Genomic DNA, 55558 nt, shown 5'->3' on the forward strand with positions numbered 1-55558 from the left:
CCCAACCCAGAGATCAAACCCAGGTTTCCTGCATTGCAGGCGGATTCTTTACCAGCTGAGCCACCAGGGAAGCCCCCAGGGAGGAAAGTGTGTAGATTTTCAGCATTAAATACGTGAGGTATTTTGCAATAGGTTAAGGAGGTTCTCTTCTGACACTGCTCAAGTTTGTTTGTTTTTAAATAATGACGAGGCATTAACTTTTATCAAATGTTTTGTCATATCAATACCATGTAGTCAGCCACTCTGTGTGTGTGTGTGTGTATGTAAATTGAGATGAACATAAGATTAACACACAATTAATCTTTTATTTATATTTTTGGCTGCACCACACAGCATTCCAGATCTTTGTTCCCCAACCAGGGATCAAACCTGTGGCCCCTGCAGTGGAAGCATGGAGTCCTAACCACTGGACTGCCAGGGAAGTCCCAAACAATTAATAATTTTAAAGCAAACAATTCAGTGGCATTGCATGACCACCATCTCTCTCCAGTCTATAAAGACAACATATCTTTAGTCAATACAAAAGGAAACCCTGCACCCAGTAAGTGGTTATTATGTCCCATTCCGTCTCCCCAAGGATGTGGTAACCATCAGTTTGCATTCTGTCTCTATGGGTTTGCCTATTCTGGAACTTCATATAAGTGGAATATCCGACCTTTCATGTCTGGCTTCTTTCACTTAGGACATTTTTGAGGTCTGTCCACATTGTAGCATGGTCAGTACTTCACTCCTTTTCATGGATGAATAATATTCCATTATATGGACCACCACAATTCTTTTAAAATTGAAGTACAGTTGATTTATAATACTGTGTGAATTGCTTCTGTATAGCATAGGGATTGAGTTATATGTACATTCTTTTTTATATTCCTTCCATTATGGTTTATCATAGGATGTTGAATATAGTTTCCTGGGCTCTACAGTAGGGTCTTGTTGTTCATCCATTCTATGTATAACAGCTTGCATCTGCTAACCCCATCTCCCCACTCCAGCCCTCCCCTAGTATCTTCCCCCTTGGCAACTACCAGTCTGCTCTCCATGTCTATGATTCTGCTCCTGTTTCACAGACAGGTTCATCTGTGTCATATTTAGATCCTACATATATGTGATATCATATATTTGTCTTTTTCTTTCTGACTCACTTCACTTGGTATGACAATCTCTGGGTCCATCCTTGTTGCTACAAGTGGTATTATTCTGTTCTTTTTATGGCTGAGTAGTATTCCACTGTATATATGCACTACACCTTCTTTACCCATTCACCTGTCACTGGACATTCAAGTTGTTTCTATGTCTTGGCTATTGTGAATAGTGTTTCTGTAAACCTAGGGTTGCTTGTCTACCTAGACAGATTCTTTTTTAAAATTTTTATTTGTTATTTATTTTGTTGCACTGAGTCTTAGTTGCAGCAATCAGGATCTTCATTGGATCATGAGGGATCTTTCACTGCGGTGCATAGACTCTGGTTATGGTGCACAAGCCTTTGTTGCTTTGTGGCATGTTGGATCTTAGATCTCTGACCAGGGATTGAACCCATGTCCCCTCCATTGTAGGGTGGATTCTTAACCTCTGGACCATCAGGAAGCCCCTCCAGGTAGATCCTTAACCACTCTTCTATGCTGTCTCTCAATGTGCCAGGTGGTGTCTTTAGCTCTACAGTTATAGTGGGAAACAAAGGAAAGCCGCCGCTGCTGCTGCTGAGTCGCTTCAGTCGTGTCCGACTCTGTGCAACCCCATAGACGGCAGCCCACCAGGCTCTCCCGTCCCTGGGATTCTCCAGGCAAGAGCACTGGAGTGGGTTGCCATTTTTTTCTCCAATGCAAGAGAGTGAAAACTAGCTTTGTCCAAAGGGAGCTTAAGAATTTTTTGGAATTAAAAAAAAAAAAAAAGAATCTTCTGGAACTTAGTCCTCTCTGTGGCAATTATGTGTGTCCATCTTTGATCACACTGCGGGCCCCAAGTGTTCTTGCTCATTTGTCTCCATAGCCCCAGTGTCTAACCCAGTGCTGTCACCTGAAAAGACAAGTTTTAATCTGGGAAGGCTTCATGGAGGAAGCAGCTTTTGTGGGGAGTCTTAAAGTTTGAGAAGTTGAGAGGTTTCCTTCAGCCCACAGTGACTGATAATGACAGCCACTATTTGTGTGCTGGGCATGGTAATGAGCACATCAACCTCCTGGGGGGCAGCCAGCTACTGAGGGGCAGAGGAGAGACTGGATGTGAACCCAGACCCCCACTCTTAATAAGTGCCTTACACAGTCTTTCCAAACCTGGTTCCAGATTAAGGCTGGGGTCTTTCTTCTCCATATTCCGTCCCCTCGTCTTTTCTTCTGGGGATACCTGGACGGGACTAGAGAGTGAGAGGATGATGGGCAAAGCCTGGACTTGGATCACCCCAAGTCCTGGGAAGAGTTCAGCTCCTACCCTTCCAGGTCCTTCGGACTTGGTGGAGACCCGGGCCCCCAGGAGACGGCACTGTCTCTCCCTGCCATGGCTCTTTCTTCCCCTACCCCTGTCCTCCTCCTTCCTTAGCCCCTCTAGCTCATCGGGCTGTGCCGGAATCTGTGGGGAAAGGAGCAGGATTTCAGCTAAATATAAACCAGGCTGTTCCAGTTTCCAAATAGAACAAAGGAGCAGGGTGTTAAGTTGATTTTTATAAATAAAGAGAGAGGGAGTGAGAGAATATTTTTTCGAGATGTTTAATAAGATCGCCTTGTGAGAGGCAGGAAAATCACTGGGCTGCGGTGGGAGGGTTTTTTTTTTTGTTGGGGGGGATTGAGAAGGAGAACGGGGAATGCTTCCTCCTTCCTGCTGTGACACTTGCCAACTCCCGGTCCTTTTCCTGGGACCAGGGAGAGACGGTGGGGGAGACAGGGGTAAGATGCAGGGGAAGGACATGAGGGTCCCTAGGAGGAGGAGGAGGAGGAGGGCGAGGAACACTCATCATCATGATAGTGACTGCGTATTGAGCGCCCACTGTATGCCAGGCCCTGTGCTAGATCTATGCATCATCTCCCCAAAATGCAGACAAGCGTGAGGAGTTGGGATACTCGTCACCGGGAGCTCTGCGAACTAGCCCCTGCCTACCTCTCTGACCTCACCTCCCTCTCTCCCCGCCCTGGCTCACTCCAGTCCCGCCACACAAGCTCCATACATCAAGCTTATTCCCTTCTCGAGGTCTCCCTGCCTCCTCTTTCCTTGCCTCTAGGTCTCTCAGCTAGCCAGGTCTCTAGGTCTTCTCATCATTCGGGTCTCAGAATAAATGTCACTTCCTGTCTGACCACGTTGCTAAATATGCATTAGCATATTGGCAAATGATTGAGGCTCAGAGAGGTGAAGTGACTTGCCCAAGGTCACACAGCTAGGAAGTGACAGAGACAGGAGGGAGCCCAGCTTTACCTCACTGCCAAATGCGTGCCCTTTCTACTATTTTATAAGGCTCCTAGTATGGTGGGGGTGGGGGAATGGGGACTTAAGGAGATTTTTCTGGAACTTGGAGGTTTTGGAGGATGACCAGACGAAACCCTGGAGGATCAAAGTTAGGGGATGGTGTCAGGGAAGTCGGAACGTCACCATCACCTTCATCCTTAATGTGTGTAACATATAAAAATTATTAAGCAGATAACCTTTTGGCAGCCGTTAGGCAGAAAAGAGTTTTATTCAGTATCACCCAAAGGAGGGCTAGTCCAGGCTTTGGGGAGGTGGCACAGAGATGGCTTCTCATCTCAGGAGGTGGGAGGGATGGTCAGAGAAGCAGAGATATCTTGCACCCCTGCCCACCTGCCCTTTTTCTTTCCCTGACCCCTCCACTTCTGCTCACTGGCATATCACATGTGGGGTGGGCTAGGAGAAAGTGTCTGCACATGTCCCCAGAGTCAGAGGGGGCTGGGTAAGCCTTTCTGCTGACGTCAGATGCTGCCTCACCAGGGCCCGTGGGGCTTGGACAAGTCATCCAGCTCTCTCTGAGTCTCAGTTTCTTCCTGTGTGACATGGAGATGGTGAAATTGCTTGGTTATGAAGATGAGAGATACGGCATTATATGTCAGGAACCCATACTACAAACACCTGGAAGGTGCTCTGTAGACTAGATGAAAGCTGTCATTTTCTAATTTATTATTACCCTTCTCCAGATTAGAATCTAATTGAGCATAGCAACAGTCACTCCGTTAATTGATGGCCACTATGTGCCAGGCTCTGGGCTAGCACCCTATGTGGAGTATCTTGTTGAATTCCCCATATCAGTTCCATGAAGTAGGTGCAGTTATTAGCATCATAATATCACAGTAGTATTATTACCATAATACAATTACTGTTATTATTCCTCATTATTGAATGAGGAATATGGGGCTCCCAGAGTGAAGTGACTTGCCAAAGGTCACACAGCCAGGAAGTAGCTGAGTTGGGCCTGAAATCTAGGTAAGCCCAAGTGCAGATCCTGAGCTTTTAAACATTATACAATCCTGCCTCCCAGAACTAATGAACCAGTGGGCCTTCTGGTGCTCCAGGCAGGTTGAGCTGGGGTCAGGGGAGAGTGACAGGGTCAGAGAGAGTCATGGTAAAAAGCAGAGGCCAGGCCTTGATTAGGAGGTCAGCGGGGGAGCCTGGGATGGAACGGTGGGATCCAGGAGTAATGCTGCATTTTGGGGGGCTGTGGCTCTGAGCCTCTGACTCATTCAGACTGAGCAGCTTGACTCCCAGCCGTAGGAGATACTATTTATAACCTGCAGGTTCTAGCAGCCTCCGGATCACGGAGCCTTGTAGCTACCTGGGGCCCTTGGCCCTGGCCTGCAGGGCAGAGAGGGAAGGCAAGTGGTCGGGGAGGGCCATGGCCCGGCCTCCCTTCTCCTTGCTCTGGACTCTCCAGTCAGCATAAAATACACCCTCAAGTGCCCTGTGGTTCACTCTGGGGGTGTCTGGCTTGTCATCAGCAGAGTGCCTGGTACCTAAGAGGCTTGAATGAATGAATTAACGAATGAGCGATTATCGCTTCAGACTTTTTTCTTGGGTCAGATGATGTCATTTCTCTGCCCCAGACTCTCCAGCGGTTTTCCATCTCGTCTGGAGTAAAAGCCACAGTGCTTACCAGCAGCCTACAAAGCTCCTACCTGGCGTGGCTCCTTTCCTTCTCCTGGGAGCACGAGTGGAACGTCCCTGCCTTGGGGTCTCACTCTGCTTCCTCCTCCTGGGACTCTCTTCCCTAGATCCTGGCCCGTCTTCCTCCCTCACCTCCTTCAGGTCTTTGCTTCAATGCCAGCTTCTTAGTGATGCTTTCCTTGACCCTTCGGCTTTAAACTGCACCTACACAGAATACTCCTGATCCCTTCTCCTGCTTCATTTCTCTCTGTGGTGGTTGCCATCATCCAACACATTACATACATTACTAATTTATCATTTTATTGTCTGTTTCCTTCCATTAGAACATCAGCTTCAGGGGAACAGATATTTTTGTCCATTTTGATTACTGCTGTAACCCTAGTGCCTGGCACATATATGGCATTCAAAGAGTATTCGTTGGCAGTATGAATTCACTGGGATTTTTCATAGACTTGCTGTGTGACCTAGGACAGCTAATTTCACCCCTCTGGGCCTCAGTCAGTAACCTCCCAGTTTGGACAGTCATTGGGCTCTATCCCATCATCCTGGTTCCTGTGATATACTTTTTTTAAAAAAACAAGTGTGCTGAAAGGAGAGCTGGCCAAGACCGGCTTGATATTTTTCTCCCAGACTAGGCTTCTCTCTGCAGAGCTCTGGGGCCTGGAAGCAGGCATACACCAGCACTCTTGAACCTACATTAGGGACTTTGAGCAGATGCATCTGTGTGAATGAGCCTCTATGTGTGTTTGGGCCGAGATGGGACATGGCAGCAAAATATCGGCACAGGCTGACATCTTCCTGCTTCTTTTTGTTTTCAATGGAGCAAAAATCAGACATTTACAAGGGCATGACAGCAGACCCGTCTGCAATTCACTGATGGGAACACTCACTTCTCTGGAGATGCAAGGGAAGACCTTGTTGGCTGTGAATCCTCATACCTGTAACAGGCTGTGAGTACTTCCTCAGGAGCCAGCTGAGAGGAACCCACTGCGGCGCTGCCCACTGTTGGATGGCGGAGGCCCATTGGTGCATGGCAGGCTTCATGGGGACTCCAGGCCCCGTTTAGATCTCATCTGTTCTTAAGGGGAAATGGATCCAAACTTGCCCAGTTTTCTTCTCTCATCTCAGGTTTTATTTTTTTTCTCAAATCCCAATGTCTCAGGAAAGACCTAGCCCTGACCCTTCTACTTAAAATCTTACCCATGCAACACACTCCTTATTCCCTCTCCTTGCTTCATTTTTCTGCAGGGTACTTGCTATCATCTAACTCACTACACATACTGGCAGAACCCCTTTTTGAAATTCATTTTTGGCTGCGCTGGGTCTCCGCTGCTGCACGGGCTTTTGCTCTAGTTGCAGCAAGTGGGGGCTACTCCCCAGTGGTGGTGTGCAGGCTTCTCACTGAGGGGGCTTCCCTTGTTGCGGAGATCAGACTCTAGGGCACACAGACCTAGTGGCTGTGGCTCTCGGGTTCTAGAGCACTGACTCAGCAGTAGCTTTGCGCACGGGCTTAGTTGCTCTGTGGCATGTGGGATCTTCCCAGATCAGGGATCAAACCTGTGTCTCTTTCATTGGCAGGCGGATTCTTCATTCACCAGGAAAGCCCCCCTTTTTTTGGCTACAGTTCAGTTCAGTCACTCAGTCGTGTCCGACTTGTTGCGACCCCATGGACTGCAGCACATCAGGCTTCCCTGTCCATCACCAACCCCCTAGCCTACTCAGTCTCATGTCCATTGTGTTGGTGATGCCATCCAACCATCTCATCCTCTGTCGTCCCCTTCTCCTCCTGCCTTCAATCTTTCCCAGATCAGGGTCTTTTCAAATGAGATAGTTCTTCGCAGGTGGCCAAAGTATTGTTGTTTCAGCTTCAGCATCAGTCCTTCCAATGAATATTACACCAAGGGGCATTCAGGAATCTGTTTCCCAGCTAGGGATGAAACCTGCATTCCCTGCTACGGAAGCACAGAGTCTTGATCACTAGACTGCCAAGGAAGTCCCAGAGCCTGTTTCATATATTACTAAAGGGCTTTGGAGTTTAATAGCCTGTTCATACAGTATCTCATTTACTCACACATCGCTTCTGCTTTTTGCACACCCCGAAATTACCTAGCACAGTATCTGGCATCTGGTGGGTAGAATTCATTTTTCTGAGTAGTGGAAGGCAGGCAGGAGTGTCATTTTATAACAATGATGAGGCTCAGTGGTGACATGACTAGTTCAAAGTCATACAGGTAAGACATGAACCCAGGCAGGCAGGTGGCTCTGCGTTACTAGGGAAGGAGAGCAGGAACTCCTTCCCAGTGATGACCACACTTCAGGAAAACAACCTCTACTTCTGAAGAAGGAACAAGGGCCTAAGAGAGCTTAGGTGTTGAGGATCTAGAGAAACTTGGGTTCAAATCCCAGGACTGTCGTTACTGGTGGCTGTGGTCAAGTCTCCCAAGCCACAGGAGCCTCATTTTCTCTATCTGTAAAACGGACACATTGGTCCCTACTACACAAAGTCCTTGGGGCCATTTAGTGCAATGCCTGTCACTGGGCGATGCTCACTACAGCCCAAGCCCACCCTGACCGCCTCAGTGACCTTCTGAATCTCTCTCCCATTTCAACACTGCCTCCTGTTTTCAATCGGACCAGGCTGAAATGTGCAGCTGCAACAACTGGGCGAGGGTGGCGAGATAACAGGGTAAGTCATCCTCTCGCGCACGCGCAGCATCCACAAGCCATGGGGCCGGAAGCCAGAGGAGTCCAAGGCGCCCAGCCGGAGGAACATTATGCTCCCCCTGGGGCTCTGGGCACTGTCGTGTTCTCCCCTCATCTCAGATCTTGGAGTGCCTGGGTATATGCCTGAGGGGAAGAGAGAAAGCAAACACCTTGTAGAACCTCAGAGGTGCTTTTGACCTTTTTCATTATCGAGGAATGCTTTGCCCGGCCCCGGGGACCAAAGGAAACCTGGGTCCAAAGAATTGGTAGAGAAATGGCCATCATCGGGCAGGGCAGGCCTCCTGGGTTCAGTTAGGCAACAACTGAGCATTCAGCTCTTCACTGGTGTTCCGATCTGGGGGTGCAGTGACACCCCCGGCTGGGGAGACACACATTCCCTGGCAAGTGTCAGGCGAGTGGAAACCGGACGGATGTGTCTCAGTCTGGAGGAGGGGAGAGGGAGGCTGCCGACAGATCTTGGGAACAGAGCACAGGGCCTTCGAGTGGGGAGAAGCCGGGATGGTTGAGAGAACTGAGGCGGAACGGAGGCATGCTGAAGAATTTTGGACTTGATCCTAAGAACAGTGGGAAGCCATTGAGGTTGGGGAATAACGCAGTGTTTATGGCCCTGCACTGGACAATATTTTTGCCTTGTTTTCTCATTTTAAAAAAAAAGTAGATTTTTTCAATTCTGTACCTGCCAAAATAATTTTTTTTTCAGAAGGAGAAAATAAGGGAATGATAGAATATGCATTTACCTCCAGGATTAAATGTGCTAACAGATGCAAATTGCCTAGCATTCTATGTGGTCTATAAATGGTAGTTCCCTTATCTTTCCTCTGAATTCCATTTCACAAATTCTGCTATTCCGAGAGCACGGAAGGAGACCAAGTCTCCCTACAGACTAAAGATAAATTTCATTTGAAGTACTCTGGATGGATGAAAAAAGTGGAATTGGTTCATAAGATCAAAGGGTGATCATTTTACAAAATGATTATTCAAATAGTGAGGTCCCCCTGATCCAACTTATTACTTGATTTATGGAAATACAGTCCCTATTCAACTTTTTAGGAACACATTTGTTGCATAAAACAAGACCACATTTCACCATGTCAGAGCCCATGGTGATGTTATTCCTCACTGTGAGATTTCCATCTTTCTGGCCATGTAGTAGACATTTGAGTACTTGCGTGGTTGATTTAAATACTGGGATAAATCTGCTAAATCTCAAGTCGGGGGCATCAGTTCTATAGCTCTCTCTTTATAGTTGTTCACATGAATTTTGATGGCATGAAAAAGCTTGTTCTTGATTTATATTTAGCTCATACAAACGCTACTGCACAATTATGTTGTAAGGAGGAATTAGGTTTTATCTTTAAGTTGTTATTATAGCATTGTGAAAAGGTGAACATTGAGAATAACTATAAAGTAGTAGCATATTGTATTATTCATTTTGCTACTCTTTAAAAAAAAAAAACAACAACTGTGGGCCTGGAACAAACTGACACGTGTGGTAGGTGTATCAGTCAGGTTCTGTATAAGGAGCAGATGGTATGTTCAAATTAGATAATTAGAGGAGGGTTTAATAAAGGGACTATTTACAAAGGTTTGGGTAAAGTGTAGGGAAATCATAGGGGTAGTGCAGTGTCCATAAAGCTGAGCACCAAAAAGCTGATCCTTTTGAACTGTGGTGTTGGAGAAGACTCTTGAGAGTCCCTTGGACTGCAAGGAGATCCAACTAGTCCATCCTAAAGGAAATCAGTCCTGAATGTTCACTGGAAGGACTGATGCTGAAGCTGAAACTCTTAATACTTTGGCCACCTGATTCGAAGAACTGACTCCTTAGAAAAGACCCTGATGCTGGGAAAGGTTGAAGGCGGGAGGAGAAGGAGACGACAGAGGATGAGATGGTTGGATGGACATGAGTTTGAGCAAGTTCTGGGAGTTGGTGATGGACAGGGAAGCCTGGCGTGCTGCAGTCCATGGGGTCACAGAGAGTTGGACAGTACTGAACTAAGTGCAGTATCCAGGGGGCTAGGAATAACTGGGGTCTATGGCACCCCATTCCAGTACTCTAGCCTGGAAAATCCCATGTATGGAGGAGCCTGGTAGGCTGCAGTCCATGGGGTCACGAAGAGTTGGACCCGACTGAGTGACTTCACTTTCACTTTTCACTTTCATGCATTGCAGAAGGAAATGGCAACCCACTCCAGTGTTCTTGCCTGGAGAATCCCAGGGATGGCGGAGCCTGGTAGGCTGCCGTCTATGGGGTCGCACAGAGTCGGACATGACTGAAGTGACTTAGCAGCTTACCATTCCTAGAGCTAAAAGTTAAAAGAGAGGGAGAAATTCTAGAACCCAGAAAGAGAGCTGTGTGGAAAGGGCTGCCTTGAGAGGGAGCAGTGACCTTTTATCAAAAGACATAACCAACCTGAGGCCACTGGCAGGGAGGGAAGCAAGGAAATAAATACATCACCCTCAGTGTCCTTCTGCCCTCCAGTCTGCTGCTGCCACCTCCCACTAGCTGTACCTAAATGGAAGCTAGAGTGTCAAGTCCATGGCGTCTGTACAGGGGAGCATCCCAGGTCAGACAGTAGATCAGGAAGGTCAAATGGAAAAGTATCTGGTACATACCTGACATTTAAATATTGATGTCTTAGACAATGAAGCCTTTAGGGATGGCCCTGTGGCAGGAGGTTCAAGGTTATCATGTGTTTATTCTTTGGATCTACTGAACATTCTATAAAAAGTATTAAGCTGGACATTTTGAAAGAAGCCCAGCTTTGACCAAAGAATCCCAGAAATGCAAGGGATTCTTCCCGGTGCACATATTTTTCAGAACACCTCCCCACCCTATCAAAGAAGCACTTGTTTAGAGCTTGGAATATACTTATGACCCTACTGGACTCAAAAGTAGATGCTGCTTCCCTCCCCAGAAGCAAGCGAGTTCAGTTCAGGCAAAGCGCCCAGGTTCTGAATCTCGTAGCTGGCAACTGGCAATTATGTTCCTTGCGTGTTGGTACCTTTTAGGTAGTGGCTGAATAGTCATTTTTCAGGCCAGAGGACCAGAAGCGGGTTTGTCAGTGCAGTTCCGGAAACTGGACTTGCTCTTGTGAATGGAGTCCATCGTGGTCTCACATTTTCTGATTCTGTGAAATCATCCCCCTCTTTAATGAAGTCCTCTTGGAAGAGGAGGGAATGGGTCTCCTTTACTGACATGACTCTGACAAGCAAATCAATTTGTTCCATTTGTTTCCTCTTTGAAAACAGCAATCCTCGAGCATTACATAATCTAATCTTCATGCCTCGCCGGTTTGTTCTGTCCTCCTGAGGAATTGGCAGATGGTGCCAACGCAGAGACCCGCACACATGCCTCGCGAGCCTCATGGTAACCGGAGAGTTGCTCACGGTGTCTGTCTCTTTGCTGTGGGGTCCCTCGCTGGCATTTGTTTCCCTGGCTCAGTCTGCTCTTTAGCATTCCTCAGGCACCACTGGCTTCTTGCCTGGGGCTCTCATTCCAAGATTAATTGGAAATACTGAAAGCAGATAAAAAGAGAACAGAAAGTGAAGTTGCCAGGGCAGAGACTTTGCCGCATCTCTTCTAAACGCCCTCCTCCATTAACGTCTGAAGCATCTTTGGCAATTTTAGCTCCAGACCTTCCTCACCCAGCCTGGTCCCCGGTCCATCCTTGTTGCTGGGTTACACATAGCCTGGGGATAGGGCTGGCTGTGTCAGAGTGCAGGAGAACAGAGATCTGCTTGATAAAGTCTCTGAAATTCTTTTTCTCTCTCTCTTGCTCCAATGAGTCACATACCTGCAGGAATGATTGTTCCCCAGATAGGGCAGTTGCCTGGATCCGCCTTCAGGTCAGTGATGTCATCTTTGCTTAAGGAAAATTATCTCAGCACTCTGTAAGGGAAGGAGCTTCCCAGCAAGGCCCTGTCAGCGAAACCACAATGTTCCGATGTCCAGGCAAAGATGCTGCCCATGTAGCTCATCTAAAAGGGAACAAAGGCTTCTCAAGCAGCCTGTGGTGGGTACAGTTCTGCTGATATTAATACTTAGGACCGGAAATGAGCTGATATGCTCCAGTTGTGAAAATACTGAAATACTTCCATATCAGTTGGTAAATAGTTCTACCTCTGCGTTTCCAAGTGCCTCACATCCTTCTGCTAATTTTTAAGTCTGTTGAGAGGCTGTTATTTTAGGAGATTGCATGAGCAAGCTCTGTCTTTCCATGCAGCACTGTGAGTGGCCATTGCTACTTCGTTTTCAACCGTGCAGAACCAGGAGGTCTGCTCGGGTGTCGAGCCAGGCTCGACTCCAAGTGCCGCAGATGTAACCGCCCTGCTCACAGACCGCACTGTTGGCTGATTCGAATTTTGGATGGAACCTCCAGGCAATTAAAGCATAGAACCCTCCTGCCTGCGGCAAAAACATGCCTGGTCCTTAAAAGGTCACATGTACCTTTATGCTGGCTGGTCACTCAGGATCCAGGCTGCACATACAGACGACAGACACGATCTGTCTGATGGAGGAAAACAAAGCAAACCACGTGGAATCTTCTTCAGCTCCATTTCCCCACCACTGAGTCCAAACAGAGGGAACTAATTTCTCTAAAAACAACAAATGTTTTGCTGCTTTCAATTTGTGACTCGTTCACTCAATGTCAGGTGCGCACCTATGGTGCTATTATGTGTCCGCCACCTTGCTAGATGCTCGATATCCAGTAGTGAATAAAACCCTGTCTCTGCTTTCACGGAACACACAGTCTAGTCGGGGAGACAGATAATAAAGGAGGCCAGCATGGTTGGAATGCACACTCCGTATACAACACACCAGAAATCACCATTGCATCCATACAGTTTCCATCAGCTGAAATGCAGCCCGTGTTGTAGGTCATCTCAACATGGGCTGCATTTCAGCTGATGGAAACTGTATGGATGCAATGGTGATTTCCGGTGTGTTGTATATGGAGTGTATGTGTCTGCGCTGTGTAGGGGTGTGCCAGGGGTGTGTGGCAATCGTATTAAAGGAATAACACATGGCAGGGCGAGGGTGGGGGGTGAGATCACTTCCTGTATCCAGTCAAGATCTCAGAGAGGCTGAGAACTGCTTTGGGTTAGGGGAAGACAAAGAGGAATGCTCTGAATAAGAATGTTGGTGATGATATGTTAATACTTGGAGATCAGATAGGCTGTCCTTAAAAGAAAATGGTAACCTCTGACCAGTCATCTGTTCAGTTCAGTTCAGTTGCTCAGTTGTGTCCGACTCTTTGCGACCCCATGAATTCCCCTCATCTATGCTTTTTATCTCCTTTGCCCTTGAAACAAAGGAACAAGCAAACAAAGAATCTGCTAGCTAGGAGGAGGGGTACAAACAAACTGCACCCCCAAAACCATGCATGGCTAATGGCCTACATAGGAATCAGTTGGTGAAAACCCTGGCCTCACCGTCAGAGCCTCTTCCAATGGAATTCAGTCCCCACTATTTTGAAAATCATAATTCGTGTCCCTAAGACAGTCTGGTAGTTGGTTCTACTTGTCAGTGTTAATTATTTTTGCTCTGTCTGTCCTGCTTGCTTGATTTTTCTCTGTATTGAGTTATAATTTATACACAGCAGGAAGTCTAGTTTCAAACGTACAGTTCAGTTCTGCATATATATTCTTATAATCCACATCCCTTTTCATTTTATTTTAAAAATCTTGGAATCCTCTTAAGTGATGAACATTCGGGTGCAAAGGCAGATATCCGAAAAGGAATCCCCTATTCAGTTCACTGACTGTCCCTTCCCCGCCGACCTCTTGAAAAAAAAATTCTCATCTAATCCTTTCTCGAGTTCTCCAATCACCACAGAGGACTTAAAGCCATAAGAACATTTTGTAATCCCAGCTTTCTGAAACCTAACAGAGAGATTTTGTCATCTGAAAACAAGGGAGAGATTAAGTACAAAATTTGATTCTGACAGTGGCAGAAACGAGCCAGCTCGACAGGAAACGTCAGGGGAATTAATCCGAGCACCGCTGTCCACCTTTTTCATGACTCTCAACGTAAGTTCTGGTCAGGACAGAACAGTTTTTAAAGGAGTTTGCTACAGGGACATGACATCATCAGACTGAGGCATTTTAAATGAGAAATCCATGTACATTTAAAAAACTTTGCCCTTAATCCTGCCTTACTCCTCTGAATGCATGCTGCTAGAAATGAGACACCAAGACAGCTAAACACACTGTTCTCTCTACAGTAATGTGGTCCCAGACCCATCTGTTTTTAACTGTCCTTTTGTCTTTCCAGCACTCCACAACAGCTCTTCTTTTGTATAACTTTCATCAAAGGTTATGCAGTCAAATAACACAACATATAATTAGTTAATAATTGCAATTTGTATAACATTTAAAGGCAAGTGAGAGGCTTTATGTGACAATGCTTTTAAAGCTATAAAAGTATGTATAATCCAAAAGGATTATTTAAAAAATTATTTCTACATGGCAGGATACTTTGCAGTAACTATACTCCCATTAATGCAAAAAAACAGAGAGGAAAGCCATTCTTATTTTCTACATCTAGAACTTGCCATGTCTTAACAGTGACATTTCTGAAATATTTCCTGAATCTGACCCAGAGTCTACTTTTAGTCGTTATTACCTCCGCATCAGACTCACAACCCATAAGGAAAGGCACCATGTTCCCTTAATTACTGCTCTGTTTCCAGTGCCTAGCACATGGCGGGGACTTGAACATTTATGTTAAAGAAGTGGACCTAATTTCCTGCTTGGTCCTGCCTTCAGTGTCCTTTTAGTCTATTCCACAATGCATCATCGTTTTCTTCAAAAACACAGTTCTGCTTATGTCCTATATGCATGCATAAAACCGTCAAGGCATCTGTCTTGTCTGTAGAATAAAGGACAGATTCTTGGCTATATCACATTCCAGAGCCTTCACAGTTTGGTCCAATCACCTTTCCAGGCCTGTCTTCTAGCCCTTACCCCTCCTCCCCACAAACCATAGATAGTTCCCAAAGCCCCTCTGCAGGTTCACACTCCCAAGCCTTCACAGAAGCTGTCCCCCTTCCTTGGAATGACCTTCCTTTTACCTTCCTTATTCACCTGGTGGAATTTCACTTCTTCAAAACGCAGCTCAAATGTCACCTTCTCCGATGCTTCTCCTTAAGGGTTCTGCTTGGTGCTCCCGCATAACCTAGCTTGTCCTGCCCTTAACGCAAGTTTCCCTTGATATTATACAGGGTTTATCCTTTTTTTTTTTGTTTTTGCTTTTGTGTGTGTGCAAATTCCTGGAGAGCAGGAACCGAAGCTTACCGTGATTCTTTATGAATCTCCTGACTCTGACCGCCCCTTCCTGCCTCCCCCATTTTCGGCCTAGTCCAAGCCACCCTGCTCCCTCACCTGCTCCACACGACAGCACCTTGCCGGCTCACGCTGCCGAGTCTCCATCCGGGCGGCGGACTTGCTGCGAAGCCACCAATGCTCCTCGAACAACCAGGTGCCTCGTCTCTACCACAAACCTGCTAGTGGTTTCCCTCGATACTTAAAAACTCCCAAAGCCCTGGGCTCTCCAGCCCCTGCCTTCCTCTCCAGTTTCATCTCTATCGCTCTCCTTTTTGCTCACCCCAGCCGCACTTGTCTCTGCTTCTCCGGGAAGTGCCAAGTCATTCCCTCTTTGGGACTTTCTTTCTTTCTTTCTTTTTTAACTTTTTGGCCACATCATGAGGCATGTAAGATCTTAGTTCTCTGACCAGGGATCGAACTCTCACCCCTGCATTGGAAGCTTGAATCTTAACCACTGGACCATGAGGGAAGTCCCCCTTCTTGGGACTTTTGACCTGTCTCCTCTCTGCCAGAAAACTGCCAGGGATATATATATCCCTGGCTTACTCCCTTACTTCACTTCGATCTCTGCTCAAACATCCCCTCCTTAGAAAGCGCCTTCCTAACACAGTCTAAGGTAGCACCCTCCATTAAGTCTTCCTCTCCTACCCGCTTTATATCTCTTCACAGCACCGAACGCCACCAGTTGGTCACCATTACTTATCTGTGCATCTCCAGTTGTCCATCTGTTGCTAGGGATAGAGAGTTTTTGTTTACCACCATGTCCCTGGTACCTAACATGGTGCCTGGCAAACAGCAGGCACTCAAGTGTTTGTGGAATGAGTGGATGAATCTTTATATCCCAGGTGACTAACACAGCACCTGGTTCTAGAAGGATTTGTCAAGTTAATGTCCAAATTAACACATTTGACAAATGAAATGGCATCTGGGCCTATATCCAGGATAATCTAGGATCTGAGGGCAAGTGTTTCATCCACTTGTCCTATGAACATAATCTTAATTTGTTTTATTTAAGATCATAAGTGATGTAACCAGAGTCTTCACTTTTTCAGAAACTGGTCGCTAACAGAGGTCTTGCCCAAGAATACTGAGGGAATTTCAGAAAGCTCATCAAGAGGGGGCACAGTGGGGATTTAGAATACCCTTCAGCCCACTGCTTTCAGAAGCTCTGGAAGGATTCGGATAAGGTACTTTATCTCCTGTGATTTATCCAGAATGGACATTGGTTGTTAATCCTGCCCAACACTGATTACTCTGAGGGCTGGAACAGGTAAGACACTGACTGATCTGGGACTCCGAGAGAGTGGACGTGCCAATGAGGCACCCCAGCCTGCCCCTGCATTTGTGCTCCAGGAACCTGATGGTTTTGATGTGGCAATTCAGGCCCTCAGAGTAGGTGAAAGTGAACAGTGAAAGTGCTAGTCGCTCATTCATATCCCACTCTGCGACCCCATGGATTGTAGCAGGCCAGGTTCCTCTGTCAGTGGGATTGGCTGTGGGGAACAATTTGCTGGAGCACAAAAGGAATTTCCCTTGTTCACCTTGGCTTCTGGGCAAGGTGTTTTTCCCATCCTGTTTTTCTTAAATCCTTGCATATGGAATGATGTTTGCATAGGCAGACAGTACAGAGAGGGGTGAACCCTCAGCAGGAGTGAAGTGTAGCTTATTGGCAATCTGTCCATCTATCCTTCTGTGGAGTCGAAGCTGTGATCAGACTTGCCCTGTTCTCCTGCATGGATGGGTTTCCCTGGTGGCTCAGCTGGTAAAGAATCTGCCTGTAATGTGGGAGACCTGGGTTCAGTTCCTCATTTGGGAAGATCCCCTGGAGAAGGGAAAGGCTACCCACTCCAGTATTCTGGCCTAGAGAATTCCATGGACTGTATAGCCCATGGGGTCACAAAGAGTTGGACACGACTGAGCGACTTTCACACTTTCCTGCATGGATGGCATCATCCATGTGATTTGGAGAGACCAGAACAGGGAGAGCCTGGGAGGTTCACACCCCATCCTTTCAAGTCTGGTGTCCCATTACTAAACAAGAGTGGGGGATGGGGCCTTACCAGGTGCAGAGGGAAGGGAACTTCCTGAACTGCACTTGCGGCCCTGCTGTGAACACTGGGCTAGGCCTTTTATGTGATAGTGTTATCAGATGTTACTGAGAAGTTAGTTATGATTATTATCTGCATTTTACAGAACAGGAAAACAAGGTTGAGAGAGGCTGATGACACTTGCCCAAGATACCCAGATGGTAAGTGGCAGAGCTGGGGTCTGAGATGCAAACCAGGCCTACGGGTCTTCCTGCCTGCCTACCAAGAGCAGAAATTTCTTTACCATCTATACAGGCAAGAGGGCAGGAGGAGGACAAGAGCTGGAGGGGCAGCAGATGGGTCCTACCTGAGACTTGAGCATCACCAGACCCTGCAAAGTCCAGGTTATGCGGGTGCCACCTGGCTTCTCTTCGGTTCTGAGAACTGTCATCCTGGTCCCATTCCAGGGTACTGGGAATGAGTGAAGCCCCCATAGAGGGGAGCCGTTCCTTCCAGCAGTGTCCTTCCAAGCCATTCTGGCTCCGGGATTCGGGGTGGCGGTGTCATACACAGCCTGCCTTCATCCTCCTTGGGTCTCGAGTTTACTCCTCTCGTCATCTTTTCGAAAGTTGTATCCCCTGGACAGTGCACCCTCCAGCATTTCTGGAGGTTCCGGCGGTTGTGGGTTATTTGGGAACCTCCGGGCGTGCTCCCGGGCACTGCCGGCGCCACCAAGGTCTGGGCGTCTTCGGGGCCCGTCGCCGAGCCCCTTCCCTCGCGCGTGCGACTCCGCGCCGCAGCGCCCCCTCCGCCGCCAGGGGCCGCCCGGAAGCGGGGCTCCTCGAGCGCGGGGCGGGGCAAGGGGCGGGGCGCGGCGGTACCTGGGCCGCCGGGGAGCCGGGGGTGGACTCTTCGGGGACAGCCGGCGGCCCCCCCCAGATTCGCACCGCCAGCCGCCGGGGAGCTCGGGGCTCCGGGCGTAGAGGCTGCGCTGTCACATGGGCGGCGGCGACGGGGCCGCATTTAAGCGGCCGGGGGACGGCGCCCGCCTCCAGCGCGTCCTCGGGCTCGGCTCCCGCCGGGCGCCCCGCTCTCTACCGGCCGGGGGCCCAGCGCCGCGCCGCACCGCGCCGCCCCCGCCGGGCCATGCGAGCGCGGGCCCCGCCGCGATGAGCTCGCACATCGCCAAAAGCGAGTCCAAGACGTCTCTGCTGAAGGCGGCGGCGGCGGCGGCGAGCGGGGGCAGCCGGGCCCCCCGCCACGGCCCTGCCCGGGAGCCAGTGCTGCCCAGTCGCCGGCTGCCCGGCCCCTGCCCTGGCACGCCGTCGCCGTCCGGGGACCCCAGTTCGCGGAGGCCCCTGTGCCGGCCGGCGCCGCGAGAGGAGGGCGCGCGGGGGAGCCGGCGCGGGCTCCCCCAGGCGCACTGCAGGCCCCGGGAGGCGCTGCCGGCCGCGGCGTCCCGACCTTCGCCGCCGTCGCCGTTGCCGCCGGCCCGCGGGCGGGATGGGGAGGAACGGGGTCTGTCCCCGGCGCTCGGCCTCCGGGGCTCACTGCGAGCCCCGGGTCGCGGGGACTCTGCTCCAGCTGCCGCGTCCGAGGCAGACCCGTTCCTCCACCAGCTGCGCCCCATGCTCAGCTCCGCCTTCGGCCAGGTAAGGGCCGCGCCTCCCACCCGCTCCCTGGAGAGGCGCTCGGGACCCTGCCGCGACTGCGCGCCCACAGCCCTCCTCCCGCTGCCCGCGGCCCCCAGGTCACGCTCCTCTGGTCCTCCCGCCGCTTGGCGCCCTAGTCCGCGCGCCTCCTCCTCCCCCGTGCCTGATTCAGCACCCTGTGCGCTGTCCACGCTCCGGGCCTCTTCCGGGCCAGGCGCCACCGCTTAGACTCCCTCCACCTGCCAGAACGGGCCAGTCTTGGAAAGGAGCGACCTCCACAAACCGCCTGGAAATTTGCAGGGGTCAAGGAAGGGTGCTCCGAGCAGGTGGCCCCAAACCCACTCTTTTGGCCTCTGACCGAGAAGACCAATGAATGAGCATGGAGTCTGGGGGTCAAGAGAGGGGACTTTGGGGTACACAGCCTTGTCAGGCGATGAGGGACCCTAGCCATTGCCTGTGGTGGCCCCAAAGACCTGGGAAAAGTTAGGAGAACTAAAAAAAAATGAGAAAAGGGAAGTGTGTGGGTAGACATGGAGGGCTGTAAGAACTATGGCTCAAACTGGAACTTTGAGGGTATTTCAAGGAGGTTGTCATCTAGGAATGCCACAAGGATGGCAGCGGGCAGTTGTCGAGTTGTGGGACGTGGAAGAACACCCAGAGATCCCTAGTCTGAGTTAGTGTGCATTCTAGGGTCAGAAAGGTCGCTAAGGGGTCACGAGTGGCTCATTTTGTTTCTTTTCTCTCAAGAGCCCCAAGCAGCTGGGTACCTGCCCTTTAGAAATGGCCCCGTAGTCATAATCCAGATCTACAATTTGAGGCCGTGGTGCTGGGGAGAGGTTCAGCAGAAAGGGACCTGTGAACTCCCTAGCGAAGCCAGGATTTTGTCTAGCTCCAAGTCCATAATTAAGTCGAACACTTTGGCACGGCGTGGACACCGTTCTGCGGCAGCTGAGGAGGGGCTTAATGCATAGATGTGATCAGGGTGTTTGCATATGGTGTGGGGGGGGGATGGAGGGTGGGGGCGGGCCTGTGCGTTTCTCTGCTGGGATGTAGCGTAAAGAAGCCGTTTCAAGCTCCTGGCTTGCCAGGCTGGATCAGAACTCCAAGGAGGCCGTGTGTGTTTTGCTTCAGATGTGCACAGTTCCTTTTCAAAATACTACTCCGCTGCGGCTGATGCCGGTGGAGGTCTGACATGAAGGCGGCTGCACGTAGGCTCGGGTTGCGCGGGGCTGCGGTGGTGGTGTGATAGGGCAGCAGTCTGGCTTTGTTCCTGCCAGGAGCCCTCGTTAGTTGAGGCAGTTGGAAGCAGTTTCTCCAGAGTAGAGATGTGGACGCAGAGCTGTGACAGTATGACTGAGGGGGTGTCAGGTGTTAGGGCAGGAGTGGGCTGGCTTGCGAAAGGGATACCGTGCCAGTTGAATCGGTGACAACTGTCGGTTGCATTTATCAAATATCTTTTGATCACCTGCTTTGTCCAGATGTTTGCTGGGCACTATGGAGATGAAAGTAGAGAGGGTAGCGGGGTCCTGACTGTTTTGGAGATTAGCAGTCTAGAAGCTTGGAAGGGTAGGTCACTGAGGATCACACACTTTCTGGTTATTTAGTTTGCCAGTGATCCGACTTCGTTCCTAGAAAAGGAGCCCTTTCTTTCCGGCCTTGCAGAATTTGCCTGCCTGGGCCCTTTGTGAGCACAGAGCATGTCAGCTTATGTGCTTTTCTTTCTTCTACTTTCTCAGTCATGAAATGAAGGCTGTTCTCCAGTCCAGTGTTCTGAAATGTCACCAGGGTCACCTGAGTCAGGAGGAGCTGGAAGGTCCCATCAAATATTTACTACCTCCCCCTGGAAGCTCTTGCCTCTGGAGCTGCCGACTTTCTCTTTAAAGCTGGGCACATCCAGTCTGGGCTTCTTGCTGATGGCTCTAAGACATCTGCTCCAACGACAGTGACAACAACAAAACCCAGCCTGGGACTTTGTGTCAGAGTCTCCAGTCTCCTGCAAGAATTAGTCTTTCTGTCCCTTCTCTCTACATGGAGATTTCTGTCCTTAGGTCAGAACCAAGAGAAGGGAAATGAGGTTCAGAATATAGAAACTTTCAGATAGGATCCGCTTTGGGCAAAATATAGCCCTGGGGAAATATATTTTTCATGTCTCCCAAGTTATTATTATTTTTTTTAACCTTTGGTGAATCGCTTAACCTCAGTAAACCTGTTTCCTTATCTGCATATTTGGGATAATCATAGTATCTCAGGTGGTGCAGTGGTAAAGAACCCATGTGCCAATGCAGGAAACTCAGGTTCAATCTCTGGGTCGGGAAGATCCCCTGGAGAAGGAAATGACAACCTACTCCAGTATTCTTGCCTGGAAAATTCCATGAACAGAGGAGTCTGGCAGATTACAATCCATAGGGTCCCAAAGAGTCAGACATGACTGAACACACACACACACACACACACAGTATCTCAATGGGTTTGGCAGGGCGGGGGGTGGGGTGGGGGGAATTAAAGGGGATATGAAGATATATACAGAGCTTGGCCTAGAGCAAGGGTCTGTGGATGTTGTTATTGTTGTTGACTCACTACCAAGGGCTGTGTCAGAACTTGCTTCCATTTGTAACAGAGTCAGGGAGGGCCAGGGGCCAAAGTGACACTGAGGGTATCAAGATAGACTCCCTCACTAGGGGGAACAGGAATTAGGGTTCTCCCAGTGACCTCACAGAGCGTCCTTACTGCCTGCAGGGAGAGCATGTGGTTTTGAGGCTAAGGCATGGGATGGTGATTTGGGAGCTAGAGCTGAAGATTCCTACTCCAGCAATGTCACTTCCCACTGCTGTGACCTTGGGCCTGTTATTTTCTCTCTCTGGTCTGGGTTTCTTCATTCAGAAATAAGACTGACCACAACAACAACAACAAACTACCTTGCGGAACTCTTATGAGGGTTATATAAGGGTAAGGATGCCAAATGGCCTGGCTCAGAGTGGGTGCTGGAAAAGGGCTCAGGCTTCATTCATGTTATTGTTATTATTATTATTAATAGAATGATTGTCAAAACGAGGGCCTGCATAACGTAGTCTGAAAGCTGTCTCTGAGCCAAGTGAGGAAGGCCGCTAAAGAAAGGAGCTGAACAACCAAGGACCTTCCCTGGTATCCTCTTTGTGGCCAGCTAACGGCGCACCACCTAACTGCCTAGAGAGAAGTTGTGGTATCAGAAAGTAACTCAAAACAGGCAACTCTTGGCATTGGGTCTTGGAAAACTAATTAAAAAATTTTTTTCGGCTGTGCAGCATGTGCGACTTTAGTTCCCTTACCAGGGATCGAACCTGCACCCCCTGCAATACGAACCACACAGTCTTAACCATTGAACCATCACGGAAGTCCAGAAAGCTACCCAAAGAAGAGTCTTTCTGTTCCTTATTTTAAGTTTGGGAAGAAACACCTCTTTAGAGGAGGCAAATATGAATAAAACCCATAGATCCATCCCATCCCTCCCCTTTCTCTAACTATAGGGACCTGTCTTCTGATTTGAGCAGGCCAGCCCAGTTCCTAAACTGCTTCGTGCATAACAGGATCAAAGATATTTAATGTATGAATGAATGAATGATGGGTATCTCTAGCCTCTGGACTTTAGAGTTTCTTAGTTCCCATAGTTAAGATGAGGGAGACAGACCATGACAATTTGGGTCCTAACAGATTCAAGTGCACTAGGCCTGTGTGCCTAAGATGACAGCTTGGGTGTATTACTTACTCCTTCCCAGTCAGGTCACTTCCTACTGCTCTCTTAGAGGACTGGGAGCCCCTGTGGCCTTTCTCTGGGGCCTGGGAAAGGGGAAGAGAAGGCCCATTTGTGGTTGACATAGATTATAGATGATACGGGAGAAAGCAATGGCAACCCACTCCAGTACTCTTGCCTGGAAAATCCCATGGACGGAGGAGCCTGGTAGGCTGCAGTCCATGGGGTCACTAAGAGTCAGGCACGACTGAGCGACTTCACTTTCACTTTTCACTTTCATGCATTGGAGAAGGAAATGGCAGCCCACTCCAGTGTTCTTGCCTGGAGAATCCCAGGGACAGAGGAGCCTAGTGGGCTGCCATCTATGGGGTCGCACAGAGTCGGACATGACTGAAGTGACTTAGCAGCAGCATAGATGATACGAATGTCTTGGTGTTTGTAGGTTTTCCAGAAGCAACATTGGCACTTTAGATCTCTGTTTAGAGCTCAGTAAACAATGGACAAAGCATCTTCTCATAATCTTATCTCCATAGCAAACTGTGAAATGTAGCATCATCTCCCCTCATTTTAGAGACGAAGAGACAGGCTCAAGAGAGGGAAAGTAGGTTGACTAAAGGTCACAGAGAAAGTAAAAGGCAGGACTTGTGACATGCTGTGTCTCTCTCAAGTCTGCCAGTGCCACACCGTACCGACTGGTAGAAAGTCACAGAAGTGTGTTCCCTGTTTGTCAGAAGCGTCCACAAAGCACCTCTCAGGTTACAACCCAGCTTTCCCCAAGTGTCTTAACACTGGGCTGCCATCCCAAGTTCAAATGCTGGCGTTAGGACTGCTCAGGGCTCAAAGCCACCCTCCCTCCTAATCAGGAATAATCAGCAATGGGTTTATCCTTCTCATCCCTCTGATCCTATTATCCCATTCCAGAACTCTAAGTGTGGCTTCCGAAGGCCCAGGCCTGCTGCCACAGTGCATAGGGATGGGAAGGTGGGGGCCATGCGATGGGGCTTTGCTCCTTAAGGAAGCCTCCACCATTCAGCCCTTTATAAAATTTTCTGTGGAAGGTCAAGCCATCTTCCTCGTCAAGATCAGTAGCTACTCCTGTCATGCAGAACCACCACCACCCCATCTGTCCAACCTAAAATAGCTTAAGCGAGCTCTGGGTTTGAATCCCGAATCCCTTTCTTCTGTTAAGCCCCCAGGCTACTTTCGGCACCCCCTTTGCTAAAGAAGGGTGGTATTTCTTCAAATTAGGTGGACTTTTCCATAGGGGGAGAAGTCCTGTCTCCTGTCTCCAAGGACAGAAGCATATCCCAAGGTTGACAAATGGGTGCTGTGCCCAGGACTGGCCTGCAGGGGGCAGGAGTCACCAGGTCTGACCTAGTGGGGTCCCTGCTAGACCAAGGCTGCTGGGCAGGGAAAGGGGCACCTTCTAGGTGCTGGGCACTGTGCCAAGCCCTTTGCAGGCGTGATCTCATTAACTCCTCATAAGTCCTACCAGGGAAAGGTTATTAGAGTACCCGTTTTATAAATAAAGAAACCGAGGCTCAGAAAGATGAACAAGTCTTCAAGGTCACATGGTTGGTAGGCAGCAGGGCAAGATTTGAACTCAAGTCTGTCCAACTCCACATGCTGAACTCTTTACCTCTAGATCGGTGGTTCTCAACACTGGCTGGAGGTTAGAATTACCTGGAGTATTAAACAACACCGGTGCCCGGGGCTCACCTACACCTGTTCCATCACCATCTTCGGGGAAGTTCCCTGGTGATTCTAGTCTGCAGCCAGCACTGAGAACGCACCTGCTTCACCCTGCCCAGTCTTTTCATATATCCATCCATTTAGCTCATACGAATTGGGTTTGTACCTTACCTGGAGCCTAACTCATCTCCCCTCTGGGGTCTGTGGTAAGCCCTAGCTTTTCAAAAGAGTCTGCAAGACTCTAGATTTTGTGTGCAAGTCTTTCCTGCTCCCCCAACACTAAGATCCCTCTGGCTCACACTCTCAGAGTGTTTGTGTTTCCCCTTCATGGCACTGACCTGAACTGTGACTCAGTAAGTTGATAGCTCTTTAGTATCTCCTGCCCTCCTGCTAGAATGTAAGCTCCCTGCAAGCAGTGAAAGTGAAAGTGTTAGTTGCTCAGCCGTGTCCGACTCTTTGTGACCCCACGGACTGTAACCCTCCAGGCTGCTCTGTCCATGGAATTTGCCCAGTGAGGTTACTGGAGTGAGTTGCCATTCCCTTCTCCAGGGGAACTTCCTGACCCAGGAATCAAATCTAAAAACAGGGACTGTATGTATCTTGTTCCTACCACATTCCCAGAGCCAAGCACATGGGACAAATGCTACTTCCTCCTTCCATGTTAATAATTCCTCATTCTAGTACCTGTTCTGTGTCACGCACATCTTATAACCAGGTGAGGGAACTGAGCCCTGCCAGGTGAGTGTTCTGAAGCCGGCAGAGCCAGGACTCATCCTAGGCCTCCAGACCCTTCCCTTTCATCTGATTTATTGCTCTTCTCACAACCCTGCCTTCACGGTTTGCTTCCAAGAAACAGGTCTTTGAAGAAGGCATTTTTGTTGGCTCTTCCCATACCAGCTCCCCCTCCCCCAAGTATCTTCACTCCCCTTTCTTACCCTTTAGACGTCAACAACCTCTCCCCCACCCCAGGCTTCTCCTGTGTCCTCAGGGGGTGCCCCTCCTACTCCATATCCCCGTCTGGAGGCCAAACGGGCTGCTGAATGACCCCTGATTAAGCCATTCCATTTGTCAAGAGCCACCCAGGGACCTGCCTTCCCAGTTTCCTGGGAGCTGGCCTGTGGCAGCTTCTGGTCAGCGTCCCCACCCATCTATCCCTAACGGGAGCTCTGATCAGCCACCCAAAACTGGACCAAAAAAAAAAAAAATCCTGCGAAAGGACCCTCTCTGGACTGAAACTCTTAGAGTGGTTTGCGAAGGGTTTTTGCATCAGGGCCCGGAAGGAGCTTGGCGTCCCAGCCTGTCTCTGGTGCCCCCTGCTGAGAAAAGCAGGGGTGCCGGGAAACGTGGACACAGACTCTCCTGGGTCATCTGGCTCCGGGCTGTAGGTCTCGATGGTGACATCTGAGGCTTGAGATGAATTCACGTCAAAGCTGGAACCCGGAGGGACGAGGATGTGCCGGCTACCTAAGAAGTTCCATTCGTGGGACTGTGACGACCCCTTTGCAAAGGGCGCCCTCTCTGCTCTGCGCCCCGAGGGAGCCGATGAAAGACGGTCTATCAGGGTCAGGCAGAGGGTTTGGGAGAAGGTTCGTCGCCCTCGCTCGCTCACGCCTGCTGGGCCAGCACTGCCTCGGTTAGGACCCCCTCAGGGCCGGCTCTTGATTTCCCCTGGGTCGGAAAGACCGCACACGGTGAAGGGAATCAGCGGAAGGACCTGCTGTTGGCTCAACTGTGCTTCCAGCCCCAAAGCCTCATCCCATTTCAGTGAGGAGGCAAGTGTGAAAAATGGAGCGTGATGGAGAGTCGTCATAAGATCTCCAGGGCCTCGACTGGAGCCTCCATCTCTCGATCTAGCTGCGATGGCCGGGGGGGCGATTAAGATGCCTGTTCGTCCTTGTGTGTGTGTGTGTGTGTGTGTGTGTGTGAGAGAGAGAGAGAGAGAGAGAGAGAGAGAGAGAGAGAAAGAGAGAGGGAGAGAGAGAGGGAGAGAGAGACTGCACACACAAGGTTGGGAGCTGCGAGGCCCCGTGGATTTGGGGACCCAAACTAGCCTGCTTCCCCTCCTGGGTCTGCTGGCCTAATTCCCAGCTGCAGCTGCCATTCTGGGCTCCCCTCCCCGAGGCAATCTCCCTGCAGATTTGACAGCGGGAGGGGAGGGGCCGAGGGAAGGGGAGTGAACCGGGAGAGGACTCGGCTGTAATCTCATGTAGCTGATCCCGCAGCCTTCTCCAGCTCGGCTGCACTCTGCCATCAGCTCTCCAGGCGATTTTCTCTGTGCCTGCACTCTTCCCTCCTGCCTTCATCTCCTTAAGAAAGTGTCCAGAAAGTTAAACCCACACACACGAACACACACACAATCCACCAAAAAAAAAAAAAATCAGGGAGCAGGAACAGGCAGACGAGTAAGAGAGCACGCGCGCAGGAGAGAGGGCTCAGCCGGTCTTGGAGGAAGCACGGCGCAGGCAGAGGGAGGCTGGGGTTGGCAGGGACCGGGACTCAGGTCTCTTAGCCCCCGGGAGCCTCCTTCATGGACCCAGGGATCCTGAAAGGGGCTGCCTCAGCTTAGGATGGGCAACTGTGTCAAGTCTCCACTGAGAAATCTCTCAAGGAAGGTATGTTTCTGGAGTTCTTAAGACCTGGGGTGGGAGATTCGGGCATCCTGCCACCTGTCCCAGAGGTTGGGGGCGGAGAGGGTGGACGTCTGAAGCTCGCTTCCCTTCCTGTGGGTTCTATCTTGGGCCGCTTCCCTGTTCCTGCCTCTGCATTCCCTCCTATCACAGTCGTCTGGGTCCCGGGGCTCTGAGCTGAAGTTGAGACTTAGAGCTGCATGGGGGCCTGTGTTTGGGAATTTGCATAAGATTTAGGAAAGAAACCAGGTAGGGTCCTTAGGATGTGCATGGCCAGAATGCCTCGGGATATGCAGAATGAGAAGAGGGTTAAGCTGGACTTTGACCCTGCCGCTGCTGGTTCTTTCCCAGTGGTGGAGAAGGGGTTCGTTAATCTCCTCTGAGGGACTCTGACCCTCTCTGGTGGTCTCTAAGGTCTTCAGAGTTGTGGGGTTTGAAGTAGATCCCATTGTTACTAAGAGGAGACAAGCCGGACATCCCCTTCTACCCTTGAGAATTCTTGAGTCAGGTCAGAGACTCACAAATAGGGCCAGTCTGGCTCAGGGCCCCAGGGTTGTTTCCATCGAGAAATGAGAAACGGAGTATACAGCAAAGGTGTCTGTCAATTGCGTTCTGTAGTGGGTGCATTGCTTATACACCAGGATAATATCCTTTTGCAAGAATCCCTTTTGGAAAGCAAAGAATCACCTTCAAAGCATCTTTCCTGCAAGCCTGGGCTTACATCTGTAGGATGTTGCTTTAGGTGGGCTCTGCCTGTATTTCTGGCCCTCTGTAGTCAGGCCGTAGAAGAAATCCACAGATATTTCGTAAAGGAAGAAGAAATATGAGGGATGGTTTCCTCCAATTCTTTAATTTTCCAGAGGAGGAACTTGATTGCCACTCAGGTTAAGTGACTTATCCAAGGTCTCAGGTTAGCTAATGGCTCCTCCACCCCCAACCCGTTCCTACCCCCTCTGTTAGTTTGACAGCCTCTCAATTTAGGACATTTCAAGCTTTTCTGCTCATCTTCTTCCTCATTTAGCTAAGCTGCTCACATCAAATTCCTTTTAATCTTCGCTGTTCCTTGGATCTTTCCTAGGGTTGACTGTTTCTTCTGTGCACATCCCCCACCCCCAGTCATCTGTCATCTTAAAGGAGAGTTCTTTGCATCAGACGTGGCCTCCACACTGTTGCAGAGAAGTAGAAATGGATCTGAATTAGTCTAGGGGACCTTCGGGCGAATGCCCTTTCCCTGAGTTCTGTCCAGACCTTCAAGAGGTGAACTCAAAGAACAAGAGCTGTCCTTTTGTCCTACCCCACCCATGACTCAGACTCCTTAGGTCTCCTCTTTCTAGCCATGTGACCTTGGATAAGTTATTTGACCCCTGCTGGGTCTCAGTTCCCTTGTCTATCAAGTGGAAATCCTAACATCTACCTCCTAAGGTGATTGTGGGGCCTAAAGAAAGAGCTGGGATCACTGCCTGGGATGCAGTACTCAGTATATGTTAGCTAGTGTTAATAGCATCATAATCATAATTTTATGATTCGCAATCATAAAATCATATCATCACAATCATAATCATAAATTTTCTGAGAAGGGGGATGAGGAAAAGGAAATAGGAGAGGTTTTGAGTCCACGGAATAAGGCAAAAGATCATAATAGGTATTACATCAGTTTCATTTTTTTAAAAAAATAATAGTAAACATTGCTTTTTCCTGAACATCTACAAGATCTCCAACATCTGTTATCTCATTTGCTCTTTTCCACCTAGTGGTTCTCTTGCCGACTTTCTAGAGAAAGGAACAAGACTCAAAGATAAGAGTGTTCTTGAGATGCCACCGCTGACTGGGAGCCGGGCTGAGGTGTAAACCCTGATCTGTATGAATCTAGAGCAAGGGTTTTGTTTTTAATTTTGCCTCTCTCTCTTTCTCCTGCTGTCAGAGCTGTTATTCATAGATTCGTGAACCTGACCTTACAGGTCATCTTAGTCCAAATTTCCACTCACTGGGCAATGCCCTCTCCCACCACATCCAGCGCTTCCTCACTCAACTCCTCCTTCTGTGAATACCTTCGGTGAGAGGGAGCACAGTCTTGGCTAGCTTGTGTTGTTAGAAAGCTGTTAGTTCAGGAGGCGTGCTGGTTCCTCCTGTTGCCCTGCCACACTCAAGAGATGTCCCCTTGGTGCCAGGAAACATTGTCATCCCATAGGCCGCTGACCACTTGGCTTCCTGTGTGGTGACCGGGAATTGGTGATGGAGAGAGGTGGCCTCTTCCAGGCTCTGAGCTGGGCAGGACTGGGCTGTCAGGTACCATCACTGGCCAGGGAAGAACAGCTGCCTCCCGGGGCAAACTGGGTGCCAGACTGGGTTAAGATCAAGAGATTCAGTGGAAATTCCCCAGCCATCGCTGGTTCTTGCTTCGTGGGAGCAAATTTTTCTCTGTCCTCCTCACTTCTTTCCTGATTGGCAAATATTCTCCCACTTCTTCTGCAGCCAGAAGTGAATGCCTTCTGGCGCCCAGCATCTCTCAAGTTGCATCATCATCGTCATCGTCATCGCCATCATCATTGTCATCACCATGGCAACTCCACATATTCGGCTCTTGCCATGCTCTAGGCACTGCGCAGCGGCTCATTTGCCTCTCACAGAATCCTGTGAGTGGCCCTGATCATCTCCCATTGGACAGAGAAGGAAACCAGAGCCCAGAGAGGTGAAGTGACCTGCCCAAGGTCACACAGGAGCAAGTGGCAGAGCCAGAATTTGTCCCCAAGACTGTCTGAGTCCAAAGCCAGTTATACTTAAGCTCCTCTCTGAGTTCCCTGCCGCCTGCTGCCTCCTCCTCCTGGGTGTGCTCATCTGAGCCAAGTGAGTGAGAGTCAGCCAGAAACAAAAAGGCTGATTCTCTGAAAAAATCTCCTGAGATTACTTCCTGGGGCTTAACCACAGTTGACTCCCTGGCTCCCTCTGTCCAGAAGGTCTCTCTGGTCCTGCCCTCGCTCTAGCCAGGTCCCTGTAGCCTGTGTGAGTATGGCCAAGGCTCTGAACCTCTTTTGGTCATCAAGCCAGAATGGACCCTGATCACCCCGCAAGTTCTAAGACTACCCAGGGTGACCCTTATTGCACTCCCTGGACTCAGGCCTTGCACTGAGGTCCCGTACCTTGGGTCTGTGTGGCTGCTTGCCCTTAGAGGAACAGAATGTTGCTTCTTCCTCTCTAGGCCTGGAAGAAGCTTAGAAGTTGGACAAGAGTCTAGACTGCAGCCCCACACTGTGGGGCTTTGAGGAGAAGGAGCATGAGGACAGGGTGAGATATGGGAGACTGCTCTGCTTGTCCACCTGGGAGGACAGGCTACCCCTTAGGTCTTAGCATCTTCTCCTGAGTGTGACCTTCTTGGAGCTGGAGGAAACTGGCAGGAAGAGAATGTAGCAGAATGGATGTGTAGAACATGCAACTCTGAGGTCCTCGGACAGAGGCAGCCCTCTAAGTTTTCACTGCTCTTTCCTTGGAAGGTTTGGCTCCAGCTCCTCACTCTGGGGGTGGAGGCATCCGAGCTGGGGGCTGAAAGCAGACCACCCTGACTTAGGGGGATGCTGGGCATCCTGGCGGGGAGGCTGGGCTAGGAGAGAATGTTGTGTCTGGACGCTGCTGTTGTCCTAAGGGGACGGTCTGTGGGCAGTGCTGACTTTTTATAGCTGCATGGGAACCATCAGGGAGGAGGATGGGTTGGCCGGGGCCAGGGAGCACGGCTATATTTGGTCAGCACAGAGGGCCCCTGCCTCAGCCTCCAGAGGTCCCTGGACCAGGCACGGAGCCAGCAAAGGCGGGAGGGACGAGGAGGATTGCTCATGGGAGACAGCGTCTAGTCTTGAGGCCACAAGCTGGGTGGAAGCTGACCGACAGAAGTACTTTGTTTAGCCCACTCAGTGCTTTAAATCGGAAGGTCTGGCAACACCAGGCTGGAGTTACGTCGTGCTGTCCCTTCAGAGAGGACCCAGAGCATCCATCTTACCCCAGGCCCCGCCTCTCACACCTGCCTGCTTTATTTCTGTTTGCCGTGGCCTCTGTGTCGGCAACCTCCGGTCTCGCAGACTAGCTGAGCCCACGCTCTGCTGCCAGCTCTGATGGTCCACACTACCCTCCAGTGGGTTCCAGCAGGGGTAGGATCAGAGGTCTGTTGGGGAGCTTAGCCCCGAGGATTGTGCTGGGATGTTGGGAGCATCTTAGGAAAAGACATTATTCCCTGAATGAACAGAAGCCTCCCTCTGCCTGCTCCTCTCTGAGCTTCTGTTTGCACACAAGGATGTGTTTCTATGCACGTGTGTGTGTGTGTGCAGGTGTGCTACACAGTGGGTATCACACCCAGCTCTCCCTGCAGCATCCGTTTTGGCCAAAGATCCGGGACTCCGACCGTTGGACCAGTTTGCCGCCTGCCCCCCGTGCATCCTGAGGGCTCTTTGCACCCTGGTGTTTGCCTCTCAAGGTCTTCTCTTGAGAAGGGCCCCTTCTAGGACCGGGAGCCAGGCTGGGGCCCGGAGGACTCAGCTAGGCCAGAGAGGTGACACCTTGCCTCTGTTTTGTATTTGCTTGGTGCTGGCTGAAGATGCGCCAGGAGGAGACCAGCTACACGGTGGTGCAGACAAGCGAGGAGGGCCTGGCGGCCAGCAGCGAGCTCCCCGGACCACTCCTGATGCTGGCTCAGAACTGCGCGGTCATGCACAACCTGCTGGGCCCAGCCTGCATCTTCCTGCGTAAGGGCTTCGCGGAGAACAGGCAGCCTGTACGTAAGTTGGCCCTGGTGGAGCCGCATTCGACTTGGCTTCACGGGGCATGAGGAAGGAGGTGCTGAGAAGAAAAGGGGCTCTGTACACAGCGGTGTGCATCCCCCGGCAGATGCACCTCACACCCTCAACTTGTGAACCTGACCCCCAGAATTTCCCACTTATGGTTGCAGAGCCCTGGTGAGTCCACATCCACCAGCAAAAAACTAATAATAGCAGCTATGGTATTGTTTGGGGTTTGGGTTGTTTTTTTTTTGTTTTTTTTTTGAGCACTTAATATGTGCAGGCACTGTGCTCAGTGCTTTGGTGCTTAAGCCTCAGAGCAACCCCAAGAGGTAGGTACTATTATCCTCCTCATCTGCAGATGAAGAAATTGAGTTGGAGCATGTAACATGTTCACAGTAACAGCTGGTGGGCATTAGTGGTAGGATTCAGACTCAGGGAGCCTGCGTCAGGGGCCCCCTGTGTTCTGAACAACAGTACTGAATACACAGCACCAACCACTAGAACTTTCTATGATGATAGAAACATTTTTTCCAATTAGTACGGCCCTCTCCAGTAGCCACTAGCTCTTGAAATGTGGCTAGTGCAACTGAGGAAGTGGATTATTAATTTTCTCTGATTCCAATTCCAATTTAAATAGTCACATGTGGCCACTGCCTTGGAGGGCCTCTTGTACATATCTGAACAGTCACAGAGAGGAGGGTATTGATGATGTTACAGATTCAAACATCGGTAGGTTTATTGAATGGTGGTGGTTGAGTTGCTAAGTTGTGTCCAACTTTTGTGACCTGATGGACTGTAGCCCGCCAGGCTCCTCTGTCCATGGTATTTCCCAGGGAAGAATACTGGAGTGGATTGTCATTTCCTTCTCCGGGGTTTATTGAATGCCACCTGCTAAACACTTTATGTATCTTGCCTCACAGATGCTAACAAAGACCCTGTAAGGTAGTTTCTGGTATTAACCCATTTTACAGATGAGGAATCTGTGGCTCATACAGTGGAAGTGACCTGTCCATGGTCCTACATCTAGGAAGCAGCAGATCCGGGCTTTGTCCTTGAGTCCATCTGACTTTAGAGGCCAAATTCATCCCTCAACTGCATAAGCTGGGGAGTGAGGGCTGTGGTGGGCTCTGTTCCCACCTGACTCCCTGAATTGGTGTTCATGGTTTCCCTGTCATGTCAGTGAGCATCCCTGGCTCTGCCCCACATCCCCTGCCACTCTGCCCTGGGGAGCGTGTGATTCAGGGACCAGCCACCAGGACTCAGCTGGACCAGCTCCGGCCACAGGCACATGAATGGGTATTGGCTTTTCTGCACCCTGGTTCTGGGTTTACAAGAAGCAGAGAGGGGGCTGCAGAGCTGATCCTGGAGATGTGAGAGGCTGCAGGGTGGGAAGGGACTTGTCGCCTGTCCCAGTGAGCATGCCCTGCATGTGGGTACATGCGTATTCTTGCTGACGCTTTCTCTTACGGGGAGCATTGTGAAAAGCACCCTTTGTGGTCACTCAAGATCCCAGTCTGACTAAGAATAGCTAGTGGGTGATAGAGGTAGGAATGGGCAGGCGTTAGAGAAGAGTGACAACCCCTCCCTGTGCATGGTGACAGGCTTTTTAAGTGGAAGTCCTTCCAGTCATCTCACAGAGACAGGCAGCTTCAGCCAGAAATGCTGCTGGCAGGCCCTGGGAGCCTGCACACTACTTGTGCCAAGCTCATGCACACTCTCAGCATGGTCCTGCCATGTATGGCCCCTTCCAAGAGCCGAGTCCTTCCTGTGCAGCTGGTGGTCCTGCAAAATGTTGCTCAACAGCCCCTTTCTAGAAGATTCCTGGGTTTTCTGGCACTGGGATCCCTTGCCCTGGGGCCAGTTCGGAGCAGGTGGGCAGCAACCTCTCACCTGCCGTGGCCCAGTGGGCTAGGAGAGCCTGTGTGCACAGCTATGGCATGCCCACATGTCTGTGTCCCTGACTGGTTTACTCACACCTGGTGTGCGCTTCCTCAGGGCGGGTACACCCTGCCCCTTTGGGCAGGGAGCTGTGACATATGGGCAGGATGAGCACCATGGACCAGTTTTGGAGCCTTCTAAGCATCTCCAGCTGGGCACCGCATCCATTTCATGCCAGTCTGTTTCCCTCCTGGGCAGGCCTGGGGCAGCTGGCACGTCACCAGCCGGAGCCTGCCCCCTGCTCCCTCTGGGCCCGCTCTTTGGAGACTTCTCTGCCATCTGTTCGGATGCCTCACCCTGGGACTTCCTTGACTCCCCAAGGAGACCTGGGCACTGCTTGAGGCTGGAGACGTGTGCCTTGGACCCTGGCAGCCGCCAGAGGCACTGGCAGCCCCCAGGGTCCTGTGCTGTGTCCTGTGACGGGGTGAGGTCTGTGATGGGGGCCCAACTGGAGAAGGTGGGGCGGTGCCCAGGAAGCAGGGCGCAGCCCTAGTCCTGCCTCCACTCCCTCTGCCCCTTCTTGTCCTCCCTCTTGCGCGCCTGTCTGGACCCTGCTTTCTCTCTCCCAGCCTCTTGCTTCTCCCACTGCCCCCCTCAGCCCCCCTTCTCCCCCACTCTTCCTGGTTTTCTTGGGTGTGTGTGTGTGCACGCTCAATCGTGTCCGACTCTTTGCGACCGCATGGACTGTAGCCCTCCAGGCTCCGCTGACCATAGAATTTTCCAGGCAAGAATATTGGAATGGGTTGCCATTTCCTTCTCCAGGGGATCTTCCCGATCCAAGGACTGAACCAGCGTCTCGTGTCCCTGCACTGGCAGGCGGGTTCTTTACCAGCTGAGCCACTGGGGAAGCTCCTGGTTTCACTGGGTAGAGTCCTCTACTGCCTGTTGGGATCCTCCCAATAACCCTATTTTATTTACAGGTTTTGGCCTCCAGATCAGCTCTGCTCCCTGACCACATGTTTGTGTCTGGACTAAGGGGTTGTGGATGCAGAGGTTCTGGGCCCAGGTTGGAAGGGGCTTCTGGCTCCCTGACCTCTCCCATGTGTGTGGGACAGGTGGGGCTGCACTTTTCCCCTCCAGGACATGGTCCAGGCACACGTCCGCTGCTGCCCATCACCCTCAGCCAGTGCCTGCTGCCACTGGGATGGCCCTCAGCTGGGCACTGGATGACTTCCGGGCCGCTCCCGGCTGCTAATGGCACATGTTCTTTTGTTTCAGGACAGATCTCTGCGGCCAGAGGAGATTGAAGGTGAGACCTGGCCTCTTAGCAGAGGGTGTTCCTCAGTCATCCAGGAAGATGAGGGGAGGGAGGTGGGTGGGAAGAGGGCCAGAGACGTCTCTGCTTCCTGCGAACAGGGTGTGGTGCAGGGCTGGGCATCCTCTGGGGAGCCGGCGTTGGAGGAATGCATGAGTCGATGGGCCCCTCGGGGCCGCCTCTACCCTGGAGGCTCTGCTGGTCCTCCTTCCGCACCACGTCCACCTTCCTTCTCTTCCCCAGAGCTCAGGGAGGCCTTCAGAGAATTTGACAAGGACAAGGATGGCTACATCAACTGCCGGGACCTGGGTAACTGTATGCGCACCATGGGCTACATGCCCACCGAGATGGAGCTCATCGAGCTGTCTCAGCAGATCAACATGAACCGTGAGTCCCGCTGCCAGGCACCCCGTTCCCTCCCCGGCCTCGCCCTCGCTGTCCTCTGCCGGGGTTCAAGTTCTGAGCTCCCCCTTCTTCCTAGCTCTGTGACCTGCAGGCAAACCGCTTACCCTCCCTGTACCTCAGTTTCTTCACCTGTAAAATGAGGGGTGGAATGGGGAGTTAACTGGGGGTATGTTTGCTTATTTATTTATTATTTTTCTTGGCTTATTTATTCATTTATTTTTGGAGGAAACAGCTTTATTGAGATATAATTCATATATCATACAGGTGACTCACTTAAAGCATTCCCTTCAGGGACTTCTGTGGTGGTCCAGTGGTTAGGACTCTTATCCACACTGCAGGGGGCATGGGTTTGATCCCTGGTTGGGGAATTAAAGGATAAAATTCAGTGTCTTTTAGTATATTCAGAGTTGCGCAACCATCACCCCAATCAACTTTAAAATATTTTCATGCCCCCTCCACCAAAGAAGTCCTATACCACTTTGCCATCACCCCCAAGTCCCTCCCCAGCCCTGGACAACCACTAATCTACATTTTGTCTAAGCAGATTTGCCTATTCTGGGCATTTCTTTTTCTTTTTTTTTTTGAGTTGAAGTATCTTTGTTTGGAGAAGGAAATGGCAACCCACTCCAGTACTCTTGCCTGGAAAATCCCATGGATGGAAGAGCCTGGTAGGCTACAGCCTGTGGGGTCGCAAAGAGTCAGACACGACTGAACGACTTCACCTTCACCTTATGGTTGATTTATAGTATGATATTCGTTTCAGGTGTACAACATAGGGATTCAAAGTTTTTACAGATTAGACTGTATTTAAAGTTATTGTAAAATGTTGGCTTTGTTCCCTGTGCTGCACAATATATCCCCGTGGCTTTTTGATTTTACACAGAGTAGCTGACGTCTCTTAATCCCCAGCCTCTATGTTGCCCTTCCCCCAACCCCCCTTCTCCTCACTGGTGACTGCTGGTTTGTTTTCTGTATCCGTGAGCCTGTTTCTCTTTAGGGGACATATTTTATTTTTTTTAATTAATTAATTTATTTTGGCTGTGTTGGGTCTTTGTTGCTACGCGCGGACTCTCTCCAGTTGCCTTTAGCAGGGGCTACTTTCTGGTTACGATGTGTGGGCTTCCCATCGCGGTGGCTTCTCTTGTGCAGAGCATGGGCTCTAGAGCGCGAGCTTCAGCAGCTGTGGTGCACGGGCTCAGTGGCCCCATGGCAGATGGGACCTTCCCAGACCAGGGATCGTGTCCCCTGTATTGGCCGGCGGGACTCCCAACCACTGGACCACCAGGAAAGAAGTCCCTAGACACTGTTGGGCTGTAATATTCTGAACAGCCCAATAATCGATACCTAGCAGTCAGTAAGAGTTGACCAGAGGACACTATCATTATTATGTTTTTCTCTGTCTCCCTTTGGGTCCTCCCAGGAGCAGACCAGGAGACAAGGGTTTGAGTGTGGAGTTTACTTAGAAGGGGAAGGACAGAGTCTATAGAGATTAGGGAGGCAGGAGGGTGAAGACAGGGCGCCAAGGGAGAAGGCACTCAAGGAGCTGCCACTGTGGGTGATGGAGCTCAGGGTGCTGGTGTCGAAGGCCCACCATGGAGCTATCTCTCGGGCTGGGTATTTATCCCCCAAGCTCAGTCACTGGCTGAAAGTGTTGTGAGCAGGCCCCGGGGGCAGGTCTCCTGTATTTCCACCCTCTGAAGGCTGGTTGGAAGGTGAGTTCCACTTGCACAGTGAGGGAGAGAGGGGGGCAAGTGGGCACGCGGGCCAGGCGCTCACGACTCCTGCTCCCATCTCTGCCTTTCTGCATGTTTGTCTCTGTCTCTCTCCTGCTCTGAAATTCTTTGCCTATCTCTGTGACCTCATGTTTCTTTCTCCCCTGTGTACGCCTGTCCAGTTCCTGACTTGTTCCCTTAGTTAGCCCCCGGCTGCTCCTCTGAGCTCTTTTGTGATAACCCCCCTGTCTGTGGTCTCTTCTCTGTCCTCATTTGGCCTCTGCTTTTACCCTGGGCCTGCCGCTGGGAAGGTCAGGGGAGGGCTGACAGCTTCCCCGGTTGTCTAGTTGGAGGTGGGTGGTGGTTAGATGGATGACCCAGCCTGTTCCTCTGTCCCCAGTGGGTGGCCACGTGGATTTTGATGACTTTGTGGAGCTAATGGGACCTAAACTCCTGGCGGAAACAGCAGATATGATTGGAGTAAAGGAACTGCGAGATGCTTTCCGAGAGGTAAGTGGTGGACAGCGGACAGGCAGGAGCGGGGGGACTTGTTAGAATTCCCAACCTGAAAGGAAACTGGACCTCTGGATCCCACCCCACGGGAAGAAGCTTGGACAGAGAGGCGCTCTGGGGAAGGGGTAGGGGGACAATGATGCTGAAGAAGGGGTTCAACCTTGGGATCTGCTTCTGACAGTCTTCCTGTTGCAGCTACTCTTTCCTCCTCCGTGCCCTCTCTAGTTTGACACCAACGGTGATGGGGAGATAAGCACCAGTGAGTTACGAGAGGCCATGAGGAAACTCCTGGGTCATCAGGTGGGACACCGAGACATAGAAGAGATTATCCGGGATGTGGACCTCAATGGGGATGGACGAGTGGACTTTGAAGGTAGGCGGGTCTTGAGAGTGGAAGAAGAACCAAGACAGGAGTGGGCATCCACAGAGAGCATCCCTCCACATGTGGGTCCACCATGCGGTCATCAACCCGCCCCAACTTGCCATCCCCTTACCCTTCCATCCTTCCGCCCCCCTAATCCATCGTCTGTTCCTACACCCACTCATCCATCCATCTTTCCAGACCTCTCTTTCCATGTGTTCATCCATCTGTCTCTTTTTCTGTCCAGGTGCCTATTTATCCGCTAACGGATCTCCAGATCATTTTCCATAGAATCGTTTACCTATGGCCTTACCTACCCATCCAGGCATCTATTCATTCTGAACATTCACCCGTGCCTCCATCTACCCGTATACCCCCTCCCATCTATCCATGCATCTGCAGCTCTCAACCTTCATTCACACATTTATTCTCTACCCATCCGCCTGTATCTCCACCCGTACTTCCATGGATCTGTCAGCTGTGTGCACAGTCCTTTCCCCATCTGTATCCATCTAGTCATCCATCTATCCACTCCTGTCCCTCTGCCCCCACCCACCGTGTTCCATGTCTATTGGTCCACCTTCCCCTGTATCCATCCATGGAGGTATTTTCTGAGCACCACATTCCTCAACTTGACACTCGAACCCCTTAACATCTATCCACGACTCGCCTCTCTGGCCACGGCTTTCGCCATTCCTTCACTCACACGCCGCCTTAAAACCCCAGGTGATCCAAAAGCCTGCAAAGCTCTCATTTGATTACACTATTCTTTTTGTCAGGATGCCTGTATTCTATTCTTCCCTGGCGTTAAAGCCTATTCCATCTTTAAGACCCAGCAGTGGGGCCACTTCCCTCGGTCCCCAGACTGAGCTTCCTCTTTTCTGGGCTTTCAGAGCACCTCAGGCTTACCCTCGTTCTTCACACCGGCCCCTAAGTGCTAGTTATATCTCCACTGAATTCTGAACTTTCGGAGAAAAGAGGAACCCTACTTTCTTTATCTCTGAGATTCTCACAGAACTCAGTACCTGACAGATAGCGAATGCTCAGTAAAAGTGTTTTTAAAATAGTAATAATCATAATTAGTGATCATCTCTAACTGCACATGCTCTATGCAGTCAGCAAAAACAAGAGTGGGAGCTGACTGTGGCTCAGGTCATGAACTCCTTATTGCAAAATTCAGACTTACATTGAAGAAAGTAGGGTAAACCACTAGACCATTCAGGTATGATGTAAATCAGATCCCTTACGATTATATAGCGGAAGTGACAAATAGATTCAAGGGATTAGATCAGATAGACAGAGTGCCTGAAGAACTATGGACAGAGGTTCGTGACATTGTATAGGAGGTAGTGATCAAGACCATTCTCAAGAAAAAGAAATGCAAAAAAGTAAAATGGTTGTCTGAGGAGGCCTTACAAATAGTTGAGAAAAGAGAAGCAAAAAGGCAAAGGAGAAAAGGAAAGATACACCCATTTGAATGCAGAGTTCCAGAGAATAGCAAGGAGAGATAAGAACGCTTTTCTCAGTGATCAATGCAAAGAAATAGAGGAAAATAATAGAACAGGAAACACTAGAGATCTCTTAAAGAAAATTAGAGATCCCAAGGGAACATTTCATGCAAAGATGGGCACAATAAAGAACAGAAATAGTATGGATCTAACAGAAGCAAGAGATATTAAGAAGAGGTGGCAAGAATACACAGAAGAACTATTCAAAAAAGGTCTCCATGCCCCAGATAACCACAATGGTGTGATCATTCACTTACAGCCAGACATCCTGGTGTGTGAAGTCAAGTGGGCCTTAGGAAGCATCACTATGAACAAAACTAGTGGGGGTGATGGAATTCCAGTTGAGCTATTTCAAATCCTGAAAGATGATGCTGTGAAAGTGCTGCATTCAATATGCTAGCAAATCTGGAAAACTCAGCAATGGCCGCAGGACTGGAAAAGGTCAGTTTTCATTCCAATCCCAAAGAAAGATAATGCCAAAGAATGCTCAAACTACCGCACAATTACACTCATCTCAACGCACTAGCAAAGTAATGCTCAAAATTCTCCAAGCCAGGCTTCAACAGTACATGAACCATGAACTTCTAGATGTTCAAGCTGGATTTAGAAAAGGCAGAGGAACCAGAGATCAAATTGCCAACATCTGCTGGATCATGGAAAAAGCAAAAGAGTTCCAGAAAAACATCTATTTCTGCTTTATTGACTATGCTAAAGACTTTGACAGTGTGGATTACAACAAACTGAAAAATTCTTAAAGAGATGGGAATACCAGACCACCTTACCTGCCTCCTGAGAAATCTGTATGCAGGTCAAGGAGCAACAGTTAGAGCTGGACATGGAACAAGAGATTGGTTCCAAATTGGGGAAACAGTACATCAAGGCTGTATATTGTCACCCTGTTTATTTAACTTCTAAGCAGAGTACATCATGCGAAATGCCAGGCTGGATAAAGTTCAAGCTGGAATCAAGATTTCCAGGAGAATTATCCACAACCTCAGATACACAGATGATGCCATCCTTATGGCAGAAACTAAAGAGCCTCTTGATGAAAGTGAAAGAGGAGAGTGAAAACGTTGGCTTAAAACTCAACATTCAAAAAACAAAGATCATGGCATCTGGTCCCATCACTTCATGGCAAATAGATGGGGAAACAATGGAAACAGTGACAGACTTTCTTTTCTTGGGTTCCAAAATCACTGCAGATGGTTACTGTAGCCATGAAATTAAAAGACGCTTGTTCCTTGGAAGAAAATCTATGACCAACCTAGACAGCATATTAAAAAGCAGAGACATTGCCTACAAAGGTCCATCTATTCAAAGCTATGGATTTTCCAGTAGTCATGTATGGATATGAGAGTTGGATCACAAAGAAAGCTGAGTGCCAAAGAATTGATGCTTTTGAACTGTGGTGTTGGAGAAGACTCTTGAGAGTCCCTTGGACTGTAAGGAGATCCAACCAGTCCATCCTAAAGGAGATCAGTCCTGAATATTCATTGGAAGGACTGATGCTAAAGCTGAAACTCCAATACTTTGACCATGTGATGTGAAGAAATGACTCATTGGAAAAGATCCTGATGCTGGGAAAGGTTGAAGGCAGGAGGAGAAGGGGATGACAGAGGATGAGATGGTTGGATGGCATCACTGACTCAATGGACATGAGTTTGAGCAAGCTCCAGGAGTTGGTGAAGGACAAGGAAGCCTGGCGTGCTGCAGTCCATGCGGTCGCAAAGAGTCAGACACGACTGAGCGACTGAACTGAACTGAACATTTATTATGCACCAGTCACTGTACTAAGTAACTTTACATGTATTATCCCATTTAATTTTTACAATGACTCCAGGGACTGCACAATTATTACCTCACGTTACAATTGAGTAAACTGAGCCTCAAAGAAGTAATATAACTTGCTTCTCTTACAGAGAAGCAGTGCTGGGTCATAAACTCAAGGCCTAGAATCTCAGCCATTCCATACATTACACTGTCCATGACACCATCCGAGGCACCATGGGATACAGGGGGAAGAAAACACCGCAAAACACTGATTCTACACTCCATAAACTTGCGTGCTGAGCAGAAAGGCAAGATAAACATGAGCTAGACTGTGAATACGTCCAGAACCCAAAGGCTGCGAGGCCTTTTCTGGGGCCTTCAAGGTCCCAGATCTTCATCTTGATCTTTTAGGTCAGGAGAGTGTAGCAGTGGAGAGGCTTGGCTACCAAAGGCTGGGCTACCACCAGAGCTGAACATTTCAGGTACCCCGTGTCCAGGTAGTAACCCCCACAGATGACAGCTCTTTCCTGAAAGCCCAGTATCTCCCATTCATTCTACCTGCATGTGTTGTACACCAGCTGTGTGCCAAGACTTGATCCCCACCTTGAGGAGGCCATGACCAGCAAGGAAAAGAGAAGCCGACAGTATAGTCCATGCCATTATGGGGGAAGTACAGCAGGCTGTTGCATACAGTGGGGGCACCTTTGCCAAAGTGGCAAGGATTAAGGCAGGCTTCCTGGAGGAGGCTGTAAGTAAGCAGAGCCCTAAGAGACAAGTAGGAGTCACCAGGTGAAAAAGAAGGAAGAGATATTTGCCCCATGGAATTGAAAATTCATATCTGCACGAAAACCTACAAACAGATGTACTTATAATTGCCAAAATTTGGAAACAACCAATATGCCCTTCACTAGGTGAATACATAAATAAAACCATGGTATACCCAGGCAATGGAATATTATGCAGCACTGTAAAAGAAAAGTGCTATCTGGTGATGAAAAGACATGGAAGAAACTTAAAACACAGTAAGCGAAAGAAAATCTGAAAAGGTTGCGTACTCTGTGATTCCAACAATATGACATTCAGGGAAGGGCAAAACTATGGAGACCGGAGACAGTGCAAAGATCAGTGGTTGCCGGGAGTTGCTCGTGGCAGGAGGGATGAATAGGGGGAACACAGAGGATTTTTAGGCAAGTAAAACTATTCTGTGTGATACTATAATAGGGATACATGACATTATACATTTGTCCAAACCCACAGAGCCTCCAGGCCTTCCCAGGTGGTGCTAGTGGTAAAGAACCTGCTTGCTAATGCAGGAGACTCAGAGACGCAGGTTCGATCCCTGGTTGGGGAAGATCCCCTGGAGGAGGGCATGGCAACCCACTCCAGTATTCTTGCCTGGAGAATCCTCATGGACAGAGAAGCCTGGGGGACTACAGTCCATAGGGTCATACAGAGTTGGACACGAGTGAAGCGACTTAGCACATGCACACACAGAGAGTCTCCAACACCAAGAATAAATGCTAATGTAACCATGGACATGGGGTAATAATGATGAGTCAGCATAGGTTCATCTATAAGCAACATCCTACTCTGCTCGGGGATGTTGGTGATGGAGGAGGCTCTGTGAGTGTGTGTGTGTGTGTGTGTGTGTGTGTGTGTAGAGGCAGGGGGTAGATGGAAAAATCTGGACTTCCTGCTCACTTTTGGTGTGAACCTGAAACTGCTCTAAAACACAAAGTCTAGTTAAAAGAGAAGGGAGCAGGACGGGTTGCAGGAAAGCTAAGACGGGAGAGGAGCAGGGAGTCAGCTCCATCTGAAGTGCTGACACCCGGATCTGGGATTCGTGGTGCGGGGTGTGTAGTTACAGGTGAGGCTGGAGCTGTCAGCTGGGGCCAGAACAGGAAGGCCTTGGGGTTGTGCCCATTGTCCTGTGGGGACTGGGAGAGGTTTCAAAGGGGTCACATCTACAGATAGAAAGATCCTGCTGGCTGCTGCAAAGAAGAGGGGTTGGAAGATGGGGACTTCCCTGGCGATCCGGGTGGCTAGGATTCCATGCTCCCACTGCAGGGAGCCTGGATTCAATCCCTGGTCGGGGAACTAAGATCCTGCATGCCACGTGGTGGGCGAGACCAAAAAGAAAAAAATGCCGGATGGACACAGGGGACCAGCACCGGTCAGAGGCGGTGGTCACAGACGGGGAGGGAGGCATCGATCTGAGGAAGGTGGGGGGCAGTGTCCTGGACCCTGACTGCTGCTTTCTCCCCACCCGCGCCCGTCCCCCCGCCCCTCCCGCACCGCAGAGTTTGTCCGGATGATGTCCCGCTGAGGCCGCCAGGGCCCCTCCAGGACCGCCAAGCTCCGCGGGGCGGGAGACGAAGAGCATGAGCTCGCCTCACCCTGCCGCCGCCGCCGCCGCCGCCGCCGCCGCCGCCGCCGCTGCCCAGAGCCCAGGATGTACTGGCGGACGGGGCCTGCCTGCACCCCGGGGAGGTGCCCACCCCGGACCCCCACCCCTCCGCACTGTGAAAAAGACTCACGACTCCTGCAACTGGAAAGGGGGGGCGCCCGCCAACGAGGAGGCCACCATGCCAGGCCGGCAGAGGTCAGGCCGGGCGCCGAGTGCCACGGACCCAGCCGCCGCTGGCTGGGGTGGGGGGGCCCACACAGCATGTCTGCCCCAGGGCAGAGCCTCTTACCACCTTCCTTAGCTCTGTGCCCGTTCCAGCTCGCCTCAGCCCTGTTATCTCAGAACCAATAAAAATATTTCCAAGAGGAAGGCGACTCTGGGGGTTCTTTGCTTCTCCTGCCTGGTTAGATGGATACATGCATTTCCTCAGTACCAGCTGCACACAGGGAACTGGCTGAAAAACCTCCCTGCACTCCGCTTGTGTTGAGTTCCATGAGGTCCCCAGACTCTTCCACACTCATCTCAGAAGCCAGAACCTGGCACCTTTAACTGAAAGGGAGACTGGGGCATATACATATGTAGCTGGACTCTCCGCTGCTCGAGTCAAGTTCTGTAAGGAAAGGAGACTGGATATGGCTTGTGCAAGCCCTGACTCTGCCTCACTTCCCGCCTCCCTGGAGCTTTCACACTGGTTGGGGAGACGACAGGAGATAATCACATCCATATGTGATTACAAGTTGTAATCCTGCTTTTAAGGAAAAATGCAGGGACCTTCGGTGGGGTAGAATAAGGAGGTCTGGACTACTCTCCCGGGAGGTCAGGAGAGGCTTTCCTGAGGAAGTGATAACACGGTTTTTGCCCAGGAGGAAATCCCAGTGTGTGTGAAGAGACAGAGGTAGAAGCAGCCTTCATTCTCTCCGCCAAGCGAGAAGCAGGATAGTGTTGGGTCCTGGATTTATTATGCTCATTGTGTGACTTTGGGCCAGCCACATCTCCTCTCTGAACCTCAGTTTCCTCATGTGCAGTAAGGGGATAATAAAGTCCACTGTAAATGATCTTGGGGTATTGCAGTGCCCACCTCCAGAGGCCTCGAAATAGTGCAAGGTGGCATTATTAAGCAGGTTCCACTGTAATCACTGTCATTAATTTCTATAATTGAAGGCTTAAAGAAGTCTGAAGGAGAAGTTTGTGGGCAGAAGTTGCCCAGAATCTTTTGATAGGCTTGAGGCATAATCTGACTGGAGTGTGGGATGGACCCATGGACTCCAAGCCAGGGGTTCTCAAACTTGAGTTTGCTCATCAGGAGTACCTGGAGGGTTTATTAGGCACCCCCAACCCAATGATTCAGATCCAGTGTTTGGGACACACTTCGTGAATTTGCATCTCTCACAAGCTCCAGGGGATGCTGATGCCCTCAGAACCTCAATGGGAATAACACGGCTGAGCATCCCAGACACATGGGACGTAGCTGATGGAGGCTGTGGGCTGCAGGCTGGAAGCGCAAGGTAAGTAAACAATCCCCTGCCTTTCTGTAGACACACAGAGAGGATCCGTGTTATCAGATCCATTAAAGGATGGTGGGCTCACCTGGGCTCCACCTCCTAGAGGCCTGGGTAATCCCCAAATCCCCAGAGCCAGGGGGGCTGGGAGCTCCAAATTCTCTGGAATAATCCAATTCTGAGACTAAGCCCTTGGCTTTGTGTGCTGGTGGGCAGATCTGCAGCCTTGCCTGCTCCTGTACCCAGCTCCGCCCAGAGACTCCAGATCCACACTGTTTCAGAAATCCAATGGCCCAGAGCCACTTGTAGAAAGAGTGTGTCTGGGGGGCATCCCTGACAGCTGACAGGGATGAGCCCTTGAGGGCACCACAGGGAGAAAATAGAGTTAGGGTGTCTGTCCTCAGTTCTGTGGTTTGCTAGAGTCACAGACACAGCAGCTATGATAAACGGACTTGAGAAGGTGTCAGGCCACTGTTCAAAGGAGCCCTCATGCCCAGGACCAGGGGAAACCCAGAGGTGGGGCTTCTGCCTCCTCCAATGCTGAAACCCCTTGAACTTGTTGTATATCTAGGTATGCCTAACAAGATCATTTGAAGAAGAGGTTCTCTTCCTTTCCAAGAACCGAGGCTCATTTTCCTAGATGAACCTTGTCTCAGGCAGGAACTCTTTCTATATCTTCTCCCCAGGCAGGTGTGTCATCTTAGAAGAGTTCTCATTGTCTGTGAGGTCTGAAACTTAGCCTGGATTTGCCTCCTTGTACCTGTAAAGTCCAGTTCATTCACTCATTCAAGCATGCATTCAACCGATTTTTATTGAGCACCTAGTCTGCACTAGGTCCTCTGCCTGAGTCCTAGAAGCTCAGACTCTAGTAGGGGAAACGAATAAGAAGGCAGACAAGGCTAATGTACTGGTAGACGTGCTATTTACCAGCTCACTTATGAGGTTAGCCTAGGAGAAGTGATTGCACTAGAATCTACCCACCAATCTGGTGGGGCAGAAGGGACAGGGTTGCTAGGACCTGAAGGATCAGCTGTGCTGAGTCAGAGGAATTGAGGTGAGGAGTGGAGTGTTTCTAGTTAAGGGAACAGCAGAAGCAAAGGCCCAGGGATAAGAGAGAGCGTGGCTTCTTCGGGAAATGAAGCAGAATTCCACTTGGCTGGTGTACAGGGCTGGAGGAAGGAGCAGAGATGATGCTGGTCAGAGAGGCAAGGCCTGATCCCACCCAGACCTTGGAGGGTGGAGTGTGATTGGGACAGGGCTCGGGGGGACTTATGAGGGGCAGCTTCCTTGTGTGAGCCAGGCCCACGGCAACAGAATACCTGGTGCTTAGAAAGGGCTCATATTTAACAGATGGGTCCAGAGCATGGAACAAATTCACAGGGCAGCTCGGGGGCAGCCAGGGGCTGCCAGGAAGCACTCTTATAGCAACATGGTTAAGAGTCTGGTTCTGACCAAAAGACGGAGAAAAACAGACATCCTGTGCCCTTAATAGAAGAACACACCCGTTGGGGGTGTTGCTGAGAGGAAAGAACCCAAGCCGGAGTGTGCCTCTAGCTCCAGCAGGCAAGTGGCAGGAAATTCGGAGTACGGAAGAACACGTTGAGACATACCATGAGTATTCCATCAGCAAAATTCAGACCTGGGAAGCTTCACAGGTCAAAGGGCTCAAAAGCTTCAACATATAAATGACAAGAAAAAGAAAGGGATGGACGGAGGACTTGTAGATGAAAAGAGACTTAAAAGTTGTCAAGTTTTTGGTTTTTTTTAAGTGGGCCTAAATAAATGACAGTGTTTAGAGATGTGCACTTGAGTTGGAAAAAAAAAAAAAAGCATAAACAGAAGAGAATTATTCCTATAAAAGTCTGAATAGTGGTTCCTTTTAGGGAGAAAGAGTCCGGTAGGGGGACTGTGATCGGGCTTCCTTGGTGGGTCAGACAGTGAAGAATCTGCCTGCAATGCAGATGTGTGTTCAATCCCTGGGTGGGGAAGATCCCTTGGAAAAGGAAATGGCAACCCACTCCAGTATTCTTGCCTGGGAAATTCCATGGGCAGAGGAGCCTAGAGGGGTGCTAGCAGAGTCCATGGAGTCGCAAAGAGTCGGACATGACTGCCCAACTAACACACTTAGGGAGAGAGAGGGAAGGGACTATGATTGGGACAGTGCACAGAGAGGGGCTTCTGGGGAGTCTGACAAACTTCTATTTTTTCAAAAATACTTATTTATTTATTTGGTTGCTCTGGGTCTTAGCTGCAGCATGAGGAATCTAGTTCCCTGACCAGGGATCAAACCCGGACACGCACTGGGCCCAAGGAGTCTCAGCCGTGGACCACCAGTGAAGTCCCTCAAAGTTCTATTTCTTGATCCATGTGGTAGTTACAAGGTTGTTTGTCTCTCACTTAGTTGTACATTTATGCCAGGGTATTTTTCAGTTTTTCTTATTTTATGATAGAAGTTTTGGTGTGTTTTTTTTAAGTATGAGCTCAGGAGTCAGCCACCAGGTTTCAAATCTCAGCTCTGCCACTTACAAGCTGTATCTTTTTGGGTAAGTTATAAGATCCTCTGGGGATTTCCCTGGTGGTCCAGTGGTTAATAATGAATCTGAATAAATTTTTTTAAAAAAGAATAAATTTGCACTTCCACTGTAGGGGGCGTGGGTTCCATCCCCAATGAAGGAACTAAGATCCCACAGGCCTCAAGATGTGGCTGAAAAAAAAAACCACCCTAGGCCAGTTTCCTCATCTGCAAAATGGGGGTGATGTTACAGTGTTGTTCTGAAGATAAAACACTCTAGTGTACTCGAAGCACTTGGAACAGTGCCTGGCACACAGGAAGTCTGGTACAAGTTTTTGCTATTTTTGTTACTATTGTGTTGTTATTCCTTTTTCCCCTATTCCTCTCTCCCATGTGTCTTCATGCCTCCGTGATTCCCTCTCAAGGAAAGGGGAATGGAGAACTAGCCTGGGCATTCCTTAATGGCTGTGGCTGAACCTCTCGTTGACAGTGACAAGATAATCACAGCTTAAGTCTGGGATCTGGCTCTATGACCAGGCAGTGACAGTCTGCATGGTGTGGACCTGCGAAGCAGTCCTGATGATGTTGGCTGTGCTTGCAGCTTAGGCTGTGGGGCCAGGATATCCCTTCACCCATCGGGAGGTATCTGCCACCTGCTCCCATGATCTTGCTGATGTCTGTCTTTCCTAGAAGAAGGACAAAGGGGCTGAGGTTCATGATCAAGGCATGGACTTTGATGATAATATGAGCTTGCTTTCTAGCCCATCTCTGCCACTTAGTTAAGGGATATAGGTGTTAAGGGAGTCCCTCTTCCTCTTTGAGCCTTGTTATCCAGTAGTTATGATAATAACTGCATATACCTGGGTGGGGGGCTGGTTTGGAGAAATACCCCATGCGTAATGCTTAATAGAGGGCCTGGCTCAGGGCCGTCGCATATGCTGTTCCCTTTGCCTAGGATGCTTTTCCCTGCGTTCACTGAATGGCTGGATCTTTCTCATTTCTTGGGGTTGGGCTTAAATACTTCCTTGGCTTCCCTACTAAAGGAAGAAAGGAAGCCACTGCCACATCTCGTTTATATTCTTTAGAGCATATATGACATTTCTGGCCTGACGTACTTTATTAGATTACAGTATATTCTTCTTTTCATTCTTTGACACCCCCTGCCCCTCACTAGAATTGAGAATCTCCACGTTGGCAGGGACCACCTCTACCTTGTTCACTGCAGTATCTCCAGTGTCTAGTAGGTACCTGGCAATTATTTACTGAAAAAAAATGAAAAAAACCCACAAATCTACAAATATGCATTATTCGCTCCTCTGTAGTCTGTCTTTTCTGACTGGTTTGCGAGGGACATAAGCACAGGGTCTTGTCAGACTGTTCTCGGCTGTGTCTCCTGGGCCCCTCGCACTGGTCAGTGTGCACTGCATGATCTGTAAACACTTGTCAGGTGGACACGAGCCGGCGGTGCAGAGGGTGGCAGTCAGCTGTGACCGCTGCTCTAAGGTGCAGGAGGCACTCCAGGCCCTGCTCCTGGTGGCTTCTTGACTCAGGTCTCACTCTGTTCCAACGCTGGATTTTTGTGGACCATTTCTTTGTGCTGCGGGGCCCTCAAAGTGATAGGCAGTGCCCTATATTGGGAAAACAGACAGAGGATTGGGAATTGGGCAGACCTAGACGCTAGTCTCTGATGATCAGTCACTAACAGTCTCTGGGACTTTGAATCAGTTGCTGAAGCTTCAGTTTTCTCGTCTATAACATTGTCCAATATGGCGTGGCTATTTAAGTGAAGGAAAACTTAGTAAAAATTTACTTCCCTAGTTGTACTAGCCACATCTCATGTGTTCAATAGCCACGTGTGGCAGGGGGTCGCCGTGTTAGATGGTGCAGATATGGTACGTTTCCATCATGGTGGGAAGTTCAAGTCTAAAAGGACAGCTGACAAGTAAACTGGCGTGCAAGTGCTGGTTATGACATTTCTTCTTGCTTCCCTAGTTTGCCCATCTCACGGGGAAGGAGTGGAAAGGATATAGCAGCTGCTTTACAGTGTTGTTGGGTATGTTAAGTCCTTTTCATTCCTCATTTCACTCCATCTATACAACCACTCTATTTTACAGACGAGGAAACTGGGGTTCAAAGAGAGGTTATGACTTGTCAAGACTGTCCCTGGTGTTCCCAACTCCAAAAAATTGTGTCCTTAACACAGGAAGAGTCTGGGAGATAGTAAGAACAGGTAATACGTAGGAAGTGTTGATGATGGCTGCGTGAGGCTCTCTTGGAAATTCGCTTTATATAAATCTCATCCCAACCCTGGGCGGCTGAGTGTTCTCACCACCTCATTTACAGGTGAGGAAGCCAAAAGCACAGAGAGGAAGTGACTTGCCCATGGCTACCAGATGGGAAGACGCTTGTTGTCTCTGACCTTGTCCCAGGCAACTTCCCCGTGACTCATATCCTCCTGGGGGAAGCCAAGAAAAGCCAAGTCCATACTCCCTCCTGTGAAGCTGGAGACCCAGCCAGGTTTATCTTGGTCCAAGCTGCCTATTCGGGACAGGACCAGGAGACACCACGGCTGGTTCCCCACCTCTCTGGGTGGCTCTGGTCTCCCTGCTGTCTAACTGCTGGAGGCCCTGGGCATGGAAATTTGGCTTTGGGACCAGACCACCCAGCTCCAAGACCAAGGGCTGGCAGGGCGGGCTGAGCAGAAGGCAGGGCTGGCTCCCGCCCCCTCTCTGTGTTTACCTTTTGAACTTTTATTGTGAGCTTATCTTTAAAGTGGAAAAATATTCCATAAACTTAAAATAGGCAAGACTTAATTAATAGCATGCTTTGTTCTTCTGATCCTTATCCGTACAGGAAGATACACCCCTTTTCGGTTTTGTGGGTCAAGGTGAAATTACCCCTCGGGGCTTCCAAACAGCTGCTCCATTTTCTACTTTTGAACTCCGAGACCCTTTGGCTTCTCCCTCCTTGGGGTGGAAAGGTTTTTCCCAACTTGTTAGCCTAAGGATTTCATCAAGGCCTTTTCTATTTACCATATCACTAGTCTTACATGTTATAATTATTTCTTCTCATGTGATTAATAGCTACTATGCATTGAAGACCTACTCTGTTAAGGGCTCCTAACACTCTTACATGGTAGATCTTATTTCCATTTTACAGATGAGGAAACAGGCCCAAAGAGGAAAAATGACTTTCCCAAGGCTGCACAACTCTAAGAGGTGGAGCTTGGCTTTGAATCTGGGCTCCATGCCTCCACACACCCATGACTAATATTTTACTGACTGCTTAGCCCTGGGCTCAAGGGTCTAAAACATGTCCTTTTTACTTTCCTTGTTTAAAACATCTTTTTCACTTCTTACAGTCCTAGAAGGCATGTATAATTATTCTCACCATTTCACAGATGAGGAAACTTTGGCTCAGAGAGGTGAATTCATTTACCCAAAGTCATATAGCAATCAATAGTGGAGCTGTGATTTGTACCGAGCTGTGTCTGATAGGTAGCTTGGAAAAGTAGTAGATTAGAAGCCAAAAACTCCCACAGATTTTGGCACCTCATTGTGTGGGCAATCCACTTAAGCCTTCTGAACTTCATTGCTTATCTGTGAAATGGGGACATTTTGTTTTCCTAACTTCTTGAGGCGGTTGTGAGAATCAAATGGCTGGGAAACAGTGGTTCTTGAGAACTGTTCCCTCAGGGCCTGACTTTATCCCAGTTTTGGATAGAATTGTGGTAGATTTTGTCTTTGTGAAATTCTCTTCTGAGTTTTCCAACAAAATGTGTATCTCTCTTTCACGAACAGAGAAAAATAATCTGTGTCCTTTTTTAAACCGTCTCACTCAATTCTTCCAACCGCTGTGAGATGGATGATCTTTTTTGCATTTTAGATGAGAAGTGATTAGAAAGAAAAGGAGTAACAGAGCTGGGAAGCTGCTGAGACAGGAAGTGAACCCAGTTCTGTCTGACTGTCAAATCTCCATGCACATCACTTCGTGGAGGGCAAATTCTCCATTCTGAGAAGGTTCTGGAGCGTTTGGAGTAGTGGTTTTTTGTTTTTTTTTTTTTGGATAGACTTTATATTTTAGAGCAGTTTTAGGTTCACAGCAAAGCTGAATGGAAAGCACTTAGAGTTCCCATCTTACTCCCCATCCTCACTCCATACACAATTGTTCTGCCGTCAACATCTCTCACCAGAGTGGTCCATTTGTTACAACTGATGAACCTACACTGCCATGTCATTATCACCCAAAGTCCAGTTTATACTGAGGTTCACTCTTTAGTGCTGTATATTCTATGGCTTTAAACAAAAGTATAATGGCATGTGCCTGGAGGGGGGCAAGGCAACCCACTCCAGTATTCTTGTCTGGAGAATCCCATGGACCGAAGAGTCTGGAGCACCATGGTCCATAGGGTCGCAAAGAGTTGGACAGGACTGAAGCGCCTTAGCAAACACACACACACACATAATGACATGTGTCCACCATTACAATATTATACGGAGTAGTTTAGCTGCTGTGACACAAGTGAAGCAACTGAGCATGCAGGCATGCATGCAAAAATTCTCTGTCCTTTGCTTAGTCATTTCCCCATTCCCCACAATAACCCCCGGCAACCACGGATCTTAGTGTCTCCATAGTTTTGGCATCATACAGTATGTAGCCTTTTCAGATTGGCTTCTTTCACTTAGTACTATGCATTTAAGGTTCTTCCACATCTTTTTATGGCTTGATAGCTCATTTCTTTTTTAGCACGGAATAATATTAGAATATTGCATTGTTTGGAGGTACCATAGTTTATTTATCCATTCACCTACTGAAGGACATCTTGGTTGCCTCCACGTTTTGTCAGTTATAAACAAAGCTGCTGTCAACATCTGTGTGGATGTTGGTGTTCACCTCCTTTGGATAAATACCAGGAGTTTGATTACTGAATCTCACAGTAAGAGCATGCTGAGTAGTAAGAAGCTGCCAAACTGTTTTCCAAAGCAGCTTACCGTTCTCACCAGCAGTGAATGAGCACTTCTCCTCCTCTGAAGAGCTGAAGTTTTTGGAGAAAACCAGCCCCAGCTGAAGGGGGCGGGGATGTAGCCACTCTGAGAGTCCTTGTGCTCTGAGATGGGGCTGACCTTCCCCAGCAGGCAGGAGACATTGGAAGCTGGAGAGAAATGCCTGGGCCTGGTGCCACCAGGGAACTGACACCCTTCTCTGCTTTCCTAGAGCTCACACTCCCTGCCGTGTGGACAGCCAGCCTTGAGAGGAGGTCCAGGGCTATTTGGGGACTCCTAGGTCAGAGACTTTGGATGTAATCCTGCCTTGGAGTCAGGCCCTCCAGTCTGGCTTGGCAGCTGGGACCCTAACACTTTTGTTTCCCCCAACTACCCCCATCCCAGGGGGCTTCCCTGTGGCTTAGATGGTAAAGAATCTGCCTGCAATGCAGGAGACCTGGGTTTGATCCCTGGGTTGGGAAGATCTCCTGGAGTGGCAACCCACTCCAGTATTCTCGTCTGGAGACTCCCACGGACGGAAGAGCAGGGCAGGCTACAGCACATGGGGCTGCAAAGAGTCGGACACAACTGAGCCACTAATGCAGTCCTTCAACGCCACTCGCATCCCAGCCCTGAGTCCTGCTCATGATAACTCTTCAGCTGCTGGAATCTTAACTCCTCCAACCTCTATCACCACTTGCTCCCATAAAACTGCCCCTGAATCACACTATCTCAGATGAGACCCACTGTACAGGTGCCAGCTTCTTCTTGCAGAAGCAATGTCTGCCATTTGAAATCTGCTGGCTCCCATCCCTGCAGGCTTGCTTCCTCCATTATATGAGGAGAGTAGGTATGGGGCTTTCAAATGCTGTAAGAATCTCACAGGGCTTCCCTGGTGGCTCAGTGGTAAAGAATCGGCCTGCCAATGCAGGAGACTCAGGTTTGATCCTTGTGTCAGGAAGATCCCGTGGAAGAGGACATGGCAACTCATTCCAGTATTCTTGCCTGGAGAATCCCATGGACAGAGGAGCCTGGCAATCTACAGTGCATAGGGTCGCAAAAGAGTCAGACATGACTTAGTGACTAAACAATAACCAGAATCTCATGAGATAAAAGAGAAAGAGCTTGGTGAGTCGAGGGGCCCAATACTTCTGTTAGGAAATCCCCTGTTAAACAGTACCACCAATTTCACCAAAATTGGTTATGGGGTGTCACCTACAGAAGACATGGTCACCCTCAAGGGGCATAGGGTCTTTCAGCAGAAAGGAATTTGAGGAGGCTGCAGCCTCAGTGATTATACTTACCACTCCTGGCATTCCTAAAAAAAGCTTGGCTCTGGCAACCTTTCACAGGACAGGTGCGGGTACAAATTGCAGAAAGCAAGAACTCAGGGACCCTTTCATTCCAGGATAACAATTGGCTGAGTGCTTGACTTGTGGCAGGCACTACTCTAATCTCTACTCTAAAGTACATCACCGTCTCCTCTTCCTCCTCTGCCCCCTCCTCTCCCTCCTTCATCTTCTTTTCGGTATCAGTTTTATTTAAATATAATTCACATACCAGGCAATTCATCTGTTTAACATGCACAAATCAGTGGTTTAGTACATTCACAGAATTTGTACAACCATACCACAATCCATTTTAGATATTTTTGTTACCCAAAAGGACACCCCATAGTAGTTATCACACCCCAATCTCCCTACTTCCCCAGCCCCAGGCAACCACTAATCTACTTTCTGTCACTATAGATTTGCCTATTCTGAACATTTTATATAAATGCAGTATTAGATTTTATAGCCTTTCTTTCTTCTGGCTTCTTTCTCTCAGTACAGTGTTTTCAAGGGTCATCCATGTTGTAGCCTGTACCAGTACTTTGTTACTTTTACTGGCCGAACAGTCTATTGTACAGATACACCACATTTAAAACCCATTCATTAGTTGATGGGCATCTGGGTTGCTTCCAGTTTTGGGCCATTATGAGTAATGCTGCTATGAACATTCATGTACAACTGTTAGTGTGAACATGTGTTTTCATTTCTTTTGGGTGAAATGGAGTGAAATTGCTGAGTCAAATGATTGCATTACCTTCTCTAATTCTACATCTACCCTTTGAAGTCAAAACTATCTCTAAGTCACAACTGAGGAAACTTGAAACTCAGAGAGGTTGCCTAAGACCACATGGTGAGTGAATGGTGGAGCAGGACTTGGAACTCAGGCAGTCTAACTCAGATCCCATGCTTCTCGTCCCACCTTCAGGGTCTTAGAACTTCTGTTTTACCTAAGAGGTAGCCTCAGCTACAAGCATCTGAGTCTCAAAAATGGGGCCAGGCCTCTGCGTACTATGATAGCCCAGCCAGGAATGAACTCTGAAGAGGGTAGTTTGGGGAGGGGTTTGGGGTGGAGAAAAATCAGGTATCTCGTTCATCACCTGGGGTGATCAAGGATCTAAGGTACTGAGAGAAGGCTTAAGTTTAGGCTTTCTTTGTGTGTGTGTGTGTGTGTGGTCAGTCATGTCCGACTCTTCATAACCCCATCGACTGTAGCCCACCAGGCTCTTCTGTCTATGAGATTTCCCAGGCAAGAATGGGAATAACAAATAATGCTGCTATGGAGTGGAATGGGTTACTATTTTCTGCCCCACGGGATCTTCCTGACCTAGGCATCGACCCTCAGTCTTCTTCACCACTGTGCCACCTGGGTCCTCTTCAAAAGTTTAACGGTTTCTAAAAAATAAAAAAATAAAAAGTTTAATGGTTTTTGTGATAGTTTCTTCTAGACTAGAATGCCTTGAGGGTGAAATAAACACGAGTGTCTGGAAGCAGCGTAGTAAATGGCCAGCACATGGGCTTTACAGGTCAACTGCCCAGGAGGGAAGAAGTCCCCATCACCTCTCTGTGTCTGTGTTCCCTCACTTGCACCACACCCTGCTCTGTGGGCTCTGTAGCTCTGATTCGTCAGGTTCCTCCAAAGATGACAGTTTTTAGAGGAAAGTAGGATTAGAAACTCCAGAGCAGGACCCCAGATGGCTTGGGAGGTGAAACAGGTCCCTGGAAGGAAACAAGTTCAT

General features: G+C 49.5%; 1 protein-coding gene and 1 long non-coding RNA gene across 4 annotated transcripts; one reads left to right on the forward strand and one right to left on the reverse strand.

The window, feature by feature from the left end:
* Positions 1 to 285: 285 nt before the first annotated feature.
* LOC132658050 (uncharacterized) lies at positions 286 to 17981 on the reverse strand. The gene is made up of 2 exons (XR_009597056.1): positions 17536 to 17981; positions 286 to 11330 (listed from the first exon to the last, which is right to left on the reverse strand). It is a non-coding gene; the product is annotated as an uncharacterized LOC132658050 (long non-coding RNA).
* A 124-nt stretch (positions 17982 to 18105) lies between these two features.
* Positions 18106 to 43867, forward strand: CABP1 (calcium binding protein 1). Of its 3 annotated transcripts, none has more exons than XM_027956622.2 (7): positions 18680 to 18820; positions 31446 to 31622; positions 34786 to 34816; positions 35066 to 35209; positions 37340 to 37449; positions 37678 to 37825; positions 43392 to 43867. In XM_027956622.2, exons 1-7 carry the CDS (start codon positions 18797 to 18799, stop codon positions 43415 to 43417), a joined length of 660 nt encoding a protein of 219 aa, XP_027812423.1. In that variant the 5' UTR covers positions 18680 to 18796; the 3' UTR covers positions 43418 to 43867. The 3 variants fall into 3 exon arrangements, with proteins under 3 accessions (XP_027812421.1, XP_027812423.1, XP_027812422.1); XM_027956621.3 differs by lacking the exon at positions 18680 to 18820 and adding an exon at positions 26658 to 26851; XM_027956620.3 differs by lacking the exon at positions 31446 to 31622 and having other exon boundaries at positions 18106 to 18820.
* The last annotated feature ends 11691 nt before the right edge of the window (positions 43868 to 55558 follow it).

This window comes from Ovis aries, chromosome 17 (genome assembly GCF_016772045.2).
Source record: "Ovis aries strain OAR_USU_Benz2616 breed Rambouillet chromosome 17, ARS-UI_Ramb_v3.0, whole genome shotgun sequence".
Lineage (NCBI taxonomy): Eukaryota > Metazoa > Chordata > Mammalia > Artiodactyla > Bovidae > Ovis > Ovis aries.

Coding starts and splice junctions, on each gene's coding strand:
- CABP1 (XM_027956620.3), top strand. CDS start 18,167: ATGGGCGGCGGCGACGGGGCCGCATTTAAGCGGCCGGGGGACGGCGCC. Junction 34,817..35,065: donor GCGGCCAGAGGAGATTGAAG/GTGAGACCTGGC, acceptor TCTCTTCCCCAG/AGCTCAGGGAGGCCTTCAGA. Junction 37,450..37,677: donor TGCGAGATGCTTTCCGAGAG/GTAAGTGGTGGA, acceptor TGCCCTCTCTAG/TTTGACACCAACGGTGATGG.